The sequence below is a fragment of the Bubalus bubalis genome, chromosome X, assembly GCF_019923935.1.
Source record: "Bubalus bubalis isolate 160015118507 breed Murrah chromosome X, NDDB_SH_1, whole genome shotgun sequence".
Classification (NCBI taxonomy): domain Eukaryota; kingdom Metazoa; phylum Chordata; class Mammalia; order Artiodactyla; family Bovidae; genus Bubalus; species Bubalus bubalis.
The window spans coordinates 108,742,185-108,811,422 of NC_059181.1; the positions used below are offsets into that span (position 1 = coordinate 108,742,185).

The window sequence follows — 69,238 nt, forward strand, 5'->3', positions numbered from 1 at the left end:
ACATGTTGCAATCCTAACCCTTAATACCTCAGAAAGTAAGCTTAGCTGCAAATATGATCTTTACAGAGGTAATCAAGTTAAAATGAGGCGATTCTGATGAGCCCTAACCAATATGATTGGTGTACTTATGAAAAGGTGAAATTTAGACACAGATACCTACAGAAGAAACACAGCGTGAAGACAAAGGAAGAGGAGTTACTTATAAGCCAAGAAATGTCTGAGGCTACAGAAGCTAAGAAACAAGGCCTAGGACAGATTCTCCCTCACAGCCCTCAGAAGGAACCAACCCTGTTGACATGTTGATTTCAGACTTCCAGATTCCAGAACTGGAGCTTCCCAGGGGACGTTAGTGGTAAAGAATCCGCCTGCCAATGCAGAAGACACAGATTCGATCCCTGGGTCAGGAAGATCCCCTGGAGGAGAGCATGGCAACCCACTCCAGTATTCTTGCCAGAAGAGTCCCATGGACAGAGGAGCCTGGTGGGCTAGAGTCCATGGGGTCACGAAGAGTCAGACACGACTGAAGTGACTTAGCACAGCACAGCACAGCACACAGCCTCCAGAACTAGGAGACAATGCATTCCTGTAGTTAGTACTGTTTGTGGTACTTTGTTACAGCAGCCTGAGGAAACTAATACACTCAGCATTATGGGCAACAGGATACATAGAAAGAAATGACGTCTTAGCCTGGGTAGTAGTAGTAGGTACAGAAGTGAACAGGAGAGTTTAAGAGAAGGGTTGAGACAAGAACACCAAGTCCAGGAGAATGCAAAGAGCTGTATAAGAGGTATAAGAAGGGTTATGGGAATTCAGAGGACTGGGGATGTTTATAGGTGTTGAGGGATGGGGAAAGGTTCTAAGGGAGAACTTTCTGGAGAACGTGTCATTGGAGCTACATTTTGAACAGAAACAGAATTTGGACAGGTAGGGAATGTGGAAGAAGGAGAGAAATCCTTTCATTTACAAAAAACTTAAGTAAGAAATTCCTTTAAATAACTATTAATGGTTCCTTTATTATATTAATAATATAACTTGAGGTACAAATGCAAAATCTTGTTAAGTGCTGAAGCTGAAGGATGAACATGTGGGGAGTCATTGCATTATGCATGTTTGAATATTTTCATATGGAAATTAATAAGTATATAAGTATGTATGTATTTCAGAGCAATCAAAATTTTCTTAACACTCTCTAATGCAGCAGAATAGCTTTTGGACCAAAAACTATTTGGGTGTTAAAAACAAAATATTTTTCACTATGAGTATTAAAAGGAAAGCAGTTTCTTCTTATAGGTCAGCAGTGAATGTGTCCTCAGAGAAGTTATAGTACACTCACCAACTCCTTAAGTTGAAATTGATAAAGCCCTAAGTCCATAGGGAATTTGAGGAGACTAGTGGAAAGCATGGGACTAGTGGCATCCAAGTCTTGACTCTTAGACTCTAGTTTTCATGCTGTTCTATACCTATATCTTCTGGATGTTCCTAATTTTCATAATGGTTCTACTTTGGTTGCTTTCAACCAAAGGACCATAATATTTCATTGGTCATCTCTAAAGATATTTGGAGAACATCTCAGGGGGAAATTTGCCTTAACTCTGAGGCACTGCTGCCCTATTCATCACTTGTTTCCATGGAATCTACATCTATTAAGCAGAATGAGGATAAAGAGTTTGACTTTATTATCTAGAAATTGAGTTTAATATTGAGATATGCAGAGAAGTGTGCCTTAAAAAATAAAACTGTCTTTAGAAATTTACTCTGAGTTTGTTTGCTAGAGGAAATACATGTTTTCCTTAAAACAATAGTGTGCTAGTGCATATGACACAAATGATGTGTAGCACACAATTTACAAACAATAATAAAATATATTGAATATATTCCATACCATAAGATGTTATGGAAAGACTCAAATGAATTTTTTGGCCAACCTGATACAATATTCTTTTTTTATAAATTCCATATGTCCAGTTGATTTTCCCTGAATACTTTTTTTCATTTTTGCCAAGCTATTGCATTCACAGACTATCTATGGCTGCAATCAGAGTTAACTATGATTTGACAAATATAACTGTCATGAACTCTGATATATGATTACAAACAAGCTACATTTTACCCTCATAGAAATTATATTCATTAAACTAAAGCATCTTTCAGTTTCTGCATTACGGATGGTAGAAATTCACTTGTTTATCAGTGATATGAGTGACTTCTTGCTAAATCAGAGAATAGTTTTCAAATACTGGAAGACTATTTCCTTATTTTTTGCACTGTTCACAAATGTCATGGTTACAAACACAACACATTTTTAAGTTTCATTTGCATTATTAATATTTTCACCACCCCTTTCTTAAGTCTTGACAATCATCCAAGCCTTTAATTATAGTGTTTTCCGACTCTCATGGTATACATACTCTCACTACAGCAGATTTCATACTAACAATAAGATGTCACTAAATATGATGTTGGAAAGAGATGTACAGTGGCACACAACTGTATATATACAATTTCCATCATGCAGATACAATAGAGGTAAATAATATTAGGATCACACATAATATAAAACCTAGTGAACAAATAGGCAATGAGGAGTTTAAAATATCCATTTCTTCAGGAAGTCTGCCTCTGTACATCTGGAGGGGGCCCAGGATGGCATCATTGACTCAATGGACATGAGTTTGAGCAAGCTGCAGGAGATAGTGAAGGACAGAGGAGCCTGGCAGGCTACAGTCCACGGGGTCACAAAAGAGTCAGACACAACTGAGCAACTAACACTTGCAAAAAACTTTCTTAGGATGGACCTCTCTCCTGTTGTTTTCAGCCCATCTTTGCAGTGTAGTACAGTGGAAATATCCTTTCACTCCTATATTTCATCTTTTGGGGAGGGAAAGTGGAGTTTGCTTTAAATAATGTTTCCTTTGAAATTTATTTTGCTTTTCATCTTCACAATGCTGCCCGCTATCTCCCAAATTCACCTTCAGAATCCTATATCTTGAAACCCTCCTTTTGCAGTTCCTAGAAAATGCAAACTGCGTGAGAAACTCAGCCTTCCCTTCTGGCTTTCCTCCCCGCTGCCCCTTGTGAAGAGCCCCCAGCCCCCTTGGCCTCCCCAACAATACACTATCCTTTTTGTCTTGAGCCTTGTCCTTATACTGAAGTGACATCCCTTTTCTCTTCTCCCAGGGCCCCAGCGGCTACCTCTCTGGCCTTATGCATTCTTAGGCCACTTGTTGTACATGTTCCTATGCTAAGTTGTGATTTGTGTTTGTGTCATTTTAATGAGTCCTTCAAGGCTGCCTTTGAACTCTCTGCCCTATCCCCCTCCCCCTTCAGCTCTTTGCTTTCCCCTATCACAGGCTGGAGGCGACCTCTGTATTCTCACTCCATCTATGCTGGGTCTGCTGAGCTCATTCTCTTTGCTCCTTCCCTTCAATGGACCTTGGAAGCCCTCCTCCCTACCTCCACCAACCCCTCTATCCTGGCTTTTCCTGCTCAGCGGATTCCTGCACAACAGCCTCTTTTGAGGAGCCAAGGGGATGAGGCTCCTGGCTCCAGGGCAGGGACTGTTTCCTGGGAGCCATGTGGCCGCCATAGCTCCTTTTCCAGTTGCGTTCTGTTTCCCGCTGTAACTTGAAACGCAGCCTCTTCCTCCTTGTCTGTCTTCTCCTTCTCAGAAATGCCTCAGCCACTTTGTTCTTCCTTTTCTCCTTTCCCTCTGCCATTCAAGCCTGGGCATGCCTCTCTCCCTAGACAAAGTTCATGCCCAATGTCCTTCTGCCAATGACACAGCCGAGTTACCAAGGCTCATTGCTCCACCAGTGATTGCTGGTACAACATCCATGTCCTGTCTTTGGGTCTCCCCAGTACCTGCACACAAAACAATTTCCAAACCAAAACTGGAACCATGACAGCCTTCTTCTGACTTCAGTTCAGTTGCTCAGTCGTGTCCAGCTCTTTGCGACCCCATGGACTGCAGCATGCCAGTCCTTCCTGTCCATCACCAACTCCCAGAGCTTGCTCAAACTCTTCTGACTGAGGCTTCATAATTATTAGAGTCTCCCCTAAAGCAAGAGTCCTTACAATGTCTTCCCTGTGTATGTTCTGGGAAATAAACCCCAAAGAAGCAGAGTTCCTATCCCAGATTCAACTCTTGCCTGGCTCAAGCTGGAGAGTTCCCACTTGTCCCTCCAGCTCTTTGGGTCACATTTTCAGGCTTAGGCCAGGTCTCCAGACTGTCAGCTCCTTGTCCTGCAACTGTCTCCTGCAACTGTCTACATCTCCAATGGCTGGCTCATCGGGTCAGTGTTTTATTCCTGCAAAGAGTGAACAGCTTCCCTGGCTATAGGCTGCTGAGTAGAATCATCCCCGCTGCCACTCTGGCCCCTTCTCTCCTGATACGGTCTCCACCACAGATTACATTTCTCAGCCCAGCTGAAGCTGCCATCAAACCTCTCACTCCCCAGGATGTGAATTACTGTTAATCATCTCATGGGTCAGTTGCAATCAGATTAATAAGTAAAGTCCCCACCAGATCATTTCTGACTGCACAGCAGCTCTTGTCCTCCCTATGGACCAATACTCCCCCTGCAGAGGTCTCCAGCTTTTCTCACCCCTGGCCTTCCCTTCCTCTCAATGCCTTTAGTCAGGACACTGCAGACACAGCAATGTTATCCTGGAAATTCTTCACATCTACCTCCCTCCTCTCATCTACCCTAGTTCTTGGGGTTTTCCTTATCTTACCTTTAAAGGGTTCTTGCTTACCGCTGGCTCCAAAGCATGTGTCAGAGTCAAGGTTCCTTCCCCATCATGATCAATGCCCACCCTGTCATCCTCTTCTTTCTCTGGATCTAGCTGAACTGCTACTTCTTCAGAGCTCCGTGCACCCCTTTTCATGGTGACCATGTTGTCTTCTTCCCTGCATTCATTGTTTACTTACAGGTTGACCCTGGTTCTAACCTACCAGTGCCCCTTTAGGCAAATAGGGCAGGATCAGGTAGCATCTCAGTGTTGCATTAGGGAAAGGTGAAGCCCAGAGAGATTTCATGATTGGCCCAAACTCCCTTGGTGAGTTCGTGTTTGGGGCTTCCTGGCTCTTAGCTGGGTAATCTGTCTAGTAGAGGCTGCTGCTCACGATGCATTATCTAAATAACTTCTGACTTAGCCCAACCATCTACGAATAACCCTTGTTTCCCGGACCACTGAGAAATGGAGGGTCTGGTTATAGTTAACAGTCTCTAAATGACTTGAGCTTCCACCCAGAGTTTCTGATCTTCTAATAACAGACTTACTGCAAATAATTGTGTATTAAGCACACTATACACATTCTGTACCCTCTTGAGAGTAAGTTCTGTGAGCAGAAGAGGGGCACAATGGTCCCCCACTCTTTGCCCTTACCACTCCTTCCACCCACTTTGTGGGTGTATCATAGTTCCTCCCTTTGCAAAGATAATTTACCTTCTGTGCAAAATATCAGTTTCTCTGTATTTTTCTCTCTCCATCTCTGTCTCTACCATCAGCCTAGCCCCATCATTAATTTGCTGTGTGACTCTGAGACAATCATTCCCTTCCTTGTCCCTGATCTGCATATCCAATTCCTAATTAAGAAAAATCTACTTTATCCAGATTGGCCCAAATGTCAGAACAGAGGCTTGATGAACAGCAAATCTAGAAGGATTTAGAAGAACCCAAATAGTATCAAAGGACACACAATAAGATCCAAATGGATGGGACACACCTGATTCCTACAGAAAAAGACAGTATCATCAAGAGGCAGATTTTTTGCAAATTATTATAAAAATATGACTCCAATCAAAGAATCAGTGATAATTTTTTTGAACATTACAAGTTGATTCTGAGTTTCTTCTGGAAGATTTAATGTAATTATAAATAACATTTTTAGATAAGAAGAATAAAGGAGAACATAGGTACTAAGTATCAAAATATACTATAAATATAAAAATCTATTAAACTAGCCTATTACCAGCACAGAAAGAATCAGGTAGATCAAATAAACAGAATAAGTATTCTAGAAACAGACATATATACCTGTCTATATACGTAATGTACAATAAGGTTTATATTTACAAATCATTGGGGAAAGTAAACATTATTCAACAAATAGCACATAGGGACCATTATCTATTTGGAATAAAATATGCAACTTTATTTCACACATATACAAAAAATATTCAGGTAAGTTAAAAAGCAACATGTAAAAACTTAAGTTTTACAAGAAAGTAGAAAGTAATATATAAGTAAAATATTCAAACCGAAAAACCATAAAGCAAAATATTGACAATATCAGTACCTAGAAGATTTAAAATTATATGGCAAACTATATATATAAAGTTAAAGGACAAGCAATAGATTAGGAAAAATATTTGCAGCATATCTGACAAAACGGTTAATAGTTCTTCTAAGCAAAGTATTTCTACAAACAATCCAATCAAAAAATGATTGAAAGGGACTTCCCTGGTGTTCCAGTGGTTATGACTGCACTTCGCAGGGGGCTCAGGTTAGATCCCTGGTTCCGGGAACAAAGAGCCCACATGCCACCTGGCATGGCCAAAAATAAAAATTAATTAATTAAAAAATGATCAAAGAATACTGGATGTTATTCACAGATTTTTTTAAAATAATACAAACTGCCAATTAATGTATTAAAATATGTTCATTTTTACTAAATAAGAGTATAAAAGTTAAAATAATACACTGTTTTTCCAGTCAGATCAGTAAGCATTAAAAGGTTGGTAATATCATATATTACTGGGTGTAAAAGGAACTAGATATGCATGGACTGTTAAATAGAATGAGCACATATAAATACATGTGTATATATATATGTATTGATACATGCATTTTTATATGTATAATACTAGGCAATATGTAATAAAATTTTGTATCTATATGCTTCACAACACTAAAATTCCATTTCAAAGAATCTATAATTCCTTCTACAAAAATATTTACTTAGGTAAACAACCTAAGTTTTTATCAATAAGGAATGCTTCAATTTATTACAGTATGTCCACACAATGGGGCTCTATGTAGCCATAGAAAAAGCAGGGACAGATTTACATGTCCTGTAAAGACATCCATGATATCTTGTTAGGTGAAAGAATAAATTGCAGTCTCATATGTCTAATATGATTGCAATTTACAATGTATATACATATATATGTATATATAACTGAATCACTTTGCTATACACTTGAAACTAACACAATTTTGTACATCAACTGTACTTCTATTAAAAAGGACATATTTATATGTATATACATTTAACCATGTACTTACAAGTATAATCAAGGTCAAGATGTTTATGCAGCAAAATGTTGTAGGGCTCAGCCTTTAATGTGACTGGAGGGACTAAAGTGGGCACTCTCATTTTTTACTTGATATTATTCCCACAAAAGATGGCAGAAGGAAAGCAATTTTTAAATTTTTATCTCTTTGCTTTAAAAATACAAGCAAAATCAGTGAAAGAGTCAAAAGAATTAATGTGAATAAAGAGTCAATAATTTCATTCATTCATTTAATCAATATTTAAGCACCTACTTGGGTACCAGGCAGTACACAAGGTGCTGCGTGTACACTGATGACTAAGCCATGGTGCCTGCTATTAAAGAGGTTAAATGTGCATGCATGTTCTTAGTGGGTAGTGAGGGAATAAGGATAAGGTTGAGAGAGAGAAGGAGAAAGAGATAGAAATAAGCATACAAGGACATTCCTACTGAAAGAGTGGTAATGCCACCAAGTGAAACAGTAAATACTGCACTGAGGGACATCCAGATGGAAATATCCAACAGACAGACAGACACGGTTCTGAAGTTTGAAGGGAGAGATCTGGGCAAAAGATAGGAATCACAAGAGTATTCTGCCCAAGGTAATAATGAAAATCCTGAGCGTGGATAAGATCGCCTAGGAAGAGAGTGAATAGTCAGAAGATTCCCGCTTGGGAACCTAGTCTTAAAAGGGCACATGTAAGAAGACAAACCAGCCCTGACCAGTGTGGAGACCTGCAATGGATCTTCCACACTTAGTAACAGAGATGTCATTTGTGTTAGTTTCTGGGAGCAGATTCAGGGCTAGAATCCAAATCATGACGCTTTAAGAATGAAAAAGTGGTGAGTTTGTGGACTACTCTTAAGAAAAATTTGGACATGAATAGAAGAAAAGGAATCTTGGTCAGGTAGTTAGAAGAGAATGAAGTGTCAGGGAGACTTCTTTTTAAGATGAAACTTCTTAGAGGAGAGAGTAATCTTGATTCCTCCTTTATGTATTATTTTTCCATTTCTGGAGAATAAGCATTTCCTCATATCAGTAGTCTGTTAAAATACTTTAAATTTTTTTATGTAACATTCATATAGCAATAGCATAATTGCTTGACTAATAATTACTTAACTAATATATTGAACTAAATGGCAATCTGTGAACATTTAGGTTAGTCACAATTTGAGGCTATTATGAGTAAAAATCTTTATATGTAAATCTTTGAACACTGAACCTCTGCAGGAGCTTAGGATGTGTGTCAATAAAAATAGAATTCCTGGGCCAAAGTCTACGAAACATTCTAAGGCTCTTGATATACATTGCCAATTGCCTTCCAGATGTGTAGATGAATGTTCTTCTCACATCTCTGCCACAACTTGGCATTAGCACTAAAAGAAAAGCTTCCTAATTTGATAGATAATAAAGATAGCATTTTTAAATTTGTGGTTTTTACTGCTATTATGGTTTTCATGTTTATTGGCTTTTGTATTTCTTTATTGTGAACTGTCTGTCCATATCCATGGCCTGTGTTTCTATTGAGCAGATTCATCTTTTCTTATTGACTTGTCAAAATACTTGATATATATATTCATTGCAAATATTGTTCTGACTCTGTCATTGGCCCTTTAATTTTATTTTTCGTGATTTTCTTGATTTGTAGTTCTTTTTTAAAATCAAGTTTATCAGAGTTTCTCTTCATGGTTTCTTCCTCCACTTTCAAGCTGAAAATGTTTTATTTACCCCCAAATCACATTATTATTCAGCTCATTGCCTCCTTCATTATTTCTTTTTGTATAGATAACTCTTTTTGCTTTTCTTTATTTTTTTAAATCAAAGTGTATTTCATGCTTATTCCAAAACACACAGAGATTCTGTGAGGGGGGGTTGTTTTGCTTTTATGAGTATATGTCAAAGTGTCATTGTACTATGTCATGCAAGGGAAAAGCTTCTCTCTGATAAAGTAAGCAATTATTTTTACTGGGGACATTTTTATATAGAGTTTTCTCAAAAGAGATTTGAATTCTCAAAAGAGAATTGAATTCTGCAATTGGATTTTTAAAACTAATAATATCTCATGTCTAGCCATCTATGTTTATGCATATGTGTCTATCTCATTTCATTTTAAATGGCCACATATCAAACTTTTTTTTAATTGAAGGATAATTGCTTTACAGAATTTTACAGGTTTTCTGTCATACATCAACAAGAATCAGCCGTAGGTACACCCATGTCCACTCTCTCCCAGACCTCCCTCCCAACTCCCTCCCCCACCCCACCCTTCAACCTGTTGCAGAGCCCCTGTTTGAGTTCCCTGAGTCATACATCAAATTCCCATTGGCTATCTGTTTTACATGGAGGAGGGAGAAGGGGAGATGTATGGAGAGAGTAACACATATCAAACTTTTTAAACAATCAGAATTTGTTTAGGAGTATCCTGTGAGCTCTATCTTTAATAATAAATGTTTATATTAAATAGTTAACCAATTCTTCCAGTGCCTGTTATGGATCAAGTTGTCCTTTTCCCCAGATCAGAAAGAATACCCTTAATGCATAATAAATTATTATATACCAGGGCCAGTTTCTAGACTTTTTATTTTGTTCCATCAATCTATGTCTATTTCTTTTAGTGATACTGCAATTTTGTTGCATCTTTTTTGTATAATGCTTTTGAAGGTCTAGAAACACAGGTTTTAGAGGGAGGGAGAGAAAAGGAGGAAAATGAAATCCTCCTCTTAGGTACAATTCAGTGAACTTCTAAACATCCCAGAGATCCAGCCACACCAGCCCAGCTGCTTTTAACTGCACGGGATTTGTTTGTTCTTTTAGTTTGGCTTGGTCTTTTGGTCCGTTCAGCGGACTTCCTGGTAGGACTTGAAGGCATAAATCAGTGTCCAAATGTCAGCTCTGCCGGGACAGAGGAGACACACCCCCACTGCGCTGTGCAGTAAGAGCAGGTATTCTCAGTTTGGTGGCAATGCCCTAGGTTCTGAAGCTGACTTTGGGAAAGTAGTGACTCTTCTTGCTTTTCTGTATTAGGGGAAGTTTTTCTGTATTAGGGGAAGGTGTGCGTGTGTCTGTCTATCTATGGAGAGTGGACATAGACCCACGCATTTGCTCAGGGTCAACCCGCACCACCTCACATGTTGAAGAAGGCACCTGTGGGGCTTTCAAGGACTTCAGGTCAAAGCAGCCTAAATTGAATTTTATAAAACCCAGAGAAATGTTCACTTCCCACAAATTCAAATCAGGGCTCTCCTCTTCCCAATACACCAAACTTACATCAAGCTTCCCAGGCTCTTCATCATTATTAGTTTATAAAGATTCATTGATATTCAATTAAGTAGTTCTAATGTTCTCAATGCCGCCCTAGACAGCACTTTATAAAAGAATACATCCGCCCTCTGGAGACAGCTGGGGAAGCCAATTAGTGGGGGTAAATTTGCATATCAATCCAGCTGTGGAATGAAGTCAGCCTTGTTCACCAGTCCCAATGTGAAGAGCATAGGGAAGAATCCAAGTGCTCCTTGTCCTTTATTCCCTCACCTCAAGTGAGCCACTGCTTTCATTGAAAGGCTGTGAATAGTGGGAGAGAAAACCCATAAATGCTCCCATTCCTTGCCAAGTATACACTATCACTCAGAAGCCGTTATTAATGGGGAATGTTTAATGTCACCCCAAAGGTTGGTGCTAATTCACATAAATATTGTATCACTTAACAAAGAATTTTTGTTTCAGCGGTTGAAAAATTAGGTAATAATTCCATTGTCAAGTTAAACTCCAATATAGTTGAGGTTCAATTTTCTAATGATTCCATTATATTTATAGCAAGGGTTCTGTTCAACTCAAGAAACAATTAATGAGTTAGTACTATGCTCAGGTCCTGTGCAAAGTACTAGAATAGGAAAACACACTTTGTTAAGGCACAGACCACAACTTCCAATGAGCACAAATTCGTGGACTATGAGAGCTGAAAATGTCCCTGAGCTCAATAAGCCAAACCCTAGATACTTTTTACCAAGTTCTGCCACTAGAAGCTTCCCAAGACAGCCTTTCCGATCTCTGAGGCTATTTGTTTTTTCTCCCCTGGTTTCTCCCTTCCTAGGCTAAACTGAAGCTCTTCCACATTGCACAGAACTGTAGGAAGCTTCTACACCAGCATCAGCTCTCTGCTGAACATGATGGTAAAGTCTGTTCCCAAGCCCTCTAAGAGCATATTTCCCAGAACTGGGCACAATACCTGAGAAGAGTTCTGATAGGCCAGAGGAGGGCAGATTTCCTATCTCCCTCTTTTTAAGTTCAGTTCAGTTCAGTTGCTCAGTTGTGTCTGACTCTTTGTGACCCCATGGACTGCACCATGCCAGGCTTCCCTGTCCATCACCAACTCCTGGAACCTACTCAAACTCATGTCCCTCATGTTGGTGATGTCATCCAACCATCTCATCCTCTGTCATCCCCTTCTCCTCCTGCCTTCAATCTTTCCCAGCATCAGGGTCTTTTCCAGTGAGTCAGTTCTTCTCATCAGGTGGCCAGAGGATTGGAGTTTCAGCTTCAGCATCAGTCTTTCCAATGAATATTCAGTACTGATTTCCTTTAGAATTGACTGGTTGGATCTCCTTGCAGGTGGGAGACCTGGGTTCGATCCCTGGGTTGGGAAGGTCCCCTGAAAACAGAAAGGCTAGCCACTCCAATATTCTGGCCTAGAGAATTCCATGAACTGCATAGTCCACAGGGTCGCAAAGAGTCGGACACGACTGAGTAACTTTCACCCTCTTTCTAAACAGCAAACCAATTAGGATCATCTTTTAGCAGCCACACCACACTGGAGTCACACCAAATTTTCACTGAAAATCCTAAAATTAGCAATCTGGCATCAGAGAAAGCACAGAGGCTTGTGAATCAGATCCAGGTTTCAGTCACACTTGCAACGTGAGCTGTAACCTTGTATGAGTTAATTAATCTCTCTAAACCTAAGTTTCCCCATTTGTCCTTATTAATCTTTATTTAGCATCCTTTGAGAAGGCTCACTCTACTACAAGTAAGAGTGTATCTCAGAGCAAGGTGAGTTCAGGTCGGTTGTTAGATAAATCTAACAAATTCCCAATTAAAATCTCAACAGGATTTTCTGCAGAAATCGACAAGATGATACTAAAATTTATTAAACCATCTTTAACAAGCACAAAGTTGAAGGATTCACACTACTTAATTTTGAGGCAATACAGAACGATATTATCAAGACAGCATGGTACACCTGCAACTAACACACAACATTGCTAATCAACTATGCTCCAATATAGAATAAAACTTTTTTAAAGAAACAAAAAATTAAAAAGGCAGCATAGTATTGAAGGACAGAGAGAAATATAGATCTATGTAAAAAAATGGAGAGTTCAGAAATACATGACAACATCTATGATCACTTGCTTTTTAAAACTGAGATACAATTCACATACTATAAAATTCACTATTTTAAAGCTCACAATATGCTTTAGCATATTCATTAGATTGTGCATTCATCATCGCTAATTCCTGAGCATTTTTATCATTTCAAAAAGAAACTGTACTCATTGGTAGTCATTCCACATTCCCTACTATCTCAGTCCCTTGTTACCACTAGTCTACTTTCTGTCTCTATGGATTTGCCTTTTCTGGACATTTCACATAAATAGAATCATACAATATGTAACATTTTGTGTCTGGTTTGTTTCACTTAGCATAATGTTTTCAAGCTTCATCCACGTTGTAGTATGTATTAATAATTCATTTTTTATGTCTGAAAATAATATTCCACTATATGGATGTACTACATTTTGTTTATCCACTTATTTGTTGATGGATATTTAAATGGTCAAAGCTATTAAATAACTATTTCTCCAAATAAGATATACAGATACTCAGTAAGCACATGAAAAAGTCATGAGGGAAATGCAAATCGAACACTTTATACCCACTAGAATGGCTATGAGCAAAAAGACTGTTGTGACAAGGATGCAGAGAAACTGGAGGCTTCATTGACTGCTAGTGGAAATGTGAAATAGTGCAGCCACCTTTGAAAACAATCAGGCAGTTTCTCAAAAGTTTAAACACAGAGTTACAACATGACCAAGCAATTTTAACTCCAAGGTATATACATAAGAGAAATAAAAACATACATCCACACAAAAACTTGTACATGAATGGAATGGCCAATTGCTTTTTTGAAGTGGTTGGTCCAGGGTCTGCCCCAGCAGAAACCCAGCCCAGACAACAGAGACTGTTGTCTGTCCTTTTTCTCCTATGCCTGGGATGGATCCATATGTACAAATATAATGACCAACATTGCCGAAGTTTATCCCTGTTTTATTAATCAAACTCCTTTCATCCTAAACCTCAAGTTGACCAGGCTAAATTACTACATTAATGGAAAATAATAAAAATCAAATGTAACAAAGTATTCTGTGTATACTATGTAAGCCAGTAAAATCATGTGTGATATGACAAGAACAACTTTGTTTTCAGTGACCTCAGAAGGTCAGGTTTCATCCAATAGTCTTGTGACTTTAGAAAGATAATCTTCACTATACTTGAAATATTTGCACCTAGGACACAGCCACAGTTTTCAAGTCTTTCCACACTACACCATGCATCTAACATGAAATTCCACAACAAGAACCTTTAGACTACATGTTTTGAGTTTCTAGTAATATCTTGAAAAATGAAGTTTATTTCCCCTGAACCTCAGCTAACTCATTTGTAAAATGATGATATTAACTACTGCCCTCACTTCATAGTGTGTTTGAGGATCCAGATAAATAATGGATATGAAGATATTTGGAGAGAGACCAGTTGTTCTCAGATGATGCTGGATTGTGGTAATGCGGTAAGTCGTGCCAAATAGACATTAATGTTTTTAATCCTAATTTTATTTTAGATACTACACCAATGTAAAGTTGAAAGTTTTCTTTCTTGGGGAGGATTATCCTACATTCTCTTAAAAGACATTTCTATTTCTAAATGAAATGATGTAAGACAGTATTTGTTTCAGATGTCCCTATTTTGAAAATAAAATATTGACCACTCTGTATTGTTTTCCCAATTTTTTGAAAAATAATTTCATCTAACCTAAGATGTCATCAATTTTAGGATGCATTTCAATCTCAGAGATGTTAAAACATGAAAAAGAGACTGTGTGTTTGAGTCTATGAAATAGTATATCTCCTTTATTTTTTTAATTTAAATTTATTTAATTGGAGGCTAATTACAATATTGTATTGGTTTTGCCATACATCAACATGAATCTGCCATGGGTGTACATGTGTTCCCCATCCTGAACCCCCCCTCCCACCTACCTCCCCGTACCATCCCTCTGGGTCATCCCAGTGCACCAGCCCCAAGCTTCCTGTATCCTGCATCAAACCTGGACTGGCGATTCATTTCTTATATGATATTATACATGTTTCAATACCATTCTCCCAAATCATCCCACCCTCTCCCTCTCCCATAGAATCCAAAAGACTGTTCTATACATCTGTGTCTCTTTTGCTATCTCACATACAGGGTTATCGTTACCATCTTTCTAAATTCCATATATGTGCGTTAGTATACTGTATTGGTGGTTTTCTTTCTGGCTTACTTCACTCTGTAAAATAGGCTCCAGATTCATTCAGCTCATTAGAACAGATTCAAATGTATTCTTTTTAATGGCTGAGTAATACTCCATTGTGTATATGTACCACAGCTTTCTTATCCATGCATCTGCTGATGGACAGCTAGGTTGCTTCCATGTCCTGGCTATTATAAACAGTGCTGTGATGAACACTGGGGTACACGTGTCTCTTTCCCTTCTGGTTTCCTCAGTGTGTATGCCCAGCAGTGGGATTGCTGGATCATAAGGCAGTTCTATTTCCAGTTTTTTAAGGAATCGCCACACTGTTCTCCATAGTGGCTGTACTAGTTTGCATTCCCACCAACAGTGTAAGAGGGTTCCCTTTTCTCCACACCCTTTCCACCATTTATTGCTTGTAGACTTTTGGATCGCAGCCATTCTGACTGGCGTGAAATGGTACCTCATTGTGGTTTTGATTTGCATTTCTCTGGTATGCTTTACAAATGCAAGTGACTAGTATTAAGGGCTAACAATAGTGCTAGGTTTATTAGCCATAGAGACTTGGTAGCATTCATAGTCAGTTGTTGTGCATTTCTCATGTTGCTCAGGAAGGAAACTGAGGATCTGAGCAGGAAAAGATTTTTCTATGACCTCAAGGCCAAATACATATCTGTTTCCCCTAGAGAATTTCTCTCTGACATGGTCTTGCCCTAAATGGAGTAAAAGAAGGCTCAGGACACAGAAGACTTGGCAGACAGTCTGCATGGTGAGAGAACTAAGGTTTTCAAAGATCAAGATGATGTCCCTCTTCATCATCCCTTCCCAAGATATCTTCAGCCATCATAATAGCTACAATACATTATCTCAGATTCAGGATTAAATGAACATCCTGGCCAGATCATAATTTTGAGAGGTCCAGAAGCCCAAGATAAATGGAGTTTGAATAACAAACCCAAAAAGTACAGCTCATCTTGGGTTTGAGTCAAGAACAGAAATGGAAAGTAAATAAAAATATCTATAATTCTATCTTTGATTTATTTCACTTTTTTCTGAATTATACCTTTGTACTAACTAAATAGACTTTTTCCAGTTATCCTAACAGGTGTTCATAGAACATTTAGGCAAAACTAAAAACTCTAAGTCACACATGAGTTTGAGAACATCCTTGAGAGAAATTCCTAGAAAGCAAGATTATCTCTTTTGTTCCAAATGCATCAATTGTTCCAATGCATCAGGTTTGTAACCAAGCAGGAGTTCCGTGTAAGGGCTGATGACCAGCAGTCCAAGATCAGTGGTTGTCATATGAAGGTGGAGGGGGCAATTCTGCCCCCCAGAAGACTTCTGGCAATGTTTGGAGACTTGGGAGATGTGCTACTGGCATCTAGTGGGTAGAGGCTAGAGATGTTACTAAACATCCCCCAATTCACAGGGCAACCCTCCAGCACACACAAAAGTTTCCAGCCCAGAATATTAATAGTGCTGAAATTGAGAAGCCCTGTCCTGGTGGGATGATTCACAAATCTTACCGTGAATCTTACCTTGTCACTTACTATCAGGGCAACTGCAGATCTGTATGCCAATTTGCAGCATCTGTAAACTGGGAAAGATGGGAACAGTAGCTATGTTATAGAGTAAGCGCTCAGTGTTAGTCATTCTCTCATCCCTCAGCTGTGCTGTTTACTAAGTCCATGGCTTTGGGCAAGTTACTTAACCTTTTTGATCTTTCACTTCTTTATTTGTAAACCAGAGTTGTATGAAATACTCTGGGGGCTCACAAGAGATGGCACTTGAGCTGGGCTTCAAATAGGCTGGTTTTGACCATTATGAGATGAAGTGAGAAGTGTCAAAATAAGAGAAATTATCCTTGTATGGACAGGGGCTTGGAGGAAGAAGTTGTTCTTCTAACAGTTTTTTTTTTTTTTGAAGTATAGTTGATTTACAATGTTGTGTTATTTTCTGGTGTACAGCAAAGTGATTTATAAACATATATATCTTTGTATATGCATATAAATATTTATACATATAAATATATTTATATATATAAAACTATATATATATATCTCCTTTTTCACATTCTTTTCCATTATAAGTTATTACAAGACACTGAATATAGTTCCCTGTGCTATACAGTAGGTCCCTGTTGGTTATCTATTTTATACACAATAGTGTGTTTCTGTTCACCCCAAACCTCTAATTTATCCCTCCCCCTCCCCACCTATCCCCTTTGATAACCATAAGTTTGTTTTCTATGTTTGTGAATCTCTTTCTGTTTTGTAAATAAGTTTGTATCTTTTTTTATATTCCATATATAAGTGATATCATATGATATTTGTCTTTCTCTGACTTGCTTCACCTGGTATGATAATCTCTAAGTCCATCTATGTTGCTGCAAATAGCATCATTTCATTTTTTATGGCTGAGTACTGTTTCATTGTATATATGTACCACTTCTTCTTTATCCATTTATCTGTAGATAGACATTTAGGTTGCTTCCATGTCTTGGTTATTGTAAATAATGCTGCTATGAATAGGGGTTCATGTATCTTTTTGAATTATAGCTTTATCAAGATACATGTCTTCTGGCAGTTTTGTATTCATCCCCACTCCTCCAGCTTCCTCCACTCTGCAGTGGTCTCATGGCAAGTAAGAGCCAAGGAGCAGATATGCCAGTGTTCAGACGCTTGTGCGTGTGCATGTGTAAGCGTGTTTAGTTGTTCATTCGTGTCCAACTCTTTATGACTCCATGGACTGTGGCCCACCAGGCTCTTCTGTCCATGGAAGTTTCCAGTCAAGAATACTGGAGTGGGTTGCCATTTCCTCCTCCACTGGATCTTACCTACCCAGGGATCAAACCCAAGTTCCTTGAGTTGTCCTTAAAGCATTGCATCACATCAAGGTGACAGCCAATCACCAAATATTGTGAAAGTCCCTATTATGTATTAATGCTAAGTCACTTCAGTCGTGTCCGACTCTGTGCGACCCCATAGACAGCAGCCCACCAGGCTCCCCCGTCCCTGGGATTATGTACTAGCCACCAGGCTAATCAAAAAGGAAAACAAGGGGAAGAGAAGAAGAAGAAATTCACACTCACTGAGCACCTACTCTGTCCCAGATACTGGGGAAGGGGTTATGTTAGTCCATTTGGTGCTCACAATTCCCTATGGAGTGAGAATTACTGTTTGTGTTACCTATACCCAATTTCAGGTCAAAAAATAAGCTTAGTAAAATAAGTCCCTTGCCAAATTCACACAGCTGCAAAATCAGAACATACAACTAATTCTGTGACTCTGGAATAAGACATGTTCTGCTCAATTACTCTCTCTGCTCTCAGACCATTAAAATAAACAGATGTGACCCTGAACAAGTCCCTTCCTCTCTCTGGGCCTCAGTTTTCATGTGAAAATTGATGGTTTTGGACTAGATCATCTCAAAGTTTCCTTTTCTCTCTTTTGCTGATTTTACTTAAATTGAATTAAAAGAAAAATCTCTGGCATTACTATTTTTTCAGTGAGTTTGCTCAGAAGTCATTCTGACAGAATCTCTCTTTCCAATTTGGTTAATTTGCAGTGAAAAATGCTTTTTCCAAGCTGAAATGGAAAACTAGGAAATTCGTCAATTACCTAATGGCAAGAGGAATAAGCCTGTGAACATGCATTTAGGCATGTTTGTGTGGTGAGTGCAAATAGATCTTTTTCTGTTTTGTTTTGTTTTATTTATTTTTAATTTATTTATTTTAATTGGATGCTAATTACTTTACAATATTGTATTGATTTTGCCATACATTGATATGAATCCGCCATGGGTGTACACATGTTCCCCATCCTGAACCCCCTCCCACCTCCCTCCCCATACCATCCCTCTGGGTCATCCCAGTGCACCAGCCCCAAGCATCCGGTATCATACATCAAACCTGGACTGGCGATTTGTTTCACATATGATAATATACGTGTTTCAATGCCATTCTCCCAAATCATGCCATCCTCTCCCTCTCCCACAGAGTCCAAAAGACTGTTCTATACATCTGTGTCTCTTTTGCTGTCTCACATACAGGGTTATCGTTACCATCTTTCTAATTTCCATATATATGCGTTAGTATACTGTATTGGTGGTTTTCTTTCTGGCTTACCTCACTCTATAATAGGCTCCAGTTTCATCCACCTGATTAGAACTGATTTAAATGTATTATTTTTAATGGCTGAGTAATACTCCATTGTGTATATATACCACAGCTTTCTTATCCATTCGCCTGCTGATGGACATCTAGGTTGCTTCCATGTCCTGGCTATTATAAATAATGCTGCAATGAACATTGGGGTACATGTGTCTCTTTCGATTCTGGTTTCCTCGGTGTGTATGCCCAGCAGTGGGATTTCTGGGAATGACAAAATCAGACAAATAAATTACTTCTTCTAACCCTTTATGAAAAATATATTTGTGCATGATATTTTGTCCACAATTTGTTTGATGGAAACAGAGATCCTCTAATACATCTGATTTCGTCTTCATGGAGGCAAATCCTTGGACAAATGACTATTAGTTTCTGGATAATTTGGGCTTCCCTGATAGCTCAGTTGGTAAAGAATCTGCCTGCAATTCAGGAGACCCAGGTAGGGAAGATCCCCTGGAGAAGGGAAAGTCTACCCACTCCAGTATTCTGGCCTAGAGAATTTCATGGACTGTATAGTCCATGGGGTTGCAAAGAGTCAGACATGACTGCATGACTTTCACTTCACTTTCTGGATAATTCATTCATTGAATGGAGATACAGTAAGCACAAACTACATGCCAGACACTGTTCTACGTGCTCACAGGATAAAGGATAAACATGAGATGAGATACTAGCCCTCTGTCAAGGAGGTCATGGTGTAGTAACCTACTCTGAGATGGGAACAGAGTCAAGCACTTTGCTGTCAGAGACCCCAGCTAAACCATCGTGGCATCCACTGCTTTAGAGGTTCCAAAACACTCTAACATCTACCATCTCACTTTGATGCTTTCAATAGCCTCTTGAGGTAGATAGGGTGAATTTCTGAGCCACATTTTATAGATAAGGAAATGGAAACTTATTAGAAATTGTGTCTCAGATGCTAGTTAGTGAGTAGTGAAACCAGGAATACATCATGCAAAATACCAGGCTGGATGAAGCACAAGCTGGAATCAAGATTGTTGGGAGAAATATCAATAATCTCAGATATGCAGATGACACCACCCTTATGGCAGAAAGCAAAGAACTAAAGAGCATCTTGATGAGGGTGAAAGAGGAGAGTGAAAAAGATGGCTTAAAACTCAACATTCAAAAAACTAAGATCATGGCATCCAGTCCCATCACTTCATGGCAAATAGATGGGGAAATGATGGAAACAGTGTCAGACTTTATTTTCTTGGGCTCCAAAATCACTGCAGATGGTGACTGCAGCCGTGAAATTAAGACGCTTGCTCCTTGGAAGAAAAGTTATGGCAAACCTAGACAGCATATTAAAAAGCAGAAACATCATTTTGCCGACAATGGTCCATATAGTCAAAGCTATGGTTTTTCCATTAGTCATGTATGGATGTGAAAGTTGGACCATAAAGAAAGCTGAGCACTAAAGAATTGATGCTTTTGAACTGTGGTGTTAGAGAAGACTCTTGAGAGTCCTTTGGACTGCAAGGAGATCAAATCGGTCAATCCTAAAAGAAATCAGTCCTGAATATTCATTGGGAGGATTGATGCTGAAGCTGAAGCTCCAATACTTTGGCCACCATTCTGACTCATTAGAAAAGACCCTGATGCTGGGAAAGAGTAAAGGCAGGAGGAGAAGGGGACGACAGAGGATGAGATGGTTGGATGGTATCACTGACTCGATGGATATGAGTTAGAGCAAGCTCCAGGAGTTGGTGATGGACAAGGAAGCTTGGTGTGCTGCAGCCCATGGAGTTGCAAAGAGTCAGACACGACTGAGTGACTGAACTGAACTGCAAGCCAGGAATACATTCTTGGGTTCTCTTGACCCAGAGGTCAAATGCTCCCTTCCCTTTACTATTGTCTTCATTTCTTTAGGCCAAGGCTTCCTTCAAATGTTTGGTAGCTGAATAAAGGTTTCCCTTGAAAATACAATATCCTCTGGGAAACATTTCACTTAGATCTTCCCCTAAAGAGCAATTCAATTGGACAGTCCTGTCTCTAATTTTTACAAAAGATTATGGGAGGGGGGTTCAGGATGGGGAACATGTGTACACCCGTGGCAGATTCATGTTGATCTATGGCAAAACTAATACAATATTGTAAAGTAATTAGCCTCCAATTAAAATAAATGAATTTATATTAAAATAAATAAATAAATAATGAGGGGGAAAAATATTATATTCTTTCACTTCAGTAGAATCTCATAGAAATCCTACTGAAGGTGCCAGCACAGAAGAGTAAGTAGGGAGAAGTTCTCGCATTGACTTTGTGTACCTTCAACTCTCTTACTGCTTTGTTTTCTTGCCAGGTCAAAGTCAAAATGCTGGCAAGAATGGACCATAAGTGGTGTGCCATTTGCTGTTCCTGAAGCAGCACTTTTTCAATGCACTTTAATCCCTCACTCAATGTGAGTTCGATCCATGCCCCTGATGAACTGGGCATCTGGTACTGGCTTCTAGCTGCTTCTTACTAGCTGGGTGGCTGTCTTGCTTCGCTCTCTGAGATACAGTTTCCTTATCTATTAAATGGGAGAATAGGATTAAAATACATGAAGCATAATCTAGTAGAGTAAATGAGCATAGGATTGGGAGACACTGGGGTGTTCAAGAATGAGAAACGGACCTAATAGCTCTTCTTGGTTCTTCAAATAAAGCATTAGCTGTGTAGTCTTGGTAACCCAGAACCTCTGTAGCCTTGGTTTCTCCATTTGTAAAATGGCACTGTAGGACAAAAGTCTCTCCAAGACCCACAATACACAGAGATTCCACATCTGTTAACTGCCCACTTCTACATTAGGAGACCCCAGGGACAAAAGCGTGGAAGAGGAGGATGAAGAATCAGGGGGCAGGAAGGGGCAGGAAGAGCATTTTTTTCCTTGGGAGGATAAACAGACTGAAAACACAGGAGCTAAATTATTTAAACTAAAGCCAATCGATTCTTAAAAGTGTTATATGTTGGCAAATCAAAAGATAAGGTCTCTTTAGCACTGCAACTGTCAGAACACATCCAAGATCCAGAATTCCTGGATGGAGAACTAGACGAGCACTCAGTGAAACCACAATTGACCTGGTCAAGTTGCTGTTGCAACTTGGATTCAAAAGGTCAGACTCTTAAGGGGAAGGTGCCCATATCATCATGCCTTTCTGCAAGAGCGTTTCGTCTCTGTTTTCTAGAGACTCCAGGCAGCAAAACCAGGTAAATTTGCCCAGTTTCCATGAGGATTGTGGGAGATAGATTTTGGAGTAGGCATGGCCCCCCAGATTATGAGTTGATCCATATCAGGCTTTTTAATATTCACTGCATTATTTATAATAGTGAAAAATTAAAATTCATCCAATTATCGTCAATAAGGAAATGACTACATATATTATGATATCAATCAGCAAAAGACCTCTGAGATGGTGGAGTGATGTGGGTGGGGTAGATTGGCCTGCCTGTAATAACAGGTTCTGGTGAAGTAGCTGACAGCTAATGCAGCTTGCACAGAGGTAGACTCCAGTGGTGGTTAGTATGCCCAATACGGCTTATTAGTGGACCAATATCTGCGCATTCTCCACCTGTCCACACATGCATACACACACACACACACACACACACACACACACACACACACACACCCTAAGCCAAGCCTTTTCTTGGTTCTGTTTCTCTTAGTGATCTCCCAGTCTCTTCAATTAGAAACATAGTTATCATGCCCTGCCCCCTCACCTTTTTCCTTTTCTCTTTCACTTTCTTTCTTTCACTCCACATGTCCAGTTATTCAAAATTTCTCTCTGATTTGTTTCTTCCTTTCTATTTCCTAGCTGTTCATCCTATAAAGTAATCATTGTCATTTCTTCCCAACTACTCATCCAGCCTCCAGTTCGCCTTTCCAGCACAGCCTGTATACCCATGTTTAATGAACGTTCTTCAAACATTACATTCCTAACATCATTGTTCAGCTCAAAAATGTCCAGTGCTTGCCATTGTCCTCAGGATCGATTCTTGATTCCTTAGCTGGATTTTCTAGGCCTTCCTTAGCTAGTCTTTTTTTGTCTAACCTCGGTTCCCACTCTGCACTTCTGTTGTGAAAACAGGGCAAGTAAGAATGATAAAAAGAGAGATCCTACTCAAGATTGTATCTCGTTTGTAACCAAATACCAGCTATAGTATCCAATGTTCTTACCCATGGCCTTGTCTTACTTGCTTTCAGAAGAAAGCAATAAGCAACATACTCTTGCTCTGCTCCATAGTTGATAATGTACCACTATGTTTGGAATTTCAATAATCTTGTCAGTGGGTGGTATCTCCATTTCAGAGATGAGCAGCCTAAGGCCCAAAGAGAGGAAGTGACTTATTCAAAGTCCCACAACTGAGAGATGGTGGAGTGAGGTCCAACTCTTCAGTAATTTCTTGTCAACATCCTTTACCAGCTTGCCTCACTGTCCATAGTTGGATTTGTCCCATCCCTGAAGCACCCACAAGTGGCTTTGTTCCACTGCTTTCTCACTCCCACAACAGCACCGTGGAGAGCTTCTAGAAAGTCACCAACTCATGCAGATACTCCCACTAATGAGTCATCCCATTCATTTCTAGTCACTTCCTCAGGACCACCACCTGTCCGTGTTATGGTCTCTTGTCTGGCTTTCTCTTCTCAGCACACAAGCATAATCACCAGTCCACATGCCCCACTTCAAAGAACCCATCTCTGAACCCTGTACCTTGTTCTAGCTACAGTGTCATATTGCCTTCCCTCCTTAATAAAATTTCTTAAAAAAAGGAAAGAAAGAAAGCTCCTAGTCACCACCTCATTTGTCTTACCTCCATTGCAATTCTGAGTATCATCTTCACTCTTCCCCTGAAACTGTTAAGGCCAAACTCATTGGACATATATATGAATTCTCATCTTACTGACCATGGCAACAATGACCTCTTCATTCTTTAAACTCTCATTTTCCCTCATTTCCAGCACACCACTGCCTCCTCATTTTCCTTCTATTTGTCTAATGGTTCCTTCCTAGTCTCCTGCTCAGATTGTCCTCCATGTGCTCCAAGAAAATATTTAACTATTCAACTGCAGAACAGCCTTGAGCAGGAGAGAGTTCCCCATCACTAGGAGTGCTCAATCAGAAGTGAATAAGTATCTGAAACAAGAAATCCCTATACTGAATATTAAGCTCAATTAGAAACCTTTCAATTTTTTTCCAACTCTAAAATTTGTGAGTCTATATATCACATGCCAAATAAAAGGTCTGGTCAAAGAATGTTGTCAGAAGTAGGAGAAAGCTTCCCTAGTTTTAAAGTAATTGAGTCTGAGGGAAGGTTGGCGAATCCCAAAAGACATAATAATTAAATGAAGTAGATCAATGTCAGTGTATCTCAACATAAAAGCTTTCCAAAACTATTGGCTGGGACTTTTACAATTGTTTTTCTATAACAAGCCAAAGAATGAATTGGATTTTACAGCTGAATTATATAAGTGATAAAATACCTATCTAGGCTGCCCCTTTGTCAGCACCTCTGAACAGACTGTGGTTGGGAGGAGTGGACTGATCAGCTTCAAAATGCAGTCCTCTTTTTCTTTCTTTCTTTTTCTTTTTTTTTTTTCTTTTGTTTGTTTGCTTGTTTTTTAATTAATTTATTTTAATTGGAGGCTAATTACTTAACAATATTGTGGTAGTTTTTGCCATACATTGACATGAATCAGCCATGGGTGAACATGTGTCCCCCCATCCTGAACCCCCCTCCCACCTCCCTCTCCACCCCATCCCTCTGGGTTGTCCCAGAGCAACAGCTTTGAGTGCCCTGTTTCATGCATTGAATTTGCACTGGTCATCTATTTTACATATGGTGATATACATGTTTCAGTGCTATTCTCACAAATCACCTCACCCTTGTCTTCTCCCACAGAGTCCAAAAGTCTATTCTTTACATCTTTGTCTCTTTTGCTGTCTTGTGTATAGTGTCATCATTGCCGTCTTTCTAAATTCCATATATATGCATTAATATACTGTATTGGTGTTTCTCTTTCTGACTTATTTCACTCTGTATAACAGGCTCCAGGTTCATCCACCTCATTAGAACTGACTCAAATGCGTTCCTTTTTATAGCTGAGTAATATTCCATTGTGGAATATTGTGTACCACAACTTCCTTATCCATTTGTCTACCGATGGACATCTAGGTTGCTTCCATGTCCTAGCTACTGTAAACAGTGCTGCCATAAACATTGGGGTACACGTGTCTCTCTTTTTCTACTGCTCTGTCCTCATTATGTCTCATCCAAGTGCACAACTCAGAATCTTACAGCCTGCCATACGTGTTCCCTCCTCTCAGCCTTTGGCCATATGATTCCCTCTCCTTAGAATGTCACTTTCCTTCTCAGGTTAATAAAATATTGCCCACTCATTAAAAAATGTTTGAATATGAGCCACCCCATTTTAATATGTTTGGAGAACACCATTTTCATAAAACATCATCCACGATAGGCCAATGGCTATAATGATACTCATTTTTCCAATGGAAGGACTTATTTGTCCTTGGTATATCACCACACCAGAGTCTGTCTGCAAAGGAAGAGGCAAGAAGTAGAGAGAATCCCCCCATTCTTTAGTCTCAATTCTAAAATCTCTCCAACATTATTCCTTCTACTCCCCCACAAGAATCTTTTGTTTCTGCAGATCCTTGAAAGAACTAGTGGCTTCCTCTACAGCTCTAAGGTTCTGTGGAAATTGATGCACCCCAAATTGCTATCTTCTTCTATCTCTTAAGAGTAGATTTCTTGGGACTTGCCAGTGGCCCGGTGGTTAAGACTTCGCCTTCAAATGCAGGGGATGTGGGTTCAATCCCTGATCAGGGAGCTGACATCCCACATGCTTCAGTGGCCAAAAAACCAAAACTTAAAACAGAAGCAATACTGTAACAAATTCAATAGAGACTTTTAACATGGTCCACAAAAAAAAAAAAAAAAAGAAAAGATTTCTCTTTGGTGTCAAGCTGCTTTTTGCTAATATTTAGGGGCTTGAGTAGAATTTACATTCAAAATGTGGGTCACATTTCTTCTACTGTTATCTTGATAACAGGATTGTCATCTTAAATTTTCAATCGTGCTTTCAAAATTTCCCCTTTACATTTTGAGTTGTTTTTACATCATTGAATTCTGAGCTCTGGCACCTTGAACTGGTGAACTTGTCATTTTCAAGCATTGCTTTAGTAGACATAGCTGTAGAGCTTGAGGAACATTCTCAGGCCAGAAAGCAACAAAATCAAAATTTTACAGCTGCAAGTTTTAGAGTAAATTGTCATCTGTATTCTGGATGTTCTTAGAGGTTTTTCAGTGCCTTTAAGTAATTGCTTTCAATCACAACATTTCTATCATTGTTATCTGTGTGAGGGTTTATATTACTGCTTCACTCTTCTGACATTAGCATCCTTAAGTCTTTTAGAGCTGAGAAAACAGAGACCTACTCTGTGCACTCAGTAAAAAGCACAGGATGGCATGAACAAGGAAAAGGGATGAGCCAGAATCCAGTTGAAAATTGTTGTACCCCAAATCCTTATCTTCTTAATTAATTAAAATTTCAAACCGGTCCCAAACCCTGAGGTCAGCACCTCACTCTATCAGTGTGAGGGAGAAAGCAGGAATGACTACATGGTTCTCTTATGTACTAGAAATAAGAAAAGGTACAAATCATGACTTACAATCAATTTTTAAAATATAACACAAGCAGACCCACCATTGCATGAAAGGCACAGACCTCCTCATCTATTTCAAGATAAAATCTGGATTTAAACAATAAGAATGATCACTGAAAATGAAGAATATGGAAAAGAAAGAATACAAAGAACCAGAGAAGTATCAACCCTTCTGGGAAAATAAATCAAGATGAAATAGATGTGAGAGTTATCTGTCAAAGCATTTAAAGTAGCTATTATTAACTCCCAAGAAGTAAAGGCAAACATTCTGGAAATAGAAGGAAAGATTAAAAGAAAAGAAATAAAAGTTATAGAGAACAACCAAATGGAAAGTATAAAACTTAAAAATAAAATTAAAAAAAATCAAACTAAAAGCCCTAACAGGATGGGCTCAATGAAGATGGATCAATGAAAATTATTCAATATGAATGATAGAATAAAAGGATTAAAAAAAAACATAAAACAAAAACAGAGGCTCAATGACATATGGGACAAAACCAAAGTTATGACTTTTCCGTCACTAGAGTCCCAGAAGGAGAGGGCTTCTGTGGTACAGAACAAATATTTGAAGACATACTGACTGAAAACTTGCCAAATTTGGCCCAAGATATAAACCTACATATTCAGAAAATTCAGGGACCCTCAAACAGGGTAAACCCAAAGAAAATCATGCTCTGGGAAATCATCATCAAATTGCTCAAAATATTAATAGGAGCCAGATAAAAACTATCCATTATTTAGAAAGGAATAATCATTTGAATCATGTAGCATTTGTCTTTCATCAGAAATCACAGAAGCCTGAAAAACATGGCTCAGTCTTTTTCACATGCTAAAAGAAAAGAACTCTTAATCCAGAGCTCTATATTATTCAGGGGTAGAGGTTAAATAAAGAACATCTCAAAAGAAAAAAAACTAGGAGAATATGATGCCAGCAGATCTGCTCTAAAGAAATTGCTAAATGACTTTAATCAGTTAAAAAAGAAATAAAATCAGAAGGAAATATGGAATATCAGAAATAATAGGAAAGTAATAGAAATGTTAAAAATCAGGTAAATGTAATAGTTTTTTTGTCGTTTGAGTTCTTTAAAATATATCTAATGGTTGAAAAAAATTAGAACATTTACTGATGAGATTTTTAAAGCATATAAATGTGATACATGAGACAACTACAGCAATAAAAGAAAAAGGGAAACAAATCTATATGCTTGATATATATATATATTATTTTTTATATATTAGGGATATATATATCTTAAATAAACCACTAAGAAACATATACAAAGATATATAGTCAAAACCAGAATGGATAAAATGAAATGAATACTAAAAATGTTTTTTAAAAAAACAAAATTTAACAACACAAAATACTACAATAAAAAACAAAGAGAACAAAAAGAGAGCAAATAAATAGTAGATGTAAATTCAATTCTATCAATAATTGCATTGAATTTAAATGATCTAATCTAAACACATCAATTAAAGACAAAGGTTGTCAGAATGGATGAAAAAATATCACCCAATTATATGTGCTCCAAAAAGAAAACTCACTTCAAATATGATGATATACATAGATTAAAAGTAAAAGGATGGAAAAAGACATATGAACTCAGTATTAAGTGCAAACTCAATAATGATACCAAAATGTGAAAAGGGCATTACAAGAAAAACTTACAAACCAGTATCAGTCATGAAATATTTGCCAGAAAATCCTAGAGAAGATACTAGTAAATGGAATCCAGCAATATATAAAAAATGATAATATATTATCACCAAGTAGGAATAATTTCAATAATGCAAAGTAGGAAAAGAAGCTCCAATATTCAGTATTCAAAACCCTGTGTTACTAGCATAATAATATAGATATAAAAGCAACAGATAGAGCCTAGAAATAAACCCTTTTGATGATTTTTAACAAGGATACCAAGGAAAATCAATAGAGTAAAAAATATGGTGAGTAAAAAAGTTGGCTTAAAACTCAACATTCAGAAAACTAAGATCATAGCTAAGATCCAGTCCCATCACTTCATGACAAATAGATGGGGAAACAATGGAAACAGTGACAGGCTTTATTTTGGGGGCCTCCGAAATCACTGCAGATGGTGACTGTAGCCATTAAATTAAAAGACACTTGCTCCTTAGAAGAAAAGTTATGACCAATCTCAGTTAGTTCAGTCGCTCAGTCATGTCCAACTCTTTGCGACTCTATGAACCACAGCACTCCAGACCTCCCTGTCCATCACCAACTCCCAGAGTCCACCCAAACCCATATCCATTGAGTCACTGATGCCATCCAATCATCTCATCCTCTGTCGTCCCCTTCTCCTCCTGCCCTCAATCTTGCCCAGCATCAGGGTCTTTTCAAATGAGTCAGCTCTTTGCATCAGGTGGCCAAAGGATTGGAGTTTCAGCTTCAAAATCAGTCCTACCAATGAACACCCAGAGCAGATCTCCTTTAGGATGGACTGGATGGATCTCCTTGCAGTGAAAGGGACTCTCAACAGTCTTCTCTAACACCACAGTTCAAGAGCATCCATTCTTCAGCACTCAGCTATCTTTATAGTCCAACTCTCATATCCGTACATGACTACTGGAAAAACCATAGCCTTGACTAGACAGACCATTGTTGACAAAGTAATGTGTCTGCTTTTTAAAATGATGTCTAGGTTGATCATAACTTTCCTTCCAAGGAGTAAGCATCTTTTAATTTCATGGCTGCAATCACCATCTGCAGTGATTTTGGAGCCCAGAAAAATAAAGTCTGATACTGTTTCCACTGTTTCCCCATCTATTTGCCATGAAGTGATGGGACCAGATGCCATGATCTTAGTTTTCTGAATGTTGAGCTTTAAGCCAACTTTTTCACTCTCCTCTTTCACTTTCATCAAGAGGCTTTTGAGTTTGTCTTCACTTTCTGCCATAAGGGTGGTGTCATCTGCATATCTGAGGTTATTGGTATTTCTCCCAGCAATCTTGATGCTTGTGCTTCCTCCAGCCCAGCGTTTCTCATGATGTACTCTGCATATAAGTTAAATAAGCAGGGGGACAATATACAGCCTTGATGTACTCCTTTTCCTATTTGGAACCAGTCTGTTGTTCCTTGTCCAGTTCTAACTGTTGCTTCCTGACCTGCATACAGATTTCTCAAGAGGCAGATCAGGTGGTCTGGTATTCCCATCTCTTGAAGAATTTTCCACAGTTTCTTGTGATCCACACAAAGGCTTTGGCATAGTCAATAAAGCAGAAATAGATGTTTTTCTGGAACTCTCTTGCTTTTTTGATGATCCAGCAGATGTTGGCAATTTGATCTCTGGTTCCTCTGCCTTTTCTAAATCCAGCTTGAACATCTGGAAGTTCGTGGTTTATGTATTGCTGAAGCCTGGCTTGGAGAATTTTGAGCATTACTTTACTAGTGTGTGAGATGAGTGCAATGGTGCGGTAGTTTGAGCATTCTTTGGCATTGCCTTTCTTTGGGATCGGGATGAAAACTGACCTTTTCCAGTCCTGTGGCCACTGCTAAGGTTTCCAAACTTGCTGGCATATTGAGTGCAGCACTTTCACAGCATCATCTTTCAGGATTTGAAATAGCTCAACTGGAATTCCATCACCTCCAACTTTTTCATAGCTTTGTTCATAGTGATGCTTTCTAAGGCCCACTTGACTTCACATTCCAGGATGTCTGGCTCTAGGTGAGTGATCACACCATCATAATTATCTTGGTCATGAAGATCTTTTTTGTACAGTTCTTCTGTGTATTCTTGCCACCTCTTATTAATATCTTCTGCTTCTGTTAGGTCCCTACCATTTCTGTCCTTTATTGAGCCCATGGGACTGGTGATAGAAGCAAGGTTCGATGCTGTAAAGAGCAATATTGCATAGGAACCTGGAATGTTAGGTCAATGAATCAAGGCAAATTGGAAGTGGTCAAACATGAGATGGCAAGAATGAACATCAACATTCTAGGAATCAGCGAACTAAGATGGACTGGAATGGGTGAATTTGACTTAAATGACCATTATATCTACTACTGTGGGCAGGAGTCCCTTAGAAGTAATGGAGTAGCCATCATGGTCAACAAAAGAGTCCAAAATGCAGTATTCAGATGCAATCTCAAAAATGACAGAATGATCTCTGTTCATTTCCAAGGCAAACCATTCAATATCATGGTAATCCAAGTCTATGCCCCAACCAGTAATGCTTAAGAAGCTGAACAGTTCTATGAATACCTATAAGACCTTCTAGAACTAACACCCAAAAAGATGTCCTTTTCATTATAGGGGACTGGAATGCAAAAGTAGGAAGTCAAGAAACACCTGGAGTAACAGGCAAATTTGGCCTTGGAGTACAGAATGAAGCAGGGCAAAGGGTAATGGAGTTCTGCCAAGAGAATGCACTGGTCATAGCAAACACCCTCTTCCAACAACACAAGAGAAGACTCTACACATTGACATCACCACATGGTCAACACTAAAATCATATGGATTATATTCTTTGCAGCCAAAGATGGAGAAGCTCTATACAGTCAGCAAAAACAAGATTGGGAGCTGACTGTGGCTCAGATCATGAACTCCTTATTGCCAAATTCAGACTTAAATTGAATAAAGTGGGAGAAACCACTAGACCATTCAGGTATGACCTAAATCAAATCCCTTATGACTATACAGTGGAAGTGAGAAATAGATTTAAGGGACTAGATCTGATAGACAGAGTGCCTGAGGAACTATGGACAGAGATTCATGACACTGTACAGGAGACAGGAATCAACACCATTGCCAAGAAAAGGAAATGCAAAAAAGCAAAATGGCTGTCTGAGGAGGCCTTACAAATACCTATGAAAATAAGGGAAGCTAAAAGCAAAGGAGAAAAGGAAAGTTATACCCATTTGAATGCAGAGTTCCAAAGAATAGCAAGGAGAGATAAGAAAGCCTTCCTCAGTGATCAATGCAAAGAAATAGAGGAAAACAGTAGAATGGGAAAGACTGGAGATCTCGTCAAGAAAATTAGAGATACCAAGGGAACATTCATGCAAAGATGACCAACCTAGACAGCATATTAAAAAACAGAGACATTACTTTGCCAACAAAGGTCTGTCTAGTCAAAACCATGGTTTTTCCAGTAGTCATGTATGGATGTGAGAGTTGGACTGTAAAGAAAGCTGAGCGTTGAAGAACTGATGCTTTTGAACTGTGGCGTTGGAGAAGACTCTTGAGAGTCCCTTGGACTGCCAGGAGATCCAACCAGTCCATCCTAAAGGAGATTAGTCCTGGGTGTTCCTTGGAAGGACTGATGTTGAAGCTGAAACTCCAATCCTTTGGCCACCTGATGCAAAGAGCTGACTCATTTGAAAAGACCCTGATGCTGGGAAAGATTTGAAGGCATGAGGAGAAGGGGATGAAAGAGCATGAGTTGGTAGGATGGCATCACCGACTCAATGGTCATGAGTTTGAGTAAACTGCAGGTGTTGATAATGGACAGGGAAGCCTGGCGTGGTGCCTTCCATGGGGTAGAAAGAGTTGGAGACGACTAGGTAACTGAACTGAACTGAACTGACTGAAAAATCTTTTCAAAAAATGATGATGGGATGATTTTGCATCCACATGCAAAAGGATGGAACCAGACTTTTACCTCATAAAATATATAAAAATTAACTTTAAATGGCTCACAGACCTAAATGCAAGTTAAAACTGAAAATCTTGAAAGAAAAATGTAAACATAAGTCTTTGTGTGACCTGGGTTTAGGCAAAGCCTTCTTAGATATGATGCCAAAAACTAGTAACAGAAGAAAATATTAGACAAATTAGACTTCATCAAAATTGAAAATTGTGTGCTTTAAAGGATACCACCATTTTAAGGGAAACTGGGATTTGTTTCAATCAGATGTGGTAAGACATGTGTACACTTCAAGGACTGTCATGAAGGAAGAAGTTTATACTCACAGATCCCTAGAAATAGGAGGCATTATGCCATGCAGGGAGCCATATGGGGAACCAAGAGCTTGGTCCAGAGGCATGGGAAGCAAGAGTATATGGCCAAAAGCCTTGACTGCAGTTGCCATGGGAAGGAATGGGTAAAGCAGGGTAAGGAGGCTCTGGGGCATAGGGGTTGTGCCTAGTTATCTGACACCTGGCTCTAGGGTGATAAAACAGAAGAATAGTGTAGCCGGAGTATAAGAACCACATAGAAGAGCTGGCTGAGGGTGTGGGCTCTGGAGTTTGTGTATAAAAGGCATGCTTACAGGAAATCATTTACTATCTCCAGGAATTGGCTAGCCCCAGGATAAGCAGACCTTCTAGAGTCAGCAAGGCCCCCAAGATGCCAAAATATCAAAAATACATGAAATTAAAAAGCATGATAATACACATCAACAAAGTGAAAAGACAACTCAGAGAATGGGAGAACTAGTTGCATTTATTTGTCTTATAAGAGCTTTCTATAGAATATTTAAAAAACTCTCCCACGTCAAAAAGAAAAAGATCAGTAACCCAGTCTCAAAATGGGCAAAAGATATGAATAGATACTTCACCAAAAATATAGGAAAGATAAATAAGTACATTAAAAGATGGTTTTGTTGTTGTTGTTTGTTTATTATTTGGCTAGTTGTAGCATGTGGGATCTTTCATTATGACACACAAGCTATCTAACTGTGGCAGGTGGGCTTAGTTGCCCTGCAGCATGTGAGATCTTAGTTCCCAGACCAGGAATGGAACCCATGTCCCATGTATTGACAGGCAGACTGGACCATCAGAGAAGTCTCCCAAAAGATGTTTAACCTCATTGGTCTTTCTGTGTACTCACTCACTCAGTCATGTGTGACTCTGTGACCCCATGGACTATCTGTCCATGGAATTCTCCAGGCAAGAATATTGAAGTGGGTGCTATTTCCTATTCCAGAAGATCTTCCTAGCCCAGAGATTGAACCCACATCTCCTGCATTGGCAGGCAGATCCTTTACCATTGTGCCATCTGGGAAAACATTGGCCTTTAGGAAAATGCAAATTGAAACTTCAATATTATTACATAACCATTAGAATGATTAAAATAAAAAAAGAAAGATTACAACTGTTAGTGAGAATAGAGAGAAACTGAAACCATCATAGTTTCAAAAATTTAAACACAGAGTTAGCATATCACTTATCAATTCCACTCCTAAGGATATATACTCAAGAGAACTGAAAACTTGTACACAAAAGTTTATAAGAGCATCGTTCATAATAATCAAGAAGTGGAAACTCCAAATGTCCATCAACCAATGAATGAATAAACAAAATGTGGTCTACCCATACAATAAGATATCATTTAATAGTTCTAAAAATGGATTGTGGTTGATGTTTGCAAAACTCTATATGAATTTACTAAAAATCATTGGTTTGTACACTTAAAACAGGCAAATTCTGTCAGATAAATTATACCTCAATAAAGCTGGTTAAATGACAACTTTTATGTATGCAAGATATACTCCTACAACAAAATCATTCAGAAAGACAAAAAATAAAGGGATAGACAAAAGTTCACCAGACAAACGGAAGGCAAAAGAAAGTGTAGTGATCCTGATATCACACAAAGTAGAATTCAATCCCCAAAGTACTAAACATGGCAAAGAAGGACAATTGTGCAGCAAAAGACACAGCAGCCACATTTTTGAAGCAAGAACTAAAAGAATTCAAGGAGTCATAGATAAACATTCACTAATAATAGGAGATGTTAATAAACCGTTTCAGTGTAATACAAATCAAGTGGAAAATAGTATGGATGGAGATAGAATGTACATATTGATTTGGAAACAAACTGGTAAGAGGTATTTTGAACATATCTTGAAATCTACACCGTGATAACAGTGTCCATGACACAATCACAAGCATTAATCATTTATCAGATCACAAACAATATCTCAGTAAGTTCCATAAAATGTGACTATCACAAGCAACATTCTCTGATTAAAAATGCAATCACAACTAGAAAATGTTAACAAAAACAAAAATAGAAAGCCCCTTTCACTTGAAAATTTAGAGGTCTCCTATTAAACAACTTCCATGTGAAATGAGAACTACAAACTGCAATTACAGAATTAAAAAATAATGACAATAAACCATGACATATAAGAATCTATGGAATACATTTAAAGAAGTGATCCGGGGGGAGAGGAAATGTTTGCATTAAACATTTTTATCCAGAAAATTGAAAAAAAAAACAAAACATTGACTTAAAACAGCAGCTCATAAAACTAGAAAAATAATTTTTCAAAGTGAACCAAAAGAAAGCAAAAAGGGCATAATAAAGATAAAAACAGAAATTAATGAAGAAGAGATTAGAAAAACAATGGGTCTGAAAAATTAAAAATGGAGAACGGACACACAAATATGCAAAATAAGAAAAGACAAGAGGAAAATCACCCCTGAAATGAAAGAAATTTAAAAAACCATGTGAGACTCTATGTTAACAAATATGAAACCAAATTTAAAAACCTAGAGGAAATGAATAATTTCCCAAAGAAATCCAAGTTACCAAAATTGACCCCGTTAGAGTTAGAAAGTTGAAACAGACCAATTTCTATAGAAGGAATATATAACAGGAAGTTACTAGCAGACAACTACACACACACACACACACACAAAACAGACCAGATGATTTCAAGGGAAAAAAGGTAAAATTACATCCATATCTCACTCCACAGTCAAAAAAATAGATTCCAAATGGATTAGAAAGCTAAATGCAAAAAATGAAACCAATGCAAGTATACTACAAGGAAACATGGGGAATTTCTCTTTAACCTTGGTGTAAGAAAAGGCTTTCTAACTATGACTCAAATTAAAGAGGCAATTAATTAACTAATTTAATAAATTTGATCACTTCTTCAAAATTTGCATGGCAAATGTACCATAAACAAAGTCAAAAGACAACTGGCAAATGGGTAAACTTTGCAACATATACCACAGGTGAAGGATTAATAAACTTAATATATGACATAGAGTGGGTCAAGGGAGAATTACTATCAAGCTAAAGTTAGGAGTAGCCTGGAGGAGACACATATTTAGGTCTGCAATTTGGGAATAATACTAAGTTGGCTTGATGCAAGTGGATTAGAAAGGCAGGGAGAGGGGTTCAGAAGCATTTTTAAGTAATCCATCTAAGACAAAATGGTGATTCAAACTAAGAAAGTGACTATGAGGATTAAGAAGGAAAGATGAATTAAGAGCTGTTGAAGAAGCAGAATTTACTGGAATTTATAAACTAAATTGATGTCAATGAGTTGGGAGTTGTGGGAAATATCTGAGATTTCAACATAGGCAGTGAGGTAGATGGTAGTGTCACAGAGGAATGTAAAGAATGCAAACCTTTAAATTCTGTCTCAGGATTAAAAATATGGTGACCTTTATGACCTCATGGACTGTAACTCTCCAGGCTCCTCTGTCCATGGAATTTTCCAGGGAAGAATACTGGAGTGGGTAGCCATTCCCTTCTCCAGGGGATCTTCCAACCCAGGGATCGAACCCAGGTCTCCTGCATTACAGGCATATTCTTTACCTTTGAACCACCAAGGAAGCCCTACATTGACTATAAAGTACTATTCATAATGCTTAATGACAGATCTGAATTCAATTGCACAACTTCCTAGTTTTGTGACTCTAGACAAGTTTCTTAACGTTTTTTTGCCTCAATCTCTTCTCAGAAAAAAAAAAAGAGAGTAATAATATGAACCTGGTGACATTTTTATGAGAACTAGAGGTAAGAGAAGTAAAGTGTTTTGAGTGATCCCTACCACATACTGAGAACTTGTTAAATTATAGTTTAAACAAAAGTCAACATCATTAGTTTCATGCCTCTAAATTAGGTCAGATTTGCCCTTGTTTGTCTTTGTATTTCTCATAGACCACTTCTCATAGAAGAGGGTCTTATACTTAATAGATACTCAGTAAAATTATGTATCCAATCTATGATGGTTGTTTCTTTGGCTGAACCTTTGGTTTTTTTCCAGGTTAATCTGTCCAAGGATGAGATGGCTGGGTGGCATCACTGACTCGATGGACGTGAGTTTGAGTGAACTCCGGGAGTTGGTGATGGACAGGGAGGCCTGGCGTGCTGCGGTTCATGGGGTCTCAAAGAGTCGGATACGACTGAGAGACTGAACTGAACTGAACTGAACTGAATCTGCCCAAAGCTGCTATCATTTATTTGTTGTTGTATAGTCATTAAGTCATCTCCAACTCTGTGACCCTGGGGACTATAGCATGCCAGGCTCCTCTGTCCTCCAGTATCTCCCAGAGTTTGCTCAGATTCATGACCATTGAGTCGGTGATGCTATCTAACCATCTAATCCTCTACTGCCCCCTGCTCCTTTTGCCTTCAGTCTTTCCCAGTATCACGGAGAGGCTCTTCTTTCCAATGAATCGACTCTTTACATCAGGTAGCCAAAGTGTTGGGACTTCAGCTTCAGCATCAGTTCAGTTCAGTCGATCAGTCATGTCCAACTCTTTGCAACCCCATGAACTGCAGCACTCCAGGCCTCCTTGTCCATCACCAACTCCCAGAGTTTACCCAAACTCACGTCCATTATGAGTTGGTGATGCCATCCAACCACCTCATCCTCTGTCGTCCCCTTCTCCTCCTGCCCTCAATCTTTCCCAGCATCAGGGTCTTTTCAAATGAGTCAGCTCTTCGCATCAGGCGGCCAAAGTATTGGAATTTCAGCTTCAACATCAGTCCTTTCAATGAACTCCCAGGAGTGATCTCTTTTAGGAAGGAATGGTTGGATCTCCTCCTTCCAATAAGTATTCAGGGTTGATTTCCTTTAGGATTGATCGGTTTGATCTCCTTTCAGTCCAAGGGCTCTCAAGAGTCTTTTCCAGCACCACAATTCAAAAGCATCAGTTCCTCAGCATTCAGTCTTCTTTATCATTGAACTCTCACATCTGCACATGACTACTGGAAAAACCATAGCTTTGACTATAATGGACTTTCATCAGCAAAGTGATGTCTCTGCTTTTTAATATGCCATCTAGGTTTGTGACTGTTTTCCTTCCAAGGAGCAAATGTCTTTTAATTTCATTTCATGACTGCAGTCACTATCCACAGTGTTTTGGAGCCCAAGAAAATAGTCTCTCACTGTTTACATTGTTTCCACTTCTATTTGCAATGAAGTGATGAGATGCCACAATCTTAGTTTTTTTAATGTTGAGTTTTAAGCTAGCTTTTTCACGCTCCTCTTTCACCTTCATCAAGAAGCTCTTTAGTTCCTCTTCACTTTCTGCCATTAGAGTTGTATCATCTATATATCTGAGTTTGTTGATATTTCTCCCAGCAGTCTTGATTCTAGCTTGTGTTTCATCCAGCCTGGCATTTTGCATGATGTACTCTGCATATAAGTTAAATAAGCAGGGTGACAATTTACAGCCTTGTCGTATTCTTTTCCCAGTTTGGAACCAGTCCGTCATTCCATGTAAGGTTCTAACTTGCTTCTTGACCCACATACAGGTTTCTCAGGAGACAGATAAGGTGGTCTAGTATTCCCATCTCTTTAAGAATTTTCCATAGTTTGTTGCAATTCACACAGCCCAAGGCTTTAGCATAGTCAGTGAAGCAGAAGTAGATGTTTGAAGTAGTATATTGGACACCTTCTGACCTGGGGGGCTCATCTTCCAGTGTCAAATCTTTTTGCCTTTTCATACTGTTCATGGGGTTCTTCTGGCAAAAATATTTGGAGTGGTTTGCTGTTACTTCCTCCAATGGACCATGATTTGTGAGAACTCCACTATGACCCATCTGTCTTGGGTAACCCTTCACAGCATGACTCATAGCTTCACTGAGTTATTCAAGCCCCTTCGCCATGACAAAGCTGTGACCCATGTAGGGGAACCTTCATTTTAAAAGTATTCTTTTTATGCTTATAACCCATTCTCCTTGCTCAAAAAATTTTTTTGCTTAATATGTCTCTCTCACACACAGACAAATGATGACCCATGATTCTTAATGTCTAATTCTTTGTTATAAAACTTGTTGACAACTCCTCCAATCTCCACACCCAACCCCACACAGGAGTTTTGTTCAACAGTGGAATCTCAGTCCCTGTATGGCTTGGCTGTGATGGAAATTACTCAGACTGCTGAACTTTTTCTGAAACTGTGAGTGATCTCCAGAATTTCCACCAGAATTAAGAACAGTCAATTAATGATATGGTCAGATAGCTTGAATTTAATCAAAGTGAACCACAGCCACTGAAAAGGGCATTTAATTTAATCTAAAATATTTGGACAAGAAAAAATGTCAAATCTCAGACATGACTTGTGATTAAAAACTCTATAAAAACAAAGAACAATTTGAAATTTTTTAAAAATGTGAGTGCAAGGGACCAAAACTCAATAGAAAAGTGAGGATAGATATATTAAAAGGCAATTCAATGAAAAAATCAGATATAAAAGTGTCCCTTAAATACATGAAAAATGTTCAAACTTGGTACATAATTTGAGAACTGCTGATTAAAACTGAGATACCATTTCTTACCCATCAGAGGGGCAAAAATTTTTTAAGTGTGATGACAAAATCTATTGATAAGCTAGTGGCGAAACAGTCACTCTTGTACATTGCTGCTGAGGATACTAATCACTGCAAAGCTTCCAGAGGGAAATTGACCATACCTAATATAACCTTTCAACCTAGAAATTCTGATTCTAAGAATTTATATTTGAGGATGAGCTTCCAACAATCCAAAAATATACATGTACAAAGATGTTCATTGCAGCATAGTTTGCAATTGCAAAATATTGGCAATAACTAAAATGCCCATAGATAGGAGAATGTTTGAATAAATTGTGCAACATTGGAACAATGGAGTCTTATACAACCATAAAAACCAAGAATGAAGAACTGATACAGAGTGTTTTCCACAACATACTGCCCAAGAGAAGAAAATCAAAGTGCAGCAGGGCAGGGAAAAAGGGTTCCAAGAATGTGTTTCTCCATAAAAGCAAGGAGAATGCTGCAAAAACTGTCAAAATCAACTTTTTCAGAACACTGGAAATTTATGTAAGTCTTGCAACAACCCAAGGAGAATTTAAGAAAAATGACTGAATCTTGGTAAGTTTGGTGGTGCTTTAACTAACCCTAACTCCATTCTCCTCCCTTATCTCTTCAGTAAGTTTGAAAGGCAATACCTTCACAACTAAAATAGTTCTGAAAACCAGAAGCCTAGTGGCCACTGGCTAAGAGGTTTGGAGTAACACAAAATTCTTTGCATGGGTTTTAGTGGGTTGTGTCTTTCAAGGAATTGGTCCATTTCATCTACTTAACAAAGTTATGAGCATAGAAGCATTCGTGTGTGTGTGTGTGTGTGTGTGTGCGCACACACACGGGCATGCACATGCTCAGTCCTGTCCAACTCTTTGTGAACCCATGGACTGTAGCCCGCCAGGCTCCTCTGTCCATGGAATTTTTCAGGCAAGAATACTGGAGCTGGTTGCCATGTCCTACTCTAGGGGATCTTCCAGACCCAGGGATCAAACTCACATCTCCTGCACTGGTAGGCAGATTCTTTACCACTGAGCCACCTGGGAAGCCTTAGAAGTGTTCATAATATTCCTTTATTATCCTCTTAATGCCCATGGAATCAGTAGTGATGACTGGTTTTTCATTCCTGGTATTAGTGATTTGTATTCTCTCTCTTTATTTTGTAATTAGCCTGGCTAGAGATTTACCAATTTTGTTCATCTCTTCAAAGAATTAGTTTTTCATTTCATTAATTTTAATCTATCAATTTCCTGTTTTTGATATTATTGACTTCTGATCTTATCTTTATTGTTTCTTCCCTTAATTTGTTCTAGACTCATACTTATATCTCTAGTATCCCACATTCACAAATATATATTTCTACACCAATCTTCATAGCAGTATTATTCACAGTACATTACCAACAAAGGTCCGTCTAGTCAAAGCTATGATTTTTCCAGTAGTCATGTATGGATGTAACAGCTGGACCATAAAGAAAGCTGAGCCCTGAAGAATTGATGCTTTTGAACTGTGGTGATAGAGAAGACTCTTGAGAGTCCCTTGGACAGCAAGGAGACCAAACCAGTCAATCCTAAAGGAAATCAGTCCTGAATATTCATTGGAAGGACTGATGCTGAAGCTGAAGCTACAATAGTTTGGCCACCTGATTCCAAGAACTAATTAGAAAAAACCCTGATGCTGGGAAAGGTTGAAAGCAGGAGGAGAAGGGGAAGACAAAGGATGAGATGGTTGGATGACATCACTGACTTAATGGACACGAGTTTGAGCAAGCTCTGGGAGTGGGTGATGGACAGGGAAGCCTGGTGTGCTACAGTCCATGGGGTTGCAAAGAGTTGGATACGAATGAGTGACTGAACTGAACTGAATCATAAGGTGAAAACAATCCAAATTTTCATTGATAGACAAATGGATAGACAACATGTGGTATGTATGTATGAAAGAATATGATTCGGCCTTTAAATAAATTAAATTTTGACCTATGCTACAACATGGATATACCTTGAAAACTGCTAAATAAAAGAAATATTGCATGATGCCATTTATATGAAATGTACTAAATGTATGAAAGGACTTATGCTGAAGCTGAAACTCCAATACTTTGGCCACCTGATGTGAAGAACTGACTCATTGGAAAAGACCCTGATGCTGGGAAAGATTGAAGGCAGGAGGAGAAGGGGACAACAAAGGATGAGATGGTTGGCTGGCATCACTGACTCAACAGACATGAGTTTGAGCAAGCTCTGCAAGTTGGTGATGGACAGGGAAGCCTGGCATGCTGCAGTCCATGGGGTGGCAAAGAGTCGGACATGACTGAGCGACTGAACTGATACTGTTACTGAAATGGATAAATCCACAACCAAAGTAGATTAGTTTTAAAAGAAAAGTAGATTAGTGATTGTTTTATGGAAGGAAGGTAATGGATAATGAATGTAATGGGTATAGGGTTTCTTTTGACGTGATAAAAAAGAATTCAAGAGGGATGGTATGGGGAGGGAGGAGGGAGGAGGGTTCAGAATGGGGAACACATGTATACCTGTGGCAGATTCATTTTGATGTTTGGCAAAACTAATACAATTATGTAAAGTTTAAAAATAAAATAAAATTTAAAAAAAATACTTAGATTATGGCAATGGTGACATATCTTAGTGAAAATATTTTTTAAAAAACAGCATTAGAGATGGCAGAGGAGAAGGATGCTGAGTTCACTTCCTCTCACAAACACATCATAATTACAACTATTTACAGACCAATCATTGATTGAAAAAGAGCAGAACCTATCAGAAAAGAACTTGTACAACTAAAGATATGAAGAAGGCACAGCAAATAGTCAGGTAGGAGGGGCAAACTCATGATTTGGTTAAGACCCATAAACCCAAGTGGGCAACCCACAAATAGGAGGATTATTACAACTGCAGAGGTTCTCCCTAAGAAGCAGGTGTCTGAACTCCACATCAGGCTCCTCACCCTGGGGGTCTTTCCCTGAGAAGATGAGCCTCAGAGTGTTTGGCTTTGAAGGCCAGTGGGAGTCCCAGAGAGCTGAGGGAAATAGAGACTTCCCTTTTACAAGGAGCACACAAACTCTCACATGTTCTGGGATCCAGGGCAAAAGCAGGACTTTGGAAAGAGCCTGGGTCAGACCTACCTGCTGATCTTGGAGAACCTCCCAGAGAGGCAGGAGGCAACTGCCGCTCACCCTTGGGACATATACATTGGTGCTGGCGAGTGTCATTTTAGAATCTTCCCTCTAGTTTATTAGCCTCAGGACCCAGCTCTGTCTCTACTCACCAAACTGTAGACACCCATACTGGGATGCTTCAGGCCAAGCAACCAGCCAGGCCTCACAAATCAGCAAGCAGGCTCCTTTAAGACCCTATGAGCCTACAGCCACCACTCAACATGAACCTGCCCACCAGAGGGCCCAGAATCTGGCTCCACATATCAGTGCACCAATACTAGACCTGAGATCCCTACCACCCTCCAGCCAGAGACCCTGGGACCCAGCTCCACCCACCTGTGGGCAGGAACCACCCCCAGAATCCCTGGCTCCACCCACCAGTGAGCCTGCTCTAGCCTCAGGAATAGCCTTGCCTATCAGCAGGCAGACACTAGCCACAGGACAACCATAGCCCCTCAGCCTATGGATCCAGCCCACCTACCGACAAGCCAGTACCAGCCCTGGGAATCAGCTCTACCCACTAGCAGGCCAACACAAGCTTTGGAACAGCCTAGATGCTGCAACTGTCTATTTCAGGATCCAATACCACCCACCAGTGGACCAACACCAGCTCTGAGATTCCCAGGATCCTGCAGTCAGAACCCAGGACCCAACTCTGCCTGCCAGTGAGCCAGCACTAGCTGCAGGACCTGGTTTCAACCACCAGTGAGTGGATACTATCCCCAGGGTCTCCTGGCCCCTAACTCCATCCACCAGTGAACCAGCACTAGCCCTGGGCCCCCCTAGGATTCTTCAGCTGCCTTGTGACCTGGCCCCACCAAACAAACAGTGGCTAGCAGGCTCCATACAAAGCAGGGCCTGGCATCCAACTCGATGGGAGAGTCAATGCAGGATACAAAATTAAAGTACAGAAATCTATTGCATTTCTATATACTAGCAACAAACCATCAGAAATAAATTAAAGAACAATCTCATTTATAGTCACATCAAGAGAATAAAATACCTAAGAATAAACCTACCTAAGGATGTTAAAGACTTATATTCATAAAACTGTTTAAGATACTGATAAAAGAAATTGAAGAAAACACAAGCAGGTAGAAAGATATTTCATGTTCACAGACTGGAAGAATTAATATTGTTACAATGACCATACTACCCAATGCAATCTATAGAGTCAATGCAATCTTTATCAAAATACCAACGGCATTTTTCACAGAAATAGAACAAGTAATTTAAAAATGTGTATGGAAACACAAAGGACCCTGAATAGTCAAAATAATTTTGAAAAAGAAGAATAAAGCTGGAGGAATTCTGCTCCCTGACTTTAGACTATATTACAAAACTACCATCATCAAACTAGCATGATACTGGTACAAAAACAGACACAGCTCAATGTAGCAGAACAGAGATCCCCAAAATACACCCATGGACATGCTGTCAATTAATCTATGCTAAAAGAGACAAGAACATACAATGGAGAAAAGACAGTCCCCTCAATAAGTGGTGCTGGGAAAACTGAACAGCTACATGTTAAAGAACAAATTTAGAACATTTTTTAACATCATATACAAAAATAAACTCAAAATAAGCTAAAGACCTATATGTAAGACTGGAAACCATAATACTTCTAGAAAAGCACACAGGCAAAATACTGTGACTTAAACTGTAGCAATATTTTTGGGGGTCTGTTTCCTAAAGGAAAAGAAACAAGAGCAAAAATAAACAATGGGACCTAATTTAACTTAAAAGCTTTTGCATAGCAAAGGATACCACTGAAAAAACAAAAAGACAACCTACTGAATGGAAAAAAAATTCACAAATGATATGATCCATTAGGGATTAATATCCAAACTGTGTAAACAGCTCATACAACTCAACATCAAAAGGCAAACAAAAACCTGATTGAAAAATGGGTAGAAGACCTGAGTAGACATTTTCCAAAGAGGAAATGCAGATGACCAGCAGGCACATGAAAAGATGCTCAACATCACTAATCATAAGAGAAATGAAAATCAAATCCACAATGTGGTATCATCTTATCCCTGTCAGAATGTCTATCATCAAAAAGATTGCTAATAATAAATATTGACGAGAGTGTGGAGATAAAGGATTTATCACACACTGTTGGTGAGGATGTAAAATAGTGCAGCCACTGTGGAAAACACTGCAGGTTCCTCAAAAAACTAAAAATGGAACTAGTATGTGTGTGTGTATATATATATATATATATATATATATATATATATATATATATCAGATCAGTCGCTCAGTCATGTCCAACTCTTTGCAACCCCATGAATTGCAACACGTCAGGCCTCCCTGTCCATCACCAACTCCCGGAGTTCACTCAGACTCATGTCCATCGAGTCAGTGATGGCATCCAGCCATCTCATCCTCTGTCGTCCCCTTCTTCTCCTGCCCCCAATCCCTCCCAGCATCAGAGTCTTTTCCAATGAGTCAACTCTTCACATGAGGTGGCCAAAGTACTGGAGTTTCAGCTTTAGCATCATTCCTTCCAAAGAAATCCCAGGGCTGATCTCCTTCAGAATGGACTGGTTGGATCTCCTTGCAGTCCAAGGGACTCTCAAGAGTCTTCTCCAACACCACAGTTCAAAAGCATCAATTCTTCAGTGCTCAGCCTTCTTCACAGTCCAACTCTCACATCCATACATGACCACAGGAAAAACCATAGCCTTGACTAAACAAACCTTTGTTGGCAAAGTAATGTCTCTGCTTTTGAATATGCTATCTAGGTTGGTCATAACTTTCCTTCCAAGGAGTAAGCATCTTTTAATTTCATGGCTGCAGTCACCATCTGTAGTGATTTTGGAGCCCAGAAAAATAAAGTCTGACACTGTTTCCACTGTTTCCCCATCTATTTCCCATGAAGTGGTGGGACCGGATGCCATGATCTTCATTTTCTGAATGTTGAGCTTTAAGCCAACTTTTTCACTCTCCACTTTCACTTTCATCAAGAGGCTTTTGAGTTCGTCTTCACTTTCTGCCATAAGGGTGGTGTCATCTGCATATCTGAGGTTATTGATATTTCTCCTGGCAATCTTGATTCCAGCTTGTGCTTCTTCCAGCCCAGCGTTTCTCATGATGTACTCTGCATATAAGTTAAATAAACAGGGTGACAATATACAGCCTTGATGAACTCCTTTTCCTATTTGGAACCAGTCTGTTGTTCCATGTCCAGTTCTAACTGTTGCTTCCTGACCTGCATACAAATTTCTCAAGAGGCAGATCAGGTGGTCTGGTATTCCCATCTCTTTCAGAATTTTCCACAGTTTCTTATGATCCACACAGTCAAAGGCTTTGGCATAGTCAATAAAGCAGAAATAGATGTTTTTCTGGAACTCTCTTGCTTTTTCTATGATCCAGCGGATGTCGGCAATTTGATCTCTGGTTCCTCTGCCTTTTCTAAAACCAGCTTGAACATCAGGAAGTTCATGGTTCACATATTGCTGAAGCCTGGCTTGGAGAATTTTGAGCATTACTTTACTAGCGTGTGAGATGAGTGCAATTGTGCGGTAGTTTGAGCATTCTTTGGCATTGCCTTTCTTGGGGATTGGAATGAAAACTGACCTTTTCCAGTCCTGTGGCCACTGCTGAGTTTTCCAAATTTTATATATATATATATATATATATATATATATATATATATGTGTGTGTGTGTGTGTGTGTGTATATATATATATATATACACACACACTATATATATGTACTATGTGCTCGTGCTCAGTCATTCTTCATGACTCGATGGACTGTAGCCAACCAGGCTCCTCTATCCATTGGATTCTCCAAGCAAGAATACTGGAGTGGACTGCCATGCCCACCTCCAGGGGATCTTCCCAACCCAGGGACTGAACCCATGTCTCCTGCACTACAGGTAGATTCTTTACTGCTTAGCCACTGGGAAAGTCCCATATATGTACTATATATACATACTGTATATATGTGTGTGTGTATGTGTGTGTGTGTGTGTGATGCAATACTACTCAGTCATAAAAAGAATGAAAATTTGCCATTTGCAACAACATGGATGGACTTGGAGCGTATTATGTTTAGTGAAATGAGCCAGAAGAGAAAGACAAATACTGTATGATATTATTTATATTATGGAATCTAAAAAAATAAAACAAAGTATTGAATATAACAGAAAAGAAACGGACTCACAAATATATAGAACAAACTAGTGGTTACCAGTTGGTGGCAGAGTGGGGGTGCAATATAGGGGTAGAGGATTAAGAGGTTCAAAATATGTATAAAATAAATAAGCTAAATGGATATATTGGAATATAGCAATATTGTATAATAACTATAAATGGAATATAGCTTTTGAAATTATGATTCATTATATTGTACACTTGAAACATAATATAATATTGTACATAAACTATACCTCAATTTTAAAAAATAGCATTAAACACTTTAAAATGATGAAATTTATAGTAAATGAATTATATCTCAACAAGAACATATGTGTGTATATATCTACTATAGAAGATGTTTAAAATGTGTCTTTTCATATTTGTACTTTTATTTTGTTAGCAAAACTGCATGCTATTTGTATTATCTGCTTTTTCAGCTTAATATGGATTGAATATGTTCCACATCATTAAATGTTTCTACGATAAATTTTAAAAACTGCTAATACGTCCAGCAACACACATGCCTCTAAAAAGCATAATGTTTACCAAAACTAATCAGATTCAAAAGCATACATGCTATTCTATTCTTCTGAATGAAATTTAAAATGTGCAAAACTAATCTGTGATATTAATGGTTAGACTAGTGGTCAATTTTTGCAAAGTTACTGACCAAGTTAAAGGGCCTTTTGGAGTACTAGAAGAGTTCTATATCTTCATCTGGAAGATGGTAAAATAAAAACATGCATATAAGTAAAAATCCACTTATCTTTACACTTAACATGTGTGCATATCATTGTATATAAACTATAGTTCAATTAAAAACAAAAAACATTGTGGCATTGGTGCAAGACTAGACAAACAGTCTATGGAACAGACCAGATAGTTCACAAACAACTTGATGATAGATAGATAGATAATTTTTATTTTTGTGTGATTAACTATTTTACAACAAAGTCTGCACTACAGTTTAGTTGGGCAAAGGACAGCCTTTTCAATAAATGGTGATTAAATGAAAATATGAACCTTCACTATATACAAAAAAGAAGATTGACCCCCTACTTCATACCAAATGCAGAAAATTAACTTGAGATTAAGCATAGACTCAAATGTTAAAGGTAAAATAATAAAGTTTCCAAAAGAAAACTAGGAGAATATATTAATTATATTAGAATAATCAGAAATTTCTTAAACAGAAAGCATAGTCATAAAAGAAAAAACTAATAAATTGCACTTCATATTATTAAGGACTTTTGCTCATTAAAAGATACAAGAGAGAGAAGGCAAACCACAGATGGAGAAGATATTCTTGAAATATATTTACTCATATCCAGAATATATAATATAAAGAATTTCTACTTCCAATAAGAAAACAGTAACCTCAAGTTTAAACCAGTCAAAATATTTGAATGAACTCTTCACTTTTAGAATATCCAAATGGTCAATGATCATGTGAGAATATGGTCAACAACATTATTCATTAAAGAATTGAAAACTGCAAATACAATGAAATAGCAGTAGACACCCAGTAGAATAGCTAAAATTAAAATGGCTTTCTGGATGTGAGGGGAGTTTGGGGGAGAATGGATACATGTATATTTATGACTGAGTCTCTTTGCTGTTCACCTGAAACTATCACAATATTATTAATCGGCTTTACCCCAATATGGGATTCCCTAGGAAAGTTATGACCAACCTAGATAGCATATTCAAAAGCAAAGACATTACTTTGCCAACAAAGGTTCGTCTAGTCAAGGCTATGGTTTTTCCTGTGATCATGTATGGATGTGAGAGTTGGACTGTGAAGAAGGCTGAGCACCGAAGAATTGATGCTTTTGAACTGTGGTGTTGGAGAAGACTCTTGAGAGTCCCTTGGACTACAAGGAGATCCAACCAGTCCATTCTGAAGGAGATCAGCCCTGGGATTTCTTTGGAAGGAATGATGCTAAAGCTGAAACTCCAGTACTTTGGCCACCTCATGTGAAGAGTTGACTCATTGAAAAGACTCTGATGCTGGGAGGGATTGGGGGCAGGAGGAGAAGGGGACTACAGAGGATGAGATGGCTGGATGGCATCACTGACTCGATGGACGTGAGTTTGAGTGAACTCCGGGAGTTGGTGATGGACAGGGAGGCCTGGCGTGCTGCGATTCATGGGGTTGCAGAGTCAGACACGACTGAGGGACTGATCTGATCTGAGTGGCTCAGACAGTAAAGAATCTGCCTGCAGTGCAAGAGACCTGGGTTCGATTCCTGGGTCAGGAAGAAGCCTTAGAGAATGGAATGTCCACCCACTTAAGTACCCTTGCCTGGAACATTCTATGGACAGAAGAGCCTGGCCCCCAGTCCATGGGGTCCCAAAGAGTCAGACATGACTGAGCAGCTAAAACTACACCCCAATACAAAATAAAAAGTAAAAAAATAAAGGTCTGAAAATGCTGAATGTTGGCAAGAATGCAGAGCATATTGAACTTAATGCATGGCTAGTGAGAATACAAGTTGTTTCAACCACTTTGGAAAACTATTTGACAGTGCTTACTAAAAATAATGGAGAAGGAAATGGCAACCCACTCCAGTACTATTGCCTGGAAAATCCCATGGATAGAGGAGCCTCGTAGGCTACAGTTCACAGGGTCGCAAAGAGTTGGACACGACTGAGCGACTTCACTTTCTTTTCACTTTTCACTAAAACTAAATACATATATACTCACAACTCAGTTATTTCAATCCTAGGTATATTTCCAGAGCAATGAGTTCATACATGTACTAAAAGATATGTACTACAAGAATGTTCATTAACAACTTTCTTCATAATAGCTACAAACTAGAATACACTCCAAATGTCCATCTATAGTAGAATTGATAAGAAGTTATTATACTCGATATAATGGAATTCTACACAGTGATAAAACGGATGGACTGCTTCTACCCAAAGTGATAAGAATAAACCTCACAGACAAAATGGTAAGCAAAAGAAGACAGATACAAGAGAGTATATTCCATACACCTCCATTGAAATAAAATATAAGAACTAGCAAAATTAAGCTGGCATAATGGAACCTTCTAAGTGCTGGAGATGCTTTATATCTTGATGTGTGTGGTGGTTGCATAGGTGTGTACATATGTAAACATTCATTAAACTTTACACTGAAGATTTATGTACTTCATGTAGGTAAAATTATAATTTTATATAAACTTAAATTGACGTGCACAAAAATCTATATAGAAGCATTTTTCATCAGTTCAGTTCAGCCGCTCAGTCGTGTCCGACTCTTTGCAACCCTATGGACTGCAGCACACCAGGCTTCCCTGTCCATCACCAACTCTTGGAGCTTGCTCAAATTCATGTCCATCGAGTCAGTTTTGCCATCCAACTAACTCATCCTCTTTTGTCCCCTTCTCCTCCTGCCTTCAATCTTTCCCAGCATCAGGGTATTTTCTAATGAGTCAGTTCTTCACATCAAGTGGCCAAAGAATTGGAGCTTCAGCTTCAGCATTAGTCCTTCCAATGAATATCCAAGATTGATTTCTTTTAGGATTGACTGGTTTGATCTCCATGCAGTCTGAGGGGCTCCCAAGAGTCTTAGAGCACTACATAAACATGGAAAACCACCCCAAACTACTGATACAAAAACATGAAGGAATCTCAAAGACATAATTAATTGAGCAAAAGAAGCCAGACTAACAAATTATTTAACATTTACACTAGTCAATATATTTCCAAAAGAATTAAAATCAGATGCTTGAATACTTGTAAATTAATGTTCATAACAGCCAAAAAAAGTGGAAATAGCCCAAATGTCCATCAATGAATAAGTAGACTAACATAATATGATGTATTCAGTCATAAAAACAATGATGTACTAACACCTGCTACAACATGGATGAACCCTGAAAACATTATGTTCAGTGAAAGAAATCAAACACAAAAGGATAAATATTAATAATATATGATTGTATTTATATTAATATCAGGTACCTAGAATAGCCAAATCCATAGAGACAGAAAGAATTAACAGTGGATTTTATTTTCTTGGGCTGCAGAATCACTGCAGACAGTGACTGCAATCATGAAATTAAGATGCTTGCTCCTTGGAAGAAAAGTTGACCAACCTAGCCAATGTATTGAAAAGCAGAGACATCATTTTGCCAACAAAGGTCCATATAGTCAAAGCTATGGTCTTTCTAGTAGTCATGTACGGATGTGAGAGCTGGCCCTTAAAGAAAGCTGAGTGCCAAAGAATTGGTGCTTTCAGACTGTGGTGCTGGAGAAGACTCTTGAGAGTCCCTTGGACAGCAAGGAGATCAAACCAGTCCATCCTAAAGGAAATCAGTCCTGAATATTCATTGGAAGGACTAATGCTGAAGCTCCAATACTTTGGCCACCTGATGCAAAAAAAACAAAACTCACTGTAAAAGACCCTGATGCTGGGAAAGATTGAGGACAGGAGGAGGAGGTGGACAAAGGATGAGAAGGTTGAATGGCATCCCTGACTTAATTAATGGTCATGAGTTTGAGCACACTTCAGGAGATAGTGAAGGACAGGGAAGCCTGGTGTGCTGCCAGTCCACTGGGTCACAAAGAGTCAGACATGACTTAGCAACTGAACAACAACAGCAATTTAACAGCTACAGAGTTTATGTTTGGGGTGATGAAAAAGCTCTGGAAATGAACAGTGGTGATGATTGCGCAACACTGTGAATGTATGTAATGCCACTGACCTGCACACTTAAAATGGCTGAAATGGTAAATCTTTTTAAATTTATATTTTTGTTGAAGGATAATTGCTTTACAGAATTTTGTTGTTTTCTGTCAAACCTCAACAAGAATTAGCCATAGGTATACATATATCCCCTCCCTTTTGACCCTCCCTCCCAAATTTTATGTTGTATATATTTTATCACTATTTAAAAAAAGAAACTGGACAAAAATGCATGGTGCATGTTTCCACTTATATGAAGCTCAACTGCTGCTGCTGCTCCTGCTGCTAAGTCGATTCAGTCATGTCCGACTCTGTGCAACCCCATAGACGGCAGCCCACCAGGTTCCCCCGTCCCTGGGATTCTCCAGGCAAGAACACTGGAGTGGGTTGCCATTTCCCTCTCCAGTGCATGAAAGTGAAAAGTGAAAGGGAAGCTGCTCAGTCTTGTCTGACTCTTCATGACCCCATGGACTGCAGCCCACCAGGCTCCTCCATCCATGGGATTCTCCAGGCAAGAGTACTGGAGTGGGGTGCCACTGCCTTCTCCGATGAAGCTCTAGAACAGGCAAAATTAATGTTTGATGATAGAGGTCAGGATAGTGTTTGCCTTTGGTTGGAATAATGACTAGAAGGATGTAAAAGGAAGCCTTCTGGAGGGTCAGGGTGGTCATTACACAGATGTATACCTGTGTAAAAACATTGTTAAAGTTTCACTTTACAGTATATACATTATATTTTCATTTAAAAAGAAAATCAATAGGAGTAGAAACTGGGGAAAACAGTCATTTAAAATTTGCTTCCATTTCTTTATCCCTTGTTCCTAGAGACAGGCTCACTTGAAGGCAGATTCTCTCTCTGGGGAAGTTAGTAAGATTGGCCCTTCCATTACCACTTATTGAAAACCAGAAGCTTTGCATTGTCCTGGGGACAGCTACGAAACACTTAAACCTGACTGCAGAGATTCAGTGTCTTGCCTTGGCCACTCATGGTGGGCATGGCTAGTTAGAGATATGTTTACAAGGCTTCTTGACTTTGGGAATGGAGAGGGACAGAATAAGGGAAAGGGGGGCAGAGAAAAATGTTTCTTGGCTATGTATAAACTGGAGGCACCATGCTTCAACTGATGCTTGTTCCCATGGGAGTAGATTATGGGGGTGGAGGTGGGGAGGCAGGAATGATGAATGCATCTTGCTGGTTAGCAGAGTGGCTGAAGTGGCTGCTTTCATGAGACTTTGTGAGAGAGACTCTGGCATAAGTAGTGTTGCCAGGCACCTCAGAGCAGAGTGTGAAACAAGGTTGTAAAAGATGCCAGTAGTTTTTTTTTCACCTCTCCTGTCACCTCTCAGAATCCTGCACCCAGTTGGGAGCATCGTGACCCAGCACCCTTGCTTTGAACACTTGCAATATTACCCAAAGCAAGCTCCTTGAGTTACAGCAGACAGGGAGAACAAAGAAAACATGGGGCGGAGGGGATGGGGCTCAGTGAGAGACTGCAGAGCAATTTGTGAGCACTCAAGTAAGCATCCTTTTTGCATATCCGGGGATACTTGGCAGGAATGTTGATGCAGAATTGGCCTGAGGTACAGCAGTCACTCTGTTGGGGCTTGAACCCCTGTAATTTGGGCATCAAACATTAAGATGACCTCAGTTTATATTTGCAGTCTGGTTAAACCTGGATGGGACAACTACATAAGTATGCATAACTCTGTGAGTCTGTGTATATGTGCATGTTTTAATGTACATGTTCTTAACCAAATTGATATCCTACCATATATTACTTTGAATCCACCTTTATTTTTATAGAGTCATTTGTTTGGGGCATTACCTTGAGGTAATTAGAGATTCTTTCGAGGCTATGTTCCTGAAGCCAAGGAGGCTTGCCCAGTGGCTGGGATCTTGTCACCTAACTTCCACCCATCCTTCTGTCCCACACCCCTGTGCCTGCCCCCATTGGATCATGGCCTCTGTTATTTGGTCCCAGCAGCCTGTGGAGCTGTGACATAATTGAGGCCCCACTCTACTCCTTCCATGAGGGTAAAAGAGGATCTATTTTCAGAAGCCTTGACAGGCAGGGTCCAGGAGTCCCAGAGCAGGCAGGTCATATCGTCCATTGTCACCACATCAGTGAGAAGAACACACCACACCCAGGGAGCCCTCCTCTGCCCCCACCACAGCCGGACCAGCTCATTAAGCCACACAGCTGTGGAGAGAGGAGTTATGTGATTCACCCTGGGGTATAGCAGGGAGACTGCTTGCATCCAAGTCTCTTGTTCCCCCAAGGGGGACACATTTCCACCCACCCCTTAGCCCTCCCCATAAGTAACTCTGGTGGCAGAAGCAAATTTATCCACAAATCACACACCAAGGACACAAAAATGCTTTTATTTAATTGCTAGCACAAATACAGAATTGAATTAAGGCAGTATAATACATTTCCATTATCCTTACAAACGTCTGTACAATAAACTTCACTTTAAGTGCTGATTTGAATCAATAATTGAGATTTTTATTAAACAATGTTTTCTTAAATTCTAGAGAAAAAAAATCATTCCCTGGGCTGCCAACAACTTAACGCTGTGGATCACAGAACCTCAAGGTGGTGAGCTTGGCTGATGTTGGCAAGTATTCCTCCCCATGTCCCTCCACACTCCCCACCACAGCGAGGAGGCTCAGAGGGACGGGGCAGGAAAGAAAGGCTTTTAGAGAGGCACTCGTTTACAAGTTCAAGCAGTACTCCATTCACTTCTGGCTACCAGTTATTATCTCAAATCCCCCTTTGATTGAAAAAGAAAGGTGTAAAACTGACTACATAAAAACATCAAGCTGTATTAAAAAAAATCTCTAAGATAAAGAGTAGTTGTGAATTATAATATTAAAAGCATGACATAAATGATCTTAGCAACCATAAATTTGGATCTGGGGAAAAACTAGTTTATGGATGGATTTGTTTTTCTGGAACTAAGTGAAAGAAAATCCTGGCAAATATTGAAAAAAGGTAAGCAACTACAAATAATGTAAAAACATCTCATCATTTACATTCATGTTTGACTATAAAAATCAACACCAACATTTGAATTTTCACAAAATAGAAATGATTCGGTGCAGCCACATCCTTCGTTTTGCCATTTGATCTCATAGGCATGAATATTTCTTTTAGTAAGATCTTATTAAGTGTGTTCTTCAGATATGGGTCATAGTTTGTTGCTGGAATTTAGAAAAACTTTTTCAAGTACTTGTACTTTATCGCAACTGCCTTTTGGATTGCCATTAAAAGTACAGTAAAGAGTTACACATTTAAACACATAAAGCTTGAAGGAAGGCTTTAACATAGAGCACCTTTACCACTGAGCATGCGCTCCTCCCCCACCCCTCGAGGAATGGGAGAAGAAAGCAGAAACAAGGAGGAGGAAATGAGAGGGGAGAATGGGTTACACAGGCGTGGGGAAAAATCAGAGTCTACAAGTTCAAGGATCACTGTGGGTTCACGGTCAATCCCAGGAGGAAAGGGAAGCTCAAAACAACAGAAGTCAAATGTGAGGGAAATTTGGTAGCTCTAATAGCAAGCGCACACACTCACACTTTTTCAGAGTACATAATGTAAAGGAGGAGTATGCCTGAAAAGGTGGGTGAAGCTTCTACCATGTCTGTGAGTCCATGCCCACGCACATCTGTTTGTGTGCAGATTCACTAAGCTATCTCAGTGTGCATTACATATGCTAGGAAAACTTAAAAGTGGACCATTGTTTGGCCACTCCAAGAGCGATTTTTACACAGCCATTTCATCAGAATCAGCATCAACATCAATAAATACAACCTCATGGTAATCAGTGGTGACCACAGTGGGGTCAACAGTGGCAGCAGCAGCAGCGGTAGGGTCCAGCAAGCTGGCAGCAGAGTCGGAGGAGTCACTGGCAGGGCTGGAGGTAGGGTCAGAGAGGTCAAAGATGTCACACTCCAGGTGGCAGGAGGCTGCAAGCTCAGAATGGCTGGCGATGACAGGCTTAGAGTGGCTAGTGGTGATGGGCTCGAGATAGTCAGGAGTGGTGGGCTCAGAGTGAATGGTAGCATGCTGGGTGTAGCCAGTGGTGGGTTTGGGGAAGCTGGTGGCAGGGCTGATGGCAGTCTTGGAGGGACCAGTGACAGGCTTGGGGTGGCTGGAGGAAGGCTTGAAATAGACAGAGTCGGCCTTGAAATAGACAGAGGAAGGCTTGAAATGGACAGAGGCTGGTTTAGGATAGACAGTGGCACACTTGGACTGGCCCGAGGCAGACTTAGGGCGAGCAGAGGCAGATTTGCGGCGGGCAGAGGCAGACCTGGAATGGCCAGAGGCTGGCTTAGGGTGGCCAGAGACACACTCAGGTTGGCCAGCTGCACCATGACCAGGTAGGGGAACATTCCGGACGCTCATCGGTATTTCCTCCACAGCAGCACAGGCACGGGCACGGTCTTGTTCACGGGCTTGTGCACGGGCATGGGCACGGGCGCGGGCATGGGCTTGGGCCTCCTGCATCTCACGGACATCAGTGAGGAGGCCAGAGAGGAACAGGACAGGATGCCGCATCGCGTGGAAGATGGTCCAGTATTCTCTTCGGAAATTCTCATTGAGGACACCATAGATCACCGCGTTGAGGCAGCTATTGAAGTAGGCTATAAAGTAAGCTGCAAGATAAACCCAGTTGGGGATCTTGTCTGCCATCTCCTTTGGACTGACAGCCACCAGAACAGTGAGCGCGTTGATAGGGCACCAGCACACTGCAAAGAGGAGGAAGATCACAAACATGGTTAGAAAATTGCGAACCTCAGCAAGCTGGTTGTCCGGGTTCTGTCCAGCCGGGTCACGAGCTGCCAGCACTTTGATCCAGATCTTCATGTAGCAGAAACCCACTATGAGCAGAGGAAGGACAAAGTGGATGCAGACAATGGTCACAGCAAAGGCAGGGTTGTTCACATAGTTAAAGATGCAGGTGTAGGTGCGAGGATCATACTCGATGGTGCCAATGTACATGTTGGGTAAGACAGCCAGAACCGTCATGATCCAGGTGACAGCCAGAAAAATGCAGGTATTGCGCACACTAAAGATGCGCTCATACTGGAGGCTGTGGCAGATGTAGCAGTAACGGTTGATGGCGATGGCCATGATGTTGAAGACAGAACCGACCACACTCAGGCCTGTGATGAACCCCATCATCTGGCACTGTAACTTGCTGAGATCCCAGCCACCGATGGCCATGGCATGTAGCATCAGAGGATAGGGGTAGACGGCCACCAGCATATCAGCCACAGAGAGGCTAACCACAAAGGCGTTGCCTGAAAAACATATAGGGGTGGAGGGGCGGAGGAAAGACAGAGAGGAATAAATGGTTAAGTTTCGGAAATCTACAAATGTAAGCTGGAGGGAAAGGCCAGCTGGAGTGACAACTTAGAACTCTAGAATTCTTTCAAAGAAATACAGTTGTGTTTTTATTTTTAGTTACAAGCATGTCCCAAGTGGTTTTGATGCACAAGCTCAAAAGGTTCAAGCTCCTGTCCTTTCACCAAGTTGTTTTTTTTTTTTTTTTTTTCCTTCAGAGAACGTCATCGCTGCTTTGGGAAAGAAGTGAAATTACCACAGAACGAGCCTGCTGGGGGGGCCTTCACACTCCCCCACACATGGACAGACCCGCGGACACTATTTTAAACAAAAACAAAAAAGCGGACACTATTTTAAACAAAAACAAAACGCAAACTTTTGGCGAGGGGAGTAGGAAGGGAGCACTGGGTGCTAGATGGAGCTGTCCGTTGTAAACAGGCTAGAGGGTGGTGATGAGTTTGGAGGACTGTTAGGAAGTCTCAACCTCGCCTACCCAAAAACATAAATTTGCCCCCTGCCTTCTCTAACTTACGCATTTACAACAGCAAACGCGCCTAAAGAGAACTGCCTGAGAAAGGGCATTAGAGGCCGTCCTTGTCTTAAGCGGTCTTTCCCAGCGGGATCAGACAAGAATCTCAGACCTAACCCTGTAAATACTTACCATTTCCCAGGTAACGTAAGAGTAAAAACTGAGGCGGATGAGGTAGGAAGGCCCTATAAAATTTTGTCTTGAGAAATAGTGAGCGGGGGGGGGGGGGGATCAGAAAAATCTCTGCAAGGATCAGAAGAGCCTGCTCCTCGCGGGTCCCAGTGCAGAGCCCTGGCATCAGCAAGTTCGCTCCCCTGCACACGGGCTCCGGCGCACGGCCCCAGGCTTTACTGGAGCTAAATATGAAATGGGGGAAGGGGAGACATGCCCCTACTCCTGTTTCGTAGGGCGGCGATAGGAACGCTGTTTGTAAAACCTGTAAGGTCAAAGTGCAGGCGCCGATCCCTTTTTCTGGGAACACCTCGTTGCTAATGAGAATTGGTTTGGCAAAATACTGCACTTCATCTTGGACTGGGAGAAAGTGAGCACTTTTAAAAAGGCAAAAGAATGGCTCCTTCTGACCACTTCCGCCTGCTAAAGTGGGGCCTCAGTGCTTCTACCCAAGACGTTCTTTCTAGGGTTTTCCCTCAAAGTCATCATATCAGAGAAGAAGAGAAGCAAAGCCTTGAAAACAAAACCACGACAACCAAAACACCTTTATTTCAATTATAGAAAGAAAGGAAGGAGAAGAAGGAAAGAAGACAAAACGGACTTTGCAGGCGCGTTCCCCCTGGGGCGCTCCAGCTTTGGGCAACTTCGGACCTTACCGCTGAGGTGCAGGTGAGATGCCAGCGGGCGGCCCCGCGCCTCTGGGGAACAGCGGAGAAATCAGACACACCCATCAGAGTTTAAAAGAAAACTTTTCGTGACTGTGCTCCTCTGTGCCTCTAGAAACTTGTATGGTGTTTGTGGTTCCTCGTCCAAGCAAAGTAATCTCGCAGAGATTGGCGCCCTCCTATCCCTGGCACCCCTTCGGCCCGGGTCCCGTCGGTGCCCATCCCCTTCAGATCCCATCCCCTTGCTCCCCTCTGCCCTCGGGCCCCAGCCAGCCAGGATCTAGGCGGCGGAGACCCTGGGCGCTACCCCCTCCCTCCGGGAGCCGGAGCAGGGTTTTTGGGCCCCTTCGCCCCTCCTCCGCCTCCCCCTCCCAAAAGTCCTCTCTGGCCCAACCTGCAAACATTGCTCGCTGGCCCGCCCTGTCCGCCGCCCCCGCCCCGGGCACACAGCGCCCAGCAGCGTCCAGCGCGGTTTCCCGGGCCCGCTCGCAGCCGGCCCCCTCCCCTTGCCACCGGCGAGCCACGAAGGGAGTCTCGATCTGCGCTCCGCCCCATCCCAGATCCCCGCGCTTTACGGTCTCCCTGTGGTCGCCCTCTACGCCGTCTGAGCTCTCCCGCAGCCTTCCAGCGATCCTTATCTGTTCTGCTGTCTTCTGTGCCCCCAGGACGCCGAGTTCCCAAACCTTTCCGCCGCCTCGTCCTGCGACCCCCGACATCTCGCTTACGGACTTCGGGATCTCAGCTGCAGCCGCTGCCACCGCCTGCTGCGCCCAGCCGCCCGCTCACCTCTCTCTGCCGTGCGCCCTGGGACGGGCTGACAGAGCTCGGCTCCGGAGGGCTCAGACCGCCTTGATCCACACTCAGGCTCGAGGGGTCTGCGCTCCGCCGCCCGGGAGCCGCCCTGGAGCCACAGGGCTTAGGCGAGCGGGGGCTCAGCCAGGCTTGGGCTCCACCGCCGCCGCGCCGCGCTCTGGCAAACGCCGCCTCGGCCGCGGAGAACTTAACTTTACCGGAGCGAGTCGCAACCCCGCTGCTCCCTCCGCGTCAATTTCCCCCGCGCTGCCTCGGCGCGGCCACCTCTTCTGCGGCGTCCGACTCGGCGTGCTGTCCCCGGGCGGCCGCTGGACTCTCCGCTCGGATGCCGGCTCCCTCTGCATCAGGTTCCCGACGGGGCAGGGCTCGGCGGTCTGCCGCGCACCTCGGGGACCTGAGATTTGCACTTGGACGCCCAGAGCTTCTCCAAACGTCCGCAGCCTGGAGAAGCTCTAAGTTGATGAGACCTCCCCCCTGGCAGAATATCACCACCGCGATTCGCCGGGACATGGGAAGCAGGGCCGTCCACACGTTCCCTATTCCATGCACCCAAACTAACACCCTAGGGGTTGGAAGTGGCTGCACCGTGGGTAGGGAGAAGGAAGGGGGTCTTACCAGAGTTTCGGAGCTTCCTGTTCTTCGACACAGCCAAAATGACCATGGAGTTGCCAATCAGGTCTACGACGATGGTGATAACCATTGCACAGAACATAAAGACGATTAGAGCCGGTGGGTAGTCCGGTTGTGGCAGTTTGCAGCCGATACAGCCGTATGGGGTAGGGACCGCCAGGGTGCGTCCCATGTTGCTGCTGAGGATCGTCAGGTCCTCCCAGCCAGGTCCGGACAGCGAACACCTGTTCTGTTGCTTGGAGCTTCGGAAAAGCTGCCACCCCTGCGAGAGTCTGAGAGCAAATGACAGCATTTCCGCCCCTCTCCGATGAGCTTTTAAAGCCTCAAGAGGCGGCTAGCTCCACCCCAAACCCCTCCCTCTGACCAATCAGAGCTCCCTGACCGCCCCCTCTTTGATCTCTAACTGGTTTTGGACAAATCCAACGCGAGGTGTCGTCTTGCTTCCGACTGCCTTCTTTGTGCTTTGCCTCTAGCCGGTCCCCCTCCCACCACCGTCCCCAGGTACCCTGCATCGTGACCAGCTCGGAATCCACCTCCCCGCACCAGCCACTGCGCATCAGTTTCTAGCAAGTTCTCCCTCCCTCTCCATACGCAAACACCCGGGCACAGCCCTGTAGATTACAGAACAGGGCAATAGAGTCCCTCTTGGGGTCCAGGGCCAACCCAAGCCAGTCTGAAGCCCCTAACAGAGTGTGGGGGCAGCCAGTGGCCCTTTGAATCATAGATATTCACCCCTGCAGTGTCCTTGAGAAGTTCCTCCCATCCTATTACTTTTGCCTGTTCAAAGCCTTCTGTACTGTGTGGGAAGCAGAGGACAGCTGCTTCCGGCGGCTTCCATCCCCAATCTGCACCCTAATCTCTACGGAACTTATCCCCACTCCAGTGCCTGGCAGGAGCTGGTTGACTCCCTTAGCGGCAGCGGTGGGTGGCCACTCAGTCCAGTCCCAGACTTGTGTTCTCCTTAAGGAGATGGCCCCTATGCCAGGCTCTGGGAGCAGAGTTTGTACTCTGGGAGTGAGGGGAGGTCGAAAGGAGTCGCTTGCTCCCAACTCTGGGACAAGTGAGAGTGTGAGCGCATCCTTTCCCCGCTGCCTGGTACCCTGGAGGCTGCTCTGGGAGAAAGTTAAACGGGGGCGGGGGGCGGGAAGCCCTTCTTTTGGACTGCCGCTGCTCAAAAAGAAACCCTAGGCGAGCGGCTCCGACTCCCGTTTCCTCTCTAGGTGCCCCGCACGCTTAACCGAGTGGCGCGGGGCGCTTGAGGAGCTCCGGGAGCTACGCCGGAGCGGCGGGACAGGCGCGGAGATGTTGGGCTATGCAACCCAGAAGCCCCCGGCAGACCAGCGGCCCCGCCCCAGGCATAACTCCTCTCGGTCCTTTTCCTTTGCGGGGGGTCTCATTTCGACCTCAACTGGGTCGGGCCGCCCCCTCGGCCCCGCGGATCTCCCTCCCCAGGAGTCACAGTTCCCTGTGGTGCGCCCAGGCTCTCGGAGCTCACAGGCCACGCAAAATCCGAGAGGTTCGGGCTCGGGGGAGATTCGGATACTCGGTTCCTCAACGACCTTGGTCTTGGGGGTAGATTTCGTGCCAGCTGCTCAAAGTTACGATTCTGATTGAGAAGTCTCCCAGACAATTTCAGCAAACACCTTGAAACTTGTCCCAGACTTGGCTGCAGTGGGGTAGAGGGGGTTGCACTGTCCCGGAGCGCCACCATCTGGATGGTGGGGGAGGGGGGAGAAAGGCTAGGGGGAGGTTTCCGCAGATGACTTCAACATTCAGGGACCTTTAAAGGGAAAGACAGACGAGACTGAAAAAATCAAGATCGCATGCACCTTCTCTAGTTGAGAGGTCCAAACTAGTAATGTGTCCTCTTGTTTGTTTGAACATGAATGCCTCACCAGCATTCTGCGCACGCTGAGAAGGGAATCTGCAAGAACAATCTTCTGCCTGGAGTCTTTTCTCATTCAGTATCTCACAGCTCCGCGTCGCCTGGAGCCCCGGCCGCGCGCAGTCAGGGCCAAACTCAGCCAGGATTCGAGATAAACGCAGTCCCCCAACAGGCTCCGATGTCTCCCCTAGGCAACCATAAGCTCCTAAAAAGAGGCCAAAGCCGAAAGCTCGTCTGCACCGTGAAGTCGTTCGTTCACATCTGGCTGCTAATGCAGGTTTCCCACGGGTTTAGATCCTTTTACATGTAGCAAAGAATGGTTTTAAATTCAAGTAAATAAAAATTTGAATGAAAAAAGAAACCAGCATTCTAATGACTTAAGGCATTGGAGCATTCCCTACCCTACCCACTGCCCCCACCCCCCCAAAAAAAATTGTAAAGGGAGCTCGCAAACTGTTATTCAGTGCACTGTCCTTCTGAGATCAGATGGCCCCAGAGCTAGTGGAGGCCAAGGACAGTGGGGATTCTAGATGGACTGTGGCCTAGACTTCCTTGGGACTGAGCAATGAGCAGGACAGAGGGTCACCTGGTCCCTGGCCCCTGCCCCTGTTCCAGTATGGCTTGATCATAACCTCGTGGGGCTTGGATGTTTCCATACCAGACAAGTGGACAAGGCAACGATTTTAATAATGGGGGTAAGAGAATTCTGCATCTGGCTAATTTTCTTATTTTTATGAATTATCTTAACAAAAAATTCTGAAAATAGTCCCCATCCTAAGAAAAACAGATGGATATCAAATCCGTTATGTGGATACCTATGAAGAAGAAAGCCAGTCAGGTTCTGAAAGGGTAGGACAAGCTCCATGTGCAATTATATTGGAACAGTTAAGGGGGGAGATTTTTACTGGGTAGAGGGCAGTGTATATGGTTTATTTAAGCTTCCAAAAGGTTTTGAATTGTGTCTTTCTAAAAGACCTGCTAGGAAGCGCTAATAACTGAAGATGGAGAGAAACACTTTACTGGGGATTTGCAAGCTATTAGGATATAGATTCAAAACAGAGCAGAACTTGGACATTCCCTGGGGATCCCAGGAAAACCTTGCAAACCCATATGGAGGTTGGGAAGCTTCGAGAAAATGCAACAGATAGAAGACAGAGAATTGTATGGAGAGTTTGCAGTCCTGGAACCCAGCGGGGTCCCAAGGTGATCCTTTCCCTTAAGTCACTTATTATGAGATTAGGGAGACTACACAGTCTCCCAAAGGACCCCCAGCACTGAAAGCTCAGACATCCCAGTCAGAGGTGGTGCCAAGGGGCATTCTGTACAGAAGGTAGATATTAAAAGATTTCCCCCCTCTTCTTGTTGATACAGAAACCTTTCATCTCAGCCTCCACATTTCTCATCTTGTTTAAGGTGTTTTACTGAAGTACACTTAATTTACAAGATTGTGTTAGTTCCAGGTGTATAGCAAAGTGATTCAGTGATTCATGTGTTCTTTTTAGATTCTTTTCCATTAAAGGGCATTACAGGATATTGAGTATAGTTTCCTGTGCTATACAGTATGTCCTTGTTGTTTATCTATTTTATAGATAGCAGTGTGTATATATTAGTCCCAAACTCATAATTTATCTCCCCTCCCCCAAATTTCTCATCTTTTTAAAACTGAAGATCAGGGTGGGACTGGCAGTCAGGGTGGCAGCTGGCAACTTGGCATTCTCTTTAAAAAGTGAGTGAGAGCAAGTGAATGATTTTTTTTTTTTCTGCACACACAATGATAGTGCCACATCTTCAGATCTCTTATGGAGCCAATGGCAGAAGGTTACCTTTCATCATACTTCTAGGCTCTCCGTTCACCCTCCAGTACTATAATGATACCTCGCTTGTAATTAGTGCCTTGTAAGTTAAAATAAGCACTTTACACTTTTCAAATCCCATCAGGGATATATTCTCACAGCAATGCCATTTAACAGGTGGGGAAACTGAGGCACCGAGAGGAGAAAAGACTTCCCCAAAGCCATGCCAACGTCAATGGAGGAGCCCAGGCTTAAACACTTAAACACAGGCCCAATATCCTCTCAGCCCAGGGCCTTTCTCCCACAACCCAACTTCATAAGATAGTGTTTTGCTCTGAGACTTGATAGGGTGGGTTCTGTGTTCTCCTTTTTGTTATTGTTCTATTTTTTGTTTGATTATTTTTATCGAGATATATTCATATACCATATTCAACTTTTTCAAGTGCACAGTTGAGTGTGTTTTCTGTACAGTCCCTAAGGTGTGTAACCATCATTATTATCAATATTAAGTTTCAGAACATTTCCGTCAACCTGAAAAGAAACTCTGTATCCATCAGCAGTCACTCCCCATTGCCTCCAACCCCCTAGCTCCTAGCAATCACTAATCTGATTAGTGTCTCATATACATAGAATAGTACAAAATGTGGCCTTTTGTGTCTGGTTACTTTCCCTTAGCATAGTATCTTCAAGGTTCATCCATGTTGTAGCATGTATTAGTGCTTCATTCCTGCCTATGGCCATATAGTATTCCACAGATGGAAAGACCATATTTTGTTTATCTAATCATCCATCAGTGGATTTTGGAACTATTTCTGAAGTGAAGTGAAAGTCGCTCAGTCATGTCCAACTCTTTGTAATCCCATGGACTATATACAGTCCGTGGAATTCTCCAGGCCAGAATATCAGAGTGGGTAGCCTTTCCCTTCTCCAGGGGATCTTCCCAACCCAGGGATCAAACCCAGGTCTCCCACATTGCAGGCAGATTCTTTACCAGCTGAGCCACAAGGGAAGCCTATTTCTACTATTTCTACTTTTTGGCTATTATGAGTAATGTTGCTATGAACATTTTGAGTTCACTTTCAGCCCCCAAGCAGCCACTGGCCCAGGAAAGACAGAGGGCTTCTGAGTGCCAGTTCACACCTCCTCTCTCACCCTGGGAGGGTAGCACAGCCAAGGACTGGGAGCCTCCGAACTTCTCTGACCTTACTGGACCCTGTGCTGAAGCCACATGAGAGCATTGATCATCGATTTAACATATGAAACGTGGCAAAATGAGAATTTGGGGCAAACCCAGTAAGAGTGAAAATGTCTTTCAGTTTGAGTACAAGCAAACATAGTCCGTTTGTTCTTAAACCTTTGGGGGGTGTCTTATCTCCTCTTGGGATGGTACACAGCAGTCTGGAAGGTGCTCAGCTCATCTAGTCCCTACTACCCCCACTGTTCCTACCCCAGCACCGAGCAGATGCCTGAGGCATGGAGGGCATTGACCCAATTCTTGAGTATGAAAACAAGCTTGGACCCAGCTCTGCCACTGGTCAGCTGCATGAGCTTGCACATGTGACTTAGCCTCTCTGTCTCAATTTCCTCAGCTATAAAATGAAAATAATAATAGTGCCTCATAACTCATCCTAGAATGGATGGAGAGTTAAAAGAGACAATATATGCAAGCACTTAGAACACTCTCAAGAACGGAGTAAGCATTCAATAACCACTAGCTGTTATTCTCCTTATTCTGAACGTTTCTAATACTCTATAAGCTCTATTTGGTTACACTTCCATAGAGGACAGAGCCTCTTTGAGACATCAGAGACTCTGACCTCAGCTGGCTCTTGCCTCTAGGCTCTAGTTCCTAACAGAAGCCACCCAATGGGCACTTACCATCATCCCAGTCCACCATGACATGTGACAGTGTGTTAGATGGAAAGGGACATACAGAGTGACTCGCCTTTTCACTGGTACCTGAGATGCATCACTGATACGATTTGTGTATTTTCCATTAGAAGGAAGAATCAGATTTCTTTTTTATTAATTTTATTGGAGTATTGTTGCTTTACAATATTGTGTTAGTTTCCACTGTATAGCAAAGTCAATTAGCCATCAAGTTCCAAGTGAAAGTCGTTCAGTCGTGTCTTCCTCTTTGCGACCCCATGGACTGTAGCCTGCCAGGCTCTTCTATCCCTGGAATTCTCCGGTCAAGAATACTGAAGTGGGTAGCCATCCCATTCTGCAGGGGATCTTTCCAACCCAGGGCTCGAACCCAAGTATCCCACATATATCCCCCCTGTTTTGGATTTCCTTCCCATTTAGCTCAGCACAGAGCACTGAGTAGAGTTCCCTAAACTACACAGTAGATTCTCGTTGGTGGTGGTTTAGTCACTAAGTCATTTCTGACTCTTGCCATCCCATGGACTGGGAACCTACCAGGCTCTTCTGTCCATGGGATTCTCCAGGCAAGAATACTAGATTGTCATTTGGAGTGGATTGCCATTTCTTTCTCCAGGGGAGATTCTCATTTGTTATCTATTTTATACATAGTGTCACTAGTGTATATATCAGAGAGGGCAATGGCACCCAACTTCAGTACTCTTGCCTGGAAAATCCCATGGATGGGGGAGCCTGGTGGGCTGCAGTCCATGGGGTCACTAAGAGTAGGATACGACTGAGCGACTTCACTTTCACTTTTCACTTTCATGCATTGGAGAAGGAAATGGCAACCCACTCCAGTGTTCTTGCCTGGAGAATCCCAGGGACGGGGGAGCCTGATGGGCTGCCATCTATGGGGTCGCACAGAGTCGGACACAACTGAATCGACCTAGCAGCAGCAGCAGTGTATATATGCCAATCCCAATCTCCCAATTCCTCCCACCCTGCTTCCCTTCTTGGTGTCTATACGTTGGTTCTCTACATCTGTCCATTTCTGTTTTGCAAATAAGATCATCTACACCATTTTGTAGGTTCCATATTTGAGCCACCAGGGAAGCCCATATTAATGCATATATATGCATTAATATACAATGTTTGTTTCTGGATTTCTTGACATACTCCATGGAAGATGGTTGGTCTAGAGGCAGGTCAGGCCTGAAGTCCACAGCAGGCTGAGGAAGCTGGGTTTTGGCAGAGCATAGGACCAGCCCAGGCTGAGGAAGGTCTAGTTCCAGATTGAGGGTGGCCTGCAGGACTCCAGGGGCAAGACTGGAATCTCAAAGGATTTAGGCACAAATCAAGCCATTGGAAAGGGGAGCCAGCCAGGTCATAACATCCACCAGCTCAGGAGCAGTTTGGGGCAGGAGATTTGTTTTCCTAAACAGACTATGTCTGGTCACATTTACATTACCAACTTGGAGACACTGTTCAGATTTGTCAAATGAACAAGAGAATGATTGTCCTCTCCAAATCCTCTAGGCTTAATTCATCATGGCTAGGACCACTTTATCTTCTCTCCTTGTTGAGTCATTAGAAGGAGAAGGACTCATCCATTTTCTTTAGCACAATCAGGGACTCACCAAAACAATTAGCACCCAGTATTTCCAGGATCCAAGTGCCTGATAAATACTCTAGGTTAGGTGGTGCAAATCAAAGACTTACCAGGGAGAGGAGCAGCACATTAATTACTTGTAGTAACACATGGACTCCTGTCCCCTTATTCAATTTACCTGATAATTAGAGCTTAATGAACAATATCCATTTTCCTAGCTGCTCATTCTAGCCAAGCATAATCACCCGTGCGTTTAAAGACTGTCCCTCTTATTAATCAACCTTATGACTTCTGGTGCAATAAGCAGCTTGTCCCAGGGGCTCTGCTTTAGCTCCCTCTATTTCAAAGCATAGAACATGGGAACCCATCAAGGCCCAAGCCCATCCTCTTTCTCCCCAGTGGGTTCACTCAGCCCCTAATGCTGGCTAATGTGTGGGTGTCCTTCTGAGGAGCCAGCCATGGTTCTGAGTGCTGTGTTCACATATTCGCATTCACTCCTGACAATAGCCCTATGAGATGGGCACAATGACTATCCCTGTTTCACAGATAAAGAAGCTGAGGCCAGAAAGGTTATGTCACTTTTTCCAGATTGCACAGGAAGTCTAGCTTGGGTGGTCTGACTCCAGAGTCTGTGGCTTCCCCAAGGTACCTCACTGATTGCAGGCCTTGTTCTTGGCTCTATGGTTCTGCTTCTCAAACTGAGTGCAAGTTAGAGGCACCAGGACTCCTTAGGGAAAATTCCGCTTTCAAAGGCTGTCCCCTAGAGATTCTGATTTGGTAGGTCTGGGGTGGAGCCCCGGAATTTGCATGTTTCCCAAGTGCCCCAGGTAATTCTGGAGTCAAGGGTCCCAGGGACCCCTCTTAGAAAAACCCTGCTCTTACCACCCGGCTTACCCCTAGCTCCTGGCAACTGAAGGAAGTCTAGACCTGGCAGTCAGTGACTCAGAGCTCAGGCTGCTCCTGAGACTGAGATCCTGCTGGGACTTTGCATGAGTGCATGTGTGCATGCTAAGTTGCTTCATTTGTGTCTGAGTCTTCGTGACCACGTGGACTGTAGCCCACCAGGCTCCTCTGTCCATGGGGATTCTCCAGGCAAGAATACTGGAGTGGCTTGCCATGCCCTCCTCCAGGGGATCTTCTTGACCCAGGGATCGAATCCATGTCTCTTACATCTCCTGCATTGTCAGTCAGGTTCTTTACGACTACATACCTGTTCTAGTTCATAAACTCCTGGCCCAATGCCTGAGGATAACCTGTTCAGCTCCCTGGTAATAGGGCCACCTTGCTGCCAGAGGCCTGACCACACCCCCTTCCTGCTGTCACCTGGTGGCCTGCTGAGGGGAGTTGCCTAATTTAGCAGATGAAAATATACCGTGTCCAGTTGAAATTGAATTTCTAATAAATACTAGCAAAATCTTACTATTATGAGTATGTTCTGTGCCATATTTGGGCATTCTTATACTACAAAATATCCATTGTTTATTGGAAATTTAAATGTAACTGGGCATCCTATATTTTATCTAGCAACCCTATGACTGATCCTAAATAAGTCAAATATGAGGACTTGGCATTGGCTGCTAAAGAGCCTTCCTTCATCTCACATTTTCCCTCAAAAAGGGGCTTGGTCAGTTCTGAGCAGCAGACTGTTGATTCAAGCCGGAGGAGCCCCGTTTGCCCCATGGCTATCATCTGGCCATCTTGCCTCCGGTAGATACTGACTGTGCATGTTTCCTGATCGCTTTATTCAGCATCCTCCATCCACACTGGAGATTCCTGAGCCATCCTAAAAGAAGTCCTTGCCTCTCATTCACCTGAGATACCCAGCACTATGGGGCTGTCCCTCTGAGTAGCAGCTTGGCTACAAGTAGACTCCTGTGCTTTAAGGTATTGACATTTCCATGTTTTGTTTTGTTTTTTCAGCTAATATTTGATACCATTGCCTGTTCTCTATAGATGACATCTTAAAGGTATAGTAAGTATCTCTCAGAACCTCAGTTTTAGATGCCCTGGAAGATGTAGGTTTGTGGGATTCTTTGCAGGACTCCTCCCAGAGAATTTTGTATAACCCATTTCACCTATAGTCAGGTCATCTCAGGGCTGCCTCCAAATTTGGTGAACTTCCATCTAGCTATTTTTACACGATGTTATTGGAAAAGACCCTGATGCTGGGAAACACTGAGGTCAGGAGAAGGAGATGACAGAGGATGAGATAGTTAGATGGTATCACTGACTCAATGGAACATGAGTTTGAGCAAACTCAGGGAGGTGGTGATGGACCGGGAAACCTAGTGTGCTGCAGTCCATGGGGTCACAAAGAGTGAGACATGACTGAGTGACTGAACAACAACAATAACTGATAAGCAGTTAGGAAAAAATGTTACTTTCACTTAATTTAGTCACCTTAGCCACCAGATCAGGTCAGGACTGTCTAATGTTCCTTCTGTGTCCATCTCAGGCAGAAGGAGGTCCATGAGTGAAAGGTGGGAAATTGTGCCTGGAGAGGAGGGCATGTGGAGGGCCAGTCAAGGAGACATGGCTGCCTAGAATATTAAAGAAATGAAGGACGAACTGCAGTGAAATGACCATTTGCTTGTAGAGTCACTAAAGGAAATCTTTGGAACTTTCTGTAAAGGGAGTCAAATGAGGAAACAATCCTACACTAGCCCAAGTCAAAAAAGGGCCAAGCCCTCACAGGTGCTTCTGTTTGTTCATTGCTGA

At 41.3% G+C, this 69,238-nt stretch overlaps 1 protein-coding gene across 1 annotated transcript; it reads right to left on the reverse strand.

The window, feature by feature from the left end:
• Positions 1 to 53,583: 53,583 nt before the first annotated feature.
• GPR50 (G protein-coupled receptor 50) lies at positions 53,584 to 59,550 on the reverse strand. Its single transcript, XM_006059672.3, has 2 exons — positions 59,353 to 59,550; positions 53,584 to 56,516 (listed from the first exon to the last, which is right to left on the reverse strand). Exons 1-2 carry the CDS (start codon positions 59,537 to 59,539, stop codon positions 54,976 to 54,978), a joined length of 1,728 nt encoding a protein of 575 aa, XP_006059734.2. The 5' UTR covers positions 59,540 to 59,550; the 3' UTR covers positions 53,584 to 54,975.
• Positions 59,551 to 69,238: the final 9,688 nt, after the last annotated feature.

What these genes read in the sequence shown, in the direction of transcription:
- GPR50 (XM_006059672.3), bottom strand. Translation starts at nt 59,539, where the DNA reads ATGGGACGCACCCTGGCGGTCCCTACCCCATACGGCTGTATCGGCTGC. An exon ending in CAGGAAGCTCCGAAACTCTG is followed by an intron (nt 56,517 to 59,352) that starts GTAAGACCCCCT and finishes TATGTTTTTCAG; the next exon opens with GCAACGCCTTTGTGGTTAGC.